At 35.8% G+C, this 72089-nt stretch overlaps 6 protein-coding genes across 6 annotated transcripts; all 6 read right to left on the minus strand.

Moving 5' to 3' along the window:
- Positions 1–15311: 15311 nt before the first annotated feature.
- On the minus strand, positions 15312–15887 carry LOC122520396 (piggyBac transposable element-derived protein 4-like). Its single transcript, XM_043640485.1, has one exon. The coding sequence runs from the start codon at positions 15885–15887 to the stop codon at positions 15312–15314; it is 576 nt and encodes a 191-aa protein (XP_043496420.1).
- A 4066-nt stretch (positions 15888–19953) lies between these two features.
- Positions 19954–23292, minus strand: LOC122520397 (piggyBac transposable element-derived protein 4-like). The gene is made up of 4 exons (XM_043640486.1): positions 23213–23292; positions 22938–23135; positions 21782–22062; positions 19954–21566 (listed from the first exon to the last, which is right to left on the minus strand). The coding sequence occupies exons 1-4, from the start codon at positions 23290–23292 to the stop codon at positions 19990–19992; spliced, it is 2136 nt and encodes a 711-aa protein (XP_043496421.1). The 3' UTR covers positions 19954–19989.
- Positions 23293–29362: 6070 nt separating this feature from the next.
- On the minus strand, positions 29363–31621 carry LOC122520398. Its single transcript, XM_043640487.1, has 4 exons — positions 31492–31621; positions 30702–31399; positions 29426–29442; positions 29363–29369 (listed from the first exon to the last, which is right to left on the minus strand). Exons 1-4 carry the CDS (start codon positions 31619–31621, stop codon positions 29363–29365), a joined length of 852 nt encoding a protein of 283 aa, XP_043496422.1.
- Positions 31622–41319: 9698 nt separating this feature from the next.
- LOC122520399 lies at positions 41320–46374 on the minus strand. Its single transcript, XM_043640488.1, has 3 exons — positions 45242–46374; positions 44990–45184; positions 41320–44821 (listed from the first exon to the last, which is right to left on the minus strand). Exons 1-3 carry the CDS (start codon positions 46372–46374, stop codon positions 41320–41322), a joined length of 4830 nt encoding a protein of 1609 aa, XP_043496423.1.
- Positions 46375–47642: 1268 nt separating this feature from the next.
- Positions 47643–48989, minus strand: LOC122520401. The gene has a single exon (XM_043640489.1). The coding sequence runs from the start codon at positions 48987–48989 to the stop codon at positions 47643–47645; it is 1347 nt and encodes a 448-aa protein (XP_043496424.1).
- A 735-nt stretch (positions 48990–49724) lies between these two features.
- LOC122520402 lies at positions 49725–52695 on the minus strand. The gene is made up of 2 exons (XM_043640490.1): positions 51593–52695; positions 49725–51504 (listed from the first exon to the last, which is right to left on the minus strand). The coding sequence occupies exons 1-2, from the start codon at positions 52693–52695 to the stop codon at positions 49725–49727; spliced, it is 2883 nt and encodes a 960-aa protein (XP_043496425.1).
- Positions 52696–72089: the final 19394 nt, after the last annotated feature.

The raw sequence follows: 72089 nt of genomic DNA on the forward strand, positions 1-72089 counted from the left end.
CACTCACTCTCACACGCTCTAGTCACGTTGCCTTTTTTTTTTTTTTTCGTCAGGGGGAAAGACCTTCAAAAGGCCCCCTGGGCCCGGTACCCAAGAGAGTGTCGGATTTCTACCGACTAAAAAACCCACCTGGTGCAAATCATTCATTCGCTGGATGGGAGAGGCGGATCCGTGATATATGTCACAAAAACACACCCACTCTCCCATCCCGATGAGCCTGGCCGGTTTGCCATTCTCTCATCTACATTCATACATCACTCATACTTTTTTTTTGTTTGTTTCGTGGCAGTGAGGAATGCATTTACGCAGAGCTTACCATGTCGTTCAAAAAGGTAAGTACTGTGGGACTCTGGCCGAGACCAACTACCCACTAAACCTCACTGCCCACGGCATTATTGCGTGCTGCCGACTTTAGATGGAAGGGTGCACGTTGCCCTATTACCAGTTCGTTCAACCGTGACACAAACAGCTAACCAATGCCAGCTCTTGGTAGCGTTTCACCAGATCTTATTGTAATGCCTGTCATCCTGTTCCATCTGCTCCAGTTCGTGTGGCTGCCACGAATCGCCCTCAGAGTAATAAACCCTAAGAGTTTTCGTGACAGCCCCATTGCCAGCAACCCGTTCGCCGAATTCGCAGACCAAATCCCGCGCCACGAGAGCGTACAAGAGCGAAAATGAATGTCGGATGGTCGGACATTGTACTTTTTGCCGATTTCAGACCTCAGGTCTTGATTATCGGCGTAGTACGCGCACTTTCTCTCGTGTGAACAGTTTAAGGCCGTCGCTCCACTGACTACCTGTGCATCAATTACACTGACGACACCATTTCTTGTAGCCACGAGGTCAGGTTTTCTGACCCCCCGACTTGTGCGGATCCTCGGCTCCAACTCAACGCCCCACCCTTGGTCACGAAGGCCGGACTTTAGCACTGCGCAAATCGCGTTGTGTCTCATTATCCGGCCGCCGTGGGTACGATGGCACGACTGGATAACGTGGGCTGCTGTTTCAGTTGTCTGACAGCCAGCACGACACGATATATCCGAGCCGATTCTCCGTACACCACGAGATGTTCGTATTTTCGTGGCCAAGGCGTTGATCCGGACATGATGGTACTGGACAAAGTCCCGTCCGGTCAACGCCATCCCCCATTGTACCCAAGAGCTGGATGCCGCGACTTTTGCGCTTTCACGCAACTCGCGTCCATCCACGGACTTATGGAGGGCCTCAGACCACTATCTGTCGACATCCTGTTTACTGCCCAGAGCCTCACCGTTGTTTTTGGTGAGCGCACGACTAGCCCATCTAACTCGGTGCTGTACCCAAGCTTCGTGGCCGCAGGTGATGTCGACTGTGCCATACCGTCCAGTCGTTCAATAATACGGCATGGCACTGCTGTTTCAAATGATGGTAGGCCAAGACCCCCTTCACGCGTTGGTGCGTGAAAATATGCATTGGGCACGTCAGGAGGAAGGCGGAGCCATTTTCGAGCAGAGGACCGCACCTGCCGATCCAAGGACTTCAACGTTCCAAGGGTAGTGCCTGCTAGTACGAGTCGATGGTATAACCGAGGCAGAAGAAAAGATCTCATGATATAAAGCCGCTGTTGCGGCTTAAGTGGGGCTTTTGTTATTCTCTGTAACTCGACCGTCAGTGTCCCGCCGACTTTTTTCGGCCCAATTGGTCTAAAGTCCACCCCCAGGTACCGCCACTCTTGCGAGGGCGATAGCTGTGCAATCTTTGCACTTTTAAATTCGAATTGGGGGTTCGTTAAGACCTTAGACTTCTTGGCTTTGCCGGACGGAACCACTGAGAGGGCCGAGCACTTTACCGTATTGAACTCCAGCCCCACTCCTTCTGCTCTCTCCTCGATCGTCTTCACCAGCACTCCCATGCCTTGAATCGTAGATGCAACAAGAATCGTATCGTCAGCGTACAGCAAGGTGTTGATGCGTGTGCCACCCAGGTCGTATCCCACATCTGATGGTAAAGGGCGAATGACTTTGTCCAGGACTAGACAGAAGATAAGGGTCGACAGCGGGTCGCCTTGGCGAACACCCCTGCCGACGTGTATCGGCTCTGACCGTGAGCCCCCGACTTCTAGGTACGTTTTGCTACGCGAGTAGGTACTGCTTATATATTTGATCATGCCCTCAGGCAAATTACTCTCCCTAAGCACTGCCGTAATAGCCTCGTGACTCACGCTATCAAATGCTTTTGCGCAGTCCAGGGAGACTATATGTAGCTCCCTGAGCCTGCGTTTGGCATCGTCTAGCAATGAGGCGAGGACTACTAATGTTCTCCGTGCATCCGTCATCCAGACAACGCTGCCTGACGTCAATCAAGTCAGCGCTGCGGAGGCGGATGGCGAGAATTTTATGCATCTGCCGTACAATGACAGATGCAATGCTGATCGGGCGGAAGTCAGCTGCATTCTTGACTTCGTGCTTTTTCGGGAGGAAAATTGTCCTACTCGCTAACATCTCTGTCGGGAAGCCTCCTCTTGCCATTATGATGTTGTACAAGAGGGTACGGACCATCACCGGCACACTACGCAATTGTCTAGCCGAGACACCGTCGATACCAACTGCGGAATTAAGTGGAACATTAGTTCGTTCAACTTCCACTTGGGAGACGGGGCGCCAAAGACCCTGTGGCTCGGTCTTATTATGCTTATCTGTAGCGAGCGTGTATGGCACGGACTCGCGGGCCAATGTCGGTCCCCAGTAGTCAGCCATAAGCTGTAGACTGGGGGGACGTGGTCCGCTTGCACCATCCAACACCTCTCTCGCTACTCGTCCAGGGTTTTTGCCGAACTGGTTTTGTGTTCGGGCATACGCCCTTCGTCTTTTCCGCCAGGATGGTATATCGTTCGAATCGACGGGGGTGTGCATACTTGGTCGGTCACCACCAGACCGACGAGAAGCTGGAGGGAACACACTCTGGAGCCACGCGTTGATCGACTCTGCTACATCGACGCCATTAATAAGTTGCCGGGCAATTCTTACCAATATTTCAGTATTAAACCCGGCAGCTTCGTCGATCTTTGAGATAAGATGTTCAATCTCGAGCACAATCTCATTACGTGGTCTCTCAAGTGTGTTAAGGTCATCGAGCGGTTCTCCGGGGAGCCCGGACCGGTCCTCCGACAAACCTTGGTTCGGTGGAGCACAGGCGTTGCCGTTACTACTGTTCAATCCCTCCTGACTTTTTACAGTCTGAAGTTCACGAACAGCAGCTTTGACAAGATGTTTATAGTCGGTTCGACGCCTAACACCCTTAATAGACTCAAGGGTGCGGTCGCCTAGCCCTTGAGAAAGAATAAATTCATTTATGAATTTAACTTTACTCAAGACGCCTTGGGCCTCCACACGAGCCAGAAGTCTTAGTTCCTCCGGTGACCACCGCTTCTTGACTCTCTCGACAGCAATAGCGTCATTAGCCGCTTCTAGGTGAGCCGCACGCTTATGCACATCCAAGCCTCGCTTAGTCGCGAAAGATCGTGGGCAAAGTTGGCACTGATGCACAAAGTCAGTGGCGTTCTGCGTACTGGTCGCTTCCTGCGATTCATTTGGAACAGGCTCTGCATGTTGTGAACTGGCATTCGCATGATATAAAGGATCTTTGGGGCCAGCAGTCCGAACCGGGTTGCCCCGCTGCTGGAAATATACTTTTCTTGTACTTTTCGAGCCCATAGAAAAAGGCTATGCCGGGTTGGCATAAAAAATTTTATGCTTAAAATTTTTGGCTTAAAAATTTTCCCGAACTTTCGTTAGTAGCATTTCGATTTTCGGTTAGTTTATTTTAGATATTTGTGGAATGAAAATAATGAAAAATTCTATTAGTCAAGGGTCGTGAAATAATAGAGGTGTAAAATTTATCATTGTTCACAACTTTCTACTATTATTATCAAAATTTAAGCCAAATTTGTATTGTTTCTTCCTTTTTTCATTTTTCATTCTTTTACCTTTTAGTTCCATCCCTCGGTAGAAAATACTGATTCATGGTTCGACATTCGTTACTACGCTGGAAATGCTAATTGTGCTTATGGTAAGGTTTTGACGTTGGCTTAGAGTAATGAATAAATTTACGCAATATCCATGGACTAGCAACGGGGCCCTGACACTGGGATACCCACAAATTTTACGAGCTTTGGTATATTAGTAGTATAATTTTAGGGTGTTATTGCGGTAAAGGGTTTTTTCAAAATGCCCTGCAAATTTTGAAAAAAAAGCTTTTGAAGTTTTGGTTTTTGTTAAATACATATTTATATCATCTTAAATTCGACCGTCTTTCAAGTAGCGCGCTAGCGTCAGTAGTAGCGTTCTCGCTTCTCGTACCGCTAGTTAGTGGTTCGATCCTTCATAGAGGAAGTTTTTTTTAATAATTTTTTCTGTCTGTTTTCAAATTATTTTTTCATATTTCTTAATTTTTAAATATATACAGGAAAGAAAAAATTATTTATTACAAGAAAATTAGAAACAATAAATTTGTTCACATCTCGCGCAATTTAATAGAAGATTACTTATTACATAAAAATCGATTTTTTAAAAGATTTTTTGGAAAACAAACCTGATTAACGTTTAAAAATATTTCTCTTTCATTTGGTTTTAATAATTTCGAAGCGTACCATGCATATTGAATCATTTTATGAAAAATTTTTGATGACAATTCATGATGAACTATTGAATACTTTTACGATAACTATCACTCTGAAATCTGTGTTTAATAAACAATAATAAATGTACAATAAATGTTAAAACTCATGGATATAAAAAAATTATACATGAAATTGTTAATGATTAGAATATATACGATTGTTATTTGTTAGTATATTGAAGATTTATCTATTTTTATATACCTGTTAAAAAATAAAATATTAACTGTAATTCAAGGATAAACTTTTCCTTTATTATTTTCGCAAGATGTGAAAAAATTTATTATTTCTAATTTTTTTATAATAAATAATTTTTTCTTTCCTGTATATATTTAAAAATTAAAAAATATGAAAAAATAATTTGAAAACAGACAGAAAAAATTATTAAAAAAAACTTCCTCTATGAAGGATCGAACCACTAACTAGCGGTACGAGAAGCGAGAACGCTACTACTGACGCTAGCGCGCTACTTGAAAGACGGTCGAATTTAAGATTATATAAATATGTATTTAACAAAAACCAAAACTTCAAAAGCTTTTTTCTCAAAATTTGCAGGGCATTTTGAAAAAACCCTTTACGGCGATAACACCCTAAAATTATACTACTAATATACCAAAGCTTGTTAAAATCCGCGGGTGTCCTAGTGTAAGGTCCCCTTGTAAGCGTTACGCTTATAAAACGAACAAAACAATTTATGTTCTTTGATCGAGCGATCGAGCAAACTTTTATTGTTCGCTCGTGATCGCATAGTTCAAATTTTCCGCTCAATATTCCAGTTTCATCCGTGCACCTACTACAGCCTGTACTATTTTTGCATAAATCTGAATATACATGTTCTAGAACATCAGAAGCATAATATCACGATTATATTCCGTCGAACGACTGAGGAGAGAAAAGAAAGAAAATTTGTTTCTTCTCCTGAGAATTATATATAATATCAAGTGATATTTCACAAAGAATATCTATTATAATTTATATCATTAGAAGATTTTAAAAACTTTCGTGTTAACCTCTTCGAGAGACGTATTTTTTAAAGTAGAAAGAAAATAATTGAATTTTCTTAATTAATTTTGTATCTTATTTATTTTTTATCGACAGCGATTTAGCGAGCAAGAATAAATGGAAAAAACAATGAATATACAAGAAAGTGATGTAGACTTTATTTTCACGTAGAATAATTTTAATATAGAACATGATTAAATATATGGGATTGGAATAAATATAGAAGCAAAAGACGTTGAAATATGAATATTCAAGAGTAATCGAGTATAAGTAAAATTGTTGTTCAGCTAGGTAAAGGCATAAGAAATAATTTCCTTAATTATTGTAGGATAAATATAGAAGTAAGAAACATTGAAATATGAATACTCAAGAATAATCGAAAATAAGTAATAATTATTATAGAACAAATATAGAAGCAAGAAACGTTGAAATACGAATATTCAAGAACAATCGAGTATAAGTAAACTTGTTTTTCAATTAGGCAGAAGTATAAGAAATGTCTTCCTTAATTATGGTAGGATAAATATAGAAGCGATAAACGTTGAAATGTGAATGTTCGAGAACGATCTAGTATAAGTAAAAAGTTGTTTTTCGGTTAGGGAATGAGAGAGTATGCGTGTATGGATGTGCTTAGCGTGGATGCAGGAAAGACGAAAGGAGGAAAGGATATAAGGCGAGAGAATATAAAAGAGGAGCGTTTTCGGTTCGAACACAGTTCAGTTCAGTGTAAGTTCAGCTACGATAGTTAGTGTTATATTAATAAATTACTTCTGTTCACTACTTTTTTTTTATTTAAACATCCTACAAATTTTGGGGGCTCGTCCGGGATTGAGTAAAAAGTAAGCCGTGAGTGAGTGTAATTTTTGAAATTGCTAGTGTGTAGCATCCTCGTGTAAGTTATACAGCGTTGGTTAAGTCTGTATTAAAGATCGAGGTTGGGCATATTTTGTCAATTTTCGTGTTGCGCGAAGTAGTGTGTAGCATCCTCGTGTAAGTTATACAGCATTAGTTGAAGCCTGTATTAAAGATCGGGGTTGTATTGGGAATAGCATCCTCGTGTAAGTTATACAGCGTTGGTTTAAGTCTGTATTAAAGATCGAGGTTGGACACAGTTTTTGGTTTGTCGGTTCGTTGAAAAGATTTATAAGATGTCGAAGTCACTGAATAACGCTACGATTGCTGAACTCAAGGAGAAGTGCAAAGAATTAGGATGTAGCACTTCAGGAACGAAAACCGAATTAATACAACGGTTGAGAGAAGTTGATCCGTCGGAAGCGTGGGCTCAGAAGAACGTAACAAATACAGCTCCACGCGTTGTGTGTGAAGAAGTAAGATTCCCTGATGCTGAAGATGTAGGGAGATTTTTGAATGATAATTGCGAAGAAGAAGTTAGAAAAAATGATAAGCATTTACTGGAGGAAGAATTGGAACTCGTACGACGTGAGTTAGAATTGGTTAGAAGTCTTCGCGGTGCAAGTATTAGTACAGAGCGACGACAATTGGTTGAAACGCAAGAACAAAGTTACAGTAATCCAGATTTTAGAGAAAGGGTTGATATAAGGCTTGTGTCTGACCTTTTGAATGTTTTTAAGGGAGAAATGGGTGAATACGAAAATTGGGAAAGACAGCTGAGAATGTTACGAGCAACATATAGTCTCAACGATAATCAAGTGCGTATGTTAATCAGCATGAGATTAAAAGAGAAGGCACTTGAATGGTTCTATTCAAAACCAGATTATGTCACAATACCCATTGAGGAATTGCTAGCCGATTTAAGAAGCACATTTTGTCATCGGCAAAATCGTATAGTTCTACGAAAAATTTTTGAAGAGCGTGTTTGGAGAAAAGATGAGTCATTTCGTGAGTACGTTCACAACAAGGTGATACTCGGAAACAAAGTTCCGATTCATGAAGATGAAATTGTAGATTATATCATCGAAGGTATTCCAGATGCAAATCTTAAAAACCAAGCTAAGATAAATAGGTTACGAACGAAGGCAGATATCCTAGAAGCTTTCGAAGGAGTGACCTTGCAGGAAAAGAATCGAATTCCGGGTGATACGAGATTCGTTAGAAGACCTTACAACATGAAGAATTGGAATACAGGAGGGTGGAAATCTACGAAGCAGACAAGAAGTTGTTTTACTTGTGGATCATTTGACCATATGGCTGATAGTTGTCCAAAGAAGAAGAAGGAAGGACCAACGTGCTACAATTGCAAAGAGCGAGGACACATTGCATCGAATTGTCCGAAGAAATATCCCGTAGTAAAAGAAAGTTTAAACACATTTAGAATTCAAGAAAAGAAGTGCGTTATTGACGTTCGAGTGAATAATTGTTGCATCAAGGCATTGATTGATACAGGCAGCGATGTATGTCTTATGCGTTTTGATCAATACATAGAGTTAGGATCTCCACGGTTAATGGATAGAGAATTGAAATTTAGTGGTGTAGGTGGAGGCACAAATACAACAATAGGCGAATATTATGCACGGTTAACAATTGACAATAATTTGTATGTAGTTCTAATGCGTGTAGTACCGAATACAGTTATGAGTCAAAAGTTGATATTAGGAATCGATTTTCTCAGTACGGTCGATGTAGCAATTAAAGACGGAAACGCTATTATTACACCGAAAGCAGGTAACGATTTAGATCGCTCAGAAATATTTAAAATAGATCTTATTGAAAAGTCTCTGGAAATAGAAGTAGATCATGTAAACGATGTTAAATGTCAACAAGAAATTAAGAATTTAGTTGCTGATTATAATCCTAGGAAAACAAAAGATATCGGTGTTAAAATGTCTATCGTAGTTAAGGATAACGAACCGGTATATCAAAGGGCGAGACGACTTTCCCAATCCCAAAAAGATATTGTAAATCAACAGATACAAGAGTGGATGGAAGAAGGTATCGTACAACCATCTCTTTCTGAATATGCAAGTCCGATAGTTTTAGTGGAAAAACGAGACGGTTCATTTAGATTGTGTGTTGATTATAGAAAATTAAATCAAAAGATAGTTAAAGATCGTTATCCTTTGCCTCTTATAGAAGATCAGTTAGATCAGTTGCAGGGCGCTAATTACTTTAGTACTCTTGATTTAAAGAATGGATTCTTTCACGTGTCGATAGAAAAAGAAAGTCGAAAATACACCGCGTTTATAGTTCCTGATGGACACTATGAATTTTTAAAAGTTCCTTTTGGACTTTGTAATTCGCCATCCGTATTTCAAAAATATATAAATGCAGTTTTTAGAGATTTGACTCGCCAGAAAATAGTATTAACATATTTAGATGATTTGATTATACCATCAATTAATAGTGATGACGGATTAGAAAGATTGAAAATCGTGTTAGATACTGCTAGTCAAGCAGGTTTGCAGATAAACTGGAAGAAGTGTTCCTTTTTACAAAGTAGGGTCGAATTTCTAGGCCATATAATAGAGAATGGAAGGATACGACCATCTGAACGTAAGACTGAGGCTGTTAAAAATTTTCCCACGCCAACGAACATTCGACAGGTTCAAAGTTTTTTAGGTCTAAGTGGCTACTTTAGGAAATTTATACCACATTATTCGTTAATAGCTAGACCGTTGACAGATTTGTTGAAATTGGATGCTAAGTTTACGTTTGGTGAGGAACAAAAGAACGCATTCATTCAATTGAAAGAAATATTAGTCGAGAAACCGGTGTTGACTTTGTATAGGGTTGGTGCAGAGACACAGTTACACACTGACGCGAGTATGCATGGGTATGGAGCGATATTGTTACAAAAGAGCGAGAAAGATAACGCGTGGCACCCTATTTTTTATGCTAGTGGTAAGACTACACCGGCAGAAAAGAAATACACAAGTTACGAGTTGGAAGTACTTGCAATAATTAAAGCGCTTAAGAAATTTAGAGTTTACCTATTGGGAATTTCTTTTAAAATTATTACGGATTGTCGCGCTTTTGCTCTTACGATGGGAAAAAAAGATTTATGCGTGCGAATTGCTAGGTGGGTTTTCTTTTTACAAGATTTTAATTATGTTATCGAGCATCGTCCAGGAAAAAATATGCTGCATGTAGATGCTTTAAGTCGTCAGCCGTTACCATCTTGTATGATTATTGAAGAAAGTAAAAATGGATTAATGAATCGCTTAAGACAGGCTCAGCGGAGCGATAGTGATGTACAAAAAATAATAGATTTAACTAAAGACGGAAAAATTAATGGATACGAAATGCGAGGAGATTTGTTGTTCAAAGAAGTTGATGATGATTTTAAATTAGTAGTTCCGAAACAGATGTGTTTACAAATAATTCGTCAAGCGCATGAGGTTGGTCATTTTTCTGTAAGTAAAACAGAGGCATTAATTCGAAAAGATTATTGGATTCCAAATGTTAAAATGAAAATAGAAAATGTTATTCGAAACTGTGTTGCGTGTATATTAGCCGAAAGTAAACAAGGTAGAAAAGAAGGATATCTGAATCCCATAGATAAAGGGGAAGTGCCCCTTGATACCTATCACATAGACCATCTAGGACCGCTGCCTTCTACAAAGAAGAGTTATCGACATATATTTGTAGTTGTAGATGCTTTCTCAAAGTTTACCTGGCTTTATTCAACAAAAAGTACTAGTTCGTCTGAAGTAGTGATGAGACTGCGAAAACAAGCTGCGATTTTTGGCAACCCACGGCGTATTATTTCTGACAGAGGAACTGCGTTTACCTCTGCCGAATTTAAAAACTATTGCACTGAAGAACGCATTGTACATTCTCTAATTACGACTGGTGTGCCGAGAGCAAACGGACAAGTAGAGCGTGTTAACCGAACATTAATACCACTGTTAACAAAATTATCTGATACATCGAAAGAAGAATGGTATAAATATTTAGATACGGCTCAACAGTTTTTGAATATAACTTTACATAGGAGTATTGGTATGTCTCCATTTCAATTATTGTTCGGAACAAAACCGCGTTTTAAAGAAGATTTGCAGATAAAAGAAATGATAGAATCAGAATTGATTAGTATGTTTGAGGATGAGCGTAATGAACTACGAGAGCGTGCGAAAGAAAGTATTAGTAAAGTACAGAGGGAAAATCGCAAAACGTTTAATAAACAAAGAGTCGAAGCTAGGGTTTATCGCGACGGAGATTTGGTTGCAATAAAGCGTATGCAACAGGGACCAGGCCTGAAGTTAGCGAATAAGTTTTTAGGACCGTATACGATAATAAAAGAAATGCGTAACAATCGTTATTTAGTACGAAGAGTTGGAGAGCATGAGGGTCCGTTGCAAACATCCACAGCAGCCGATTATATGAAACCGTGGTTTAGTGAAGAAGGTGATATGTCTGACAATGAGAGTGAGAGTGATATATCCGATAACGAGCGTGTGTGTGAAATTTCAATGTAGTATGTATGCATATTCTGTAATGTTCTATTCGGAGAGAGACACATTCGAGGACGAATGTACATGCAGAATGGCCGAGTATGGGATTGGAATAAATATAGAAGCAAAAGACGTTGAAATATGAATATTCAAGAGTAATCGAGTATAAGTAAAATTGTTGTTCAGCTAGGTAAAGGCATAAGAAATAATTTCCTTAATTATTGTAGGATAAATATAGAAGTAAGAAACATTGAAATATGAATACTCAAGAATAATCGAAAATAAGTAATAATTATTATAGAATAAATATAGAAGCAAGAAACGTTGAAATACGAATATTCAAGAACAATCGAGTATAAGTAAACTTGTTTTTCAATTAGGCAGAAGTATAAGAAATGTCTTCCTTAATTATGGTAGGATAAATATAGAAGCGATAAACGTTGAAATGTGAATGTTCGAGAACGATCTAGTATAAGTAAAAAGTTGTTTTTCGGTTAGGGAATGAGAGAGTATGCGTGTATGGATGTGCTTAGCGTGGATGCAGGAAAGACGAAAGGAGGAAAGGATATAAGGCGAGAGAATATAAAAGAGGAGCGTTTTCGGTTCGAACACAGTTCAGTTCAGTGTAAGTTCAGCTACGATAGTTAGTGTTATATTAATAAATTACTTCTGTTCACTACTTTTTTTTTATTTAAACATCCTACAAATATATATATCAATATCCTCGGAAAGGTTATGATTTACAGAATATCGTCTAACTATTAAGTTACTATTCGTATAATTAATGCTTTAACTACACGAGATTGAGAGAATTGTTAATAAATAAATTGTAGCTTAAAATTTTTTTTAAATCGTTATAAAATTTTATTTCAAATTTTATTCTTGACGTATGAATAATTTGAAGGTAGACGTTTTGATTTTATTTTGGTATATCAAACGCGCGAGCGTTAATGTAGATATATACATAGCACATATGACGTTGATACGGAAACGCGAACTAGTTTCAGGTCAAGCTAACGTGGCTGAACCTGTCAAGGGAATATAAAAACATACAGAAAGAGAAGGAATCAATTTTGTATTATTATACATATCATCAATGCTTCAGAATTGTATTCTGTGAAGACGTTGAAATTCGTATAACAATCGAGTAAATTAACAAGTGGTTATATTTACCTCATTAAAAGTAATGATCGGTTACTTCTCGTAAAATTATATTGTTTGTGCATTTTAGAAAGACTGCAACTTGGTATATACCTATATTGCCCAAAAGCAGTCAAAATGACTGCATCGTGAAAGAATTAGTAATGCGTAAAGAAATTTGTTTAAAATGAATTTTTATTATTTTTTATATTATTTACAATTATATAATAAGTTATTAATAAATATTACCAACAAAAAAATTTACTTCACTAGAACAAAAAATAATTGATTCAATATTATTTGTACATTTTATGCAAATGGTTCCCCATATACCAAGCTGACGCTATCTCCACTTCGTCTTAATAAGTCAATAAGTCTTATTGAGCAACTGCAACTTATCAAATATGTACTCCTAAATCGACAATTTATCATGTACTGTTATTTAGATACGAAGCCGAACTGGTCATATCAGAAATTTACTCAATTCAATAATAAGAGTCATTTGATTCTTTAAAATTTCCCATGCAGTAAAAATGATTGCTTTTGGGCAATATAGATATAACACATATATATATACAGGAAATGAAGTAGGGGGGAGGTAACCACAATTATTAATAAACGCATTTATATGTTGTACAAAAAGTCACAATATTCTAAGAAATTGTGTCATTATATACATAACTATTTTATAATTGGAATTAAAAAGTAGTCAAAATGACTTCCGTGGGCAATCTAGTAATTGTTTACTAAATAAAATTTAAGATTAAAGTAAGCCACTTTCTATTTTTTTTTTTTATAGTTTTTGAATTATAATATAAAAATAGAAAATGATCGGATTTTCAGGTATCTACAATATTTAACAACATAGGAGTTATATTTAGTTTCTACTTTTTCTTTTCCTATACATGTTATAATAAAATAAATCTAACAATCTCAACAATTTAAAAAAAACTGGTGTGTGTATTTATGTACGCACGTAAGAAGTTATACTTCTTTAGCGTACCAAAACGAATATAGCATCAATAACATCAAAAATAACTTCAAAAATAAGTATAATATTATTTATTTATACATGAGGAAGAAGAAGGGTTTAATTAAAATAAGAAATAAGAAATAAAACACTTGGTTGAGCAAATACAACAAGGTTCAATACTTTATTTGCTCGTCAGGGAAAAGCCTTGTGGCATAAAAACCCTGGATGATAATTTAAATAATTTAAATAACTTCAATATTATTATATATATACATATACAATTTATACATATTAAAATTTAATTAATTCACGTTCATTAGTTGATCTGTTTGTGATTCTATGGCCATGTGAGTTACAAGAGGCTTATAGTAGCTAAAATATGATACAAATAGTCTAGTTGAAACGTTTTCTAAATATCGTGTAAATACAGCATCAATTGTAGTACCATATCGGGTTGTAGGAACTGTTCTGTCACTATTTATTGAAAGATTAAAATCTTCACGTAAAAAGTTGATGAGTACATCAGAATTTTCAGAGCAGAAATTAACATTAAAATCTCCACTTAATATCATTGGTAGCTTATCTTCGCCTTTACCCATATATGGTGTTCTATATGCTGTGTATGGAGATAGCACCCGTTCCAAGAAATGAATAATATTTTCAATTCTTTGATTTGGAGAAATATAAACTGCTACTAACACAATTATTTTACCATCTTCTGTTGTACACTCTGCTATACAAAAATCACCCACTGATGATATAGCAGTACTAACAAAATCGGACTGTCTAACAGTCATGTCGATATTAGTGGTCAGAAAGTTAGTTGTATCATTCGCATTGTGATAGATAGCAACTCCTCCAGCTCGAACATTTGGTCGTTTGTATTGAATTATACAATTGAAATTTGGTATACTAACAGACTCGTTATCATGTAACCAAGTTTCACTCAACATTAAAATTTTAGATTCTTGTAAAATAGAATCAATCATATCCTTTGAGTGAGCTCGCAAACTTTGACAATTTAGAGTATACAGTGTCAAACCTTTCCTTTGGTTCATAAAATGTTGGATGTCTTTACTAATTGTCACTGAGCGATTATTTGAGAGTCTCTTATATTCATCTTGAAAACTAATCATTGCAGTTGATGGTCTTCGGCCGTGATAAAAAGTATTATCATTATCTTTTGCTGTAATGTATAAGCCCTCGATAGTTGTTACGCGTGACAAAGCGACATAGACTAATGTCAATTGATGTTTTTTATCATATTCATAAACAACTTCGGGATATGTGCTCCCTTGTGATTTGTGAATTGTCGTCGCACAAGCACAAATTAGAGGTAAATGTGAACGCTTAACGTTAATTGTTTTATTGTTATTAAAAGAAATAGTTGCAGATCTACGTCCGATCGGCACTGCTGTTTTTTTAATCTGAATAGCAACAACATGTCCAGCAACTTTCTTTTTGATTTTCTAGCCAATCTTTAGTGAATCTGAAAACTGAAGCCACACAACATTTACTTCTCCATTTTCATTGTATTCAATATGAAATAACTACAATTTTCCCGAATGCCAATATATACTCTACATTTGTAAATAAAATAAAATATAACTTCAATAAAAACTTTAATAAAATAAAGATATTAAATACAATTTAAATAAAATATAATTATTAACAAAATTAATAAAATAAAACAAATAAGAAAAAGAAAAACTCTTGGTTAAGTAAATACAAAGTATAATACTATTGGCTCGTCAGACAAAAAGCCTTGTAGCATAAAAGCTCTGGTTTATAAATTAAATATAATAAGGAATTGCGGTTTTAAGAAAAAATTAAACACGAATCTCACCTCTTGCTCGCTTCGCTTGTATACGGATTCAACAAAAAGGTTCACCTCGTTTATGGAAGTATAAGGAATACTTATACTTTTCTTATTTCGTTCTAGCTTAAATCGCTTTGTTCGTCGCTTTCTTTGTAAATTCTTCGCTGCTCATTTAAGACGTATCGTCGTAGGCGTCCAGTGGAAGAATAGGTCGAGTGCTTTGTTTAACCCTTTGCACTCCGCCCGATTTTGGACGTTGGCTATCAGCTACTCAGCGCCACTTTACAGGAGAAACAAACATTTACAAACCCTCGTATAACTTATTATAATATTAGAACTAAGTAACGTATTATAATGATATTGGACTGATATCAATTTGAGCTGCAATTGGGAGCTGCATCAATCCCATATTCAGGATGACGGCAATGAAGGCTAAAAATTCTTCTTTGGTGATATCGTACCACTTGTGCCAAGTTGATTTTCGTGAAAGCTGTTTCTTTGCAATTTCTTCTTTGGCATGATTGTTCGTTTCTTTTATAATGCTGTCTACTAATTCTTCAGTAAAATATAGTCTAAAGTAGTCTATGGGCTCTTTTGTGTTAGTTGGTATCTGTGGTCCGGCTGTTTCTTCATGTAGATCAAAATTTATTGTGGCTGGGGGAACGCCCGATTCAGTAATATCCTCCCACTCTTCACCTGACGATACGTTGTCCTGTTGCTGTGTGTTTTCTTCTGCCTCACTTTCATCGCTGTCGCTATCTATACGAACTCTTCGTCGCCTTCTTCGTGGAAGGATATCACTACCACTGCTGTCATTTTCTTCTACCGTTAGTCTTTCTAATATTTCGGTATATAAGTCTATCTGGAGGTCATCTTCACTACTATTGGTCTCTAGAGACTCACTCGTGGTTGGACGCTTTGCCATTGTTCTAATAAAAATATGAATAAATACATGGGTTGAAAATTTCTTATTGTTCTTACTAATTTACAAGATGATATTTACCAAAATAGCTTTCACCAAACAATTTTTCACTAAGAAAGAATCACTTTTTCGATTTTCACACTCGTTACTCTGTGTCTACTGCTCGAAGCTTCAAACCAGACTGAGCTCGGCTTTGAAAATCTTTTCCTCCAGATCTAGACTTGTTTATTTATAAATATAAATCACACTATACAGTGCATGCTATCTTCGCATACCGACCTTTCTTCTACCTGCTACCCTTATCGCTCTTCTCAAGTGGTTTCGAGAAGTGCTCGGACCGTCGTGAGCGCGCGTCTCATGTTCTTGACTAACACAAAACCCGCCGACATTTCTTGTATATATCGGTTAGTAATTTTACGATATTCTGATTCGATTGCTTGTGCCATTTCAAGAGAAAACTTCAGGGAAAGATGTATGTCTCAAAAAGTTGCGCGGAAATAACTCAATACGCCGTAATCACTAACAAACTTGAATGTCCCCTGAGAGGGGACATCCGAGTGATATGCTAGAATTACGATGTCCCCTGAGAGGGGACAGCGGAGTGCAAAGGGTTAATAGGCCCAGCAGGGCGTGCTTAGCAACGGTTTAAAAAGTGGGGAGGGACGTTAAGAAAATTTCGTTATTTTCAATCTTTTCAAAATGATTGAGCCGCGTATTTCGAATATACGTTAAGAATCTATAATCTTTATAAATGGTACATAAATCGTTATTACGTTGAGTGCCTCACGAATTCTGAAGGAAATCCTCGTCAGGTTACGCTCGTTATTTAGTATTGAAAAAGAAGTATAACTTCAAAACAATCACAATAAATTCATAATGCACAATACGTTTCCATTCTTTTATGCTACACTCTCCATATTTTTATAATTAATTACAGATTACCTATCATAATGATAACATATTATTATTATTATTATCGTTATTAATTTTCCTTGTTAGTTTTTAATTTTTCTAGTTTATTAATTAATGTTATTATTATTACATTATTAGTATTATTATTATTAATTTTATTTTTACATAGAATATAGTTGATAAAGAAACCTGTTTCTCTTCCCTGCTTGATGATCAATAATATTTTCTAATGTAAGAAGATTATTTTTCCTTTACTATTATATTTTTATTCTCATTTATTTATTGAGGTTATTTAATTTTATATAAATATATATATATATATTTATAGCGTGACCAGGTAAAAAGGAGGAGGATGAGAATATAAGCAACTAATTATTATTATTTATTTATTTAACAAAAAAAGAAAAGAAAAATATTTTTAATCGATCGATATATTATATATATAAGAAAGAATAAAAAAATATCAAAATATAGATATCAGTCCACATTACATATAAGGGAGATATATCGAATTACTTAATGCTTCCAAAGGCCATGGCGCGGTGATAGAACTACTTCCCGCTCGATTATTTAAGGGGTTATACGCAGTTAGGATTTTCATAAAATCGATTTTTTTGCATTTTCGGAATGTACATATATTTAAGTATATTCTCTGAAAATTTGAAGTTGATCCGATAAATATTTTCGGAGATATACCTTAATTTGTAAGGCCGTGTCAGAGTGTTAGAAAGCAGATAGAGTAAGAACCATAGTCGCATGACTTGAAACGAGCATGTATGAATGGGAAGATATTTATAAGACCGAAAGAGCCTGCGAAACACATTATGCTCATAAAAACTTGAACGAACGATGGAAGATGGTGCATGCTCTCGTGCGTATTATACGTAGAGAGAGAGTATCTTCAAAGTTCGACTCGAGAGTCGAGTTGGATAAATAATAATTGCTAGAAGAAATTTATCCATTCGTGAGAAATGGGATGAGAAAATTTTTCTCATACGAAATTATTTCTTTTTCGGTCGATAGAACGATCGGCTGAATCGAGTCTTATCGAATTTTCTTGTAACTATATCGTACTTTTAGTTGGTTGTCGCCAGACAATCGGCCGAATATTCGATATAAAAGATACAAACAAAAACAAATTTTGTTAAAAAGAAATTTTTTACCGTTGGGTTCATCTCGGCAATGCCGAAGGATGATACGAAATGGTTTCTCGAAACCAATAATAACGTTCGAATCTACCAATCCGTCCAAAAACTAAGTTTTTCGAGGAGAGGTGATTTCGGACGAGCTTTGGAGGTTTTCTCCCATAAGAGACAGACCGTGCATTTAACCAGGCATCGCCGGACGCTCGGCGACGTATTCGGTATATATAAGAGGATGCATGTTTTGGGTGTTCCAAAAAGCCCCTTGAAGAAATACACGATATGTAGTGTATATATACATATATATGTATAAGACAATTTCTTTGTCTCTTGGTAGTGATGGTAACTACGGTTGAATAATTAGTACAACGGTTGATGCTAAGTTGAACCTGAATCAACAATAAGTACAGCTTTTATTATGATTAAAACGAATATAACTTAAATAATAAATAATAAACGATATATAATATATAATAAACTTAAAATATTAAACTTAAATAATAAATGAATATAACAAAAATATCTCTACGAGTTTACTTCTCGTCTCACGTAGTTACGACTCTCAAGTGCCGCGGCCAGGCGACTTGAGCTTGGTCTGTGTGGCCGTCACGCCAAAGCTTGGCGCCACCGGCACTCTTACCGTCACGCCGCTAGTGACGAAACCAAAGAATTAAAAAAGCACCAAGTATATGAACAGCCGCTACCATTCGCGCGCTTCCGTTACAACCACCGAACGTGACACACGCGTTTTACCAGCAGCGACAAAAAGACCGAACTCTAATCACTACTTCCGTTTTCTCTTTGTTACATCTATTAAGTTTATAATATATATTTTGTAAAATCCTTTTTGATACGTTAAAAATATAAAAATATTCTAATAATATTCTTCCCTAGTGAATTAATTATTATTGCATATCTACGAACACGCTACATCTGAGTGTCAAGCAGCCCCATCTAGCGAGTCGCCTTACAGTTTGGATTTATCCCCAAACTTACATATGTATGTAGGATTCCAATACAAAGATGAATAGAATGTTTCCATGTAAATACAATAATAGCTGTTTGCTTCTTAAAGGCTATACGATGACTGCCTGTTTACTTGCATAGCAACGTACCGCTGCACGTCGCTACCTCCCAACGGTCCTACCAACCATATCGTATTTTGTTTCGTAGCCCCTTTGTCTAATTTCCCTTCCCACATGTATATATTAATATTGACACACCATTACCACGGGTCGGTGTCTCTGACCGAATGGCCCATACGTGGTATCCTATTAAAAAGGTCGTTATCATCGTTGGTTTGTCCGTCGTTCCTTTCGAAATAACGCGGAAAATCACGTGATACTTACTGAGCATCGTCTCTCTCGAATCCGAGCAGAGCTAAGAAAAATATATTATAATACGATACAAAAGGCATATATCGAAGCAACCGAAGTGAGAGAAATTTATTTCTGTAACTCTCGTACGCTCGATAATGTCAAAAGCAGTTTTGACGCTTATGCCGAAACTCCCTTGAATGCCGAAAACAAGGGTTTTTCGGGTAGAGACGCTGGTTCAACTCGTTGTCCGCGTCGATGATCATGGTACGTCTTCTGGCACTGAAATAATTTCATACCGTTGGGAAATACCTGCTGCTCTCTCACAAATAATAAATATATAAATGGGTATATTAAAAGTTCGTTGCTAAAATCTATATAAAATAGATTGAAAAGAGAATACCCAAAACCACTTGGTATATGGTAAATTTTAAAAACCCTACTTGATGTGACTTAACCCATTTGCATCATCGCTCTACTTAGGCCGCCGCGCCTGAACATCAGAGCCGAACGACAGACGACTGTCGCGTATCACCGCGCGCTGTCGGGCATGTGGGTGTGAAACCGACAATGAGAAAAATTTATGAATTTTGTCAAAATACAGTGTCTAAAACAACTAATACGCAATAGTTTACATCAAACATTTTATTTTATTTTTTTTACACAAACGGAGAAACAAATATTTTTTTATAAATGAAATAAAATTATTTATAATGCAACGAAAATTTAATTAAATTATTTTTCGTGATATTCTTTGAAGTGATCAATACATAATGCTACCTTACAAATATGGCATTGAAACACTGTCTCTCTTCGAATACCCTTAGATACGCATACAACACATCGTTTTGACGTTTTGTTACCTTTTGCCAAGGTTTGAGGTATTCGTATAGGAAAATGCCTGCCAGTATACCGCGATATAGAATCATTGATAGGTGCGTTATTTATTTTTATATTAGGCAAATATTTGTTAATAATTTCCTCAGCTAATAGCTGTTTATAAACGTGAAATGACCGATCTTTTTTATGACCTTTAAAAATTACATAACTGTTTAACAACATCATGTCGACAAAATAAAAAAATATTTTCTTATAGGCTTTTTTATTTCTTCGCATGGTGTGAAATTTACTTAGCATTTGGTCGCCTACATCAACTCCACCCATATACTGATTATAATCTCGCACTGCGGTTGGTTTTAAACTTTTTTGTCCGGTATATCGGTTTATTTTTCCAGTTTCAGCAAATTCTAAGCCATGCATAGTCGTTAGTAAAACGACATCTTTTTTATCTTTCCATTTTATTGCCGCCATCTCTCTTGTAGAAAACACAATAGCTTCTCCCCTTTGCAATTGTTGTGATTTTAATTCCTGAGGCATTTCTTTCCTATTAATTCTCGCGGTTCCACATACATTCGTTTTCATACTGTATAATTCTCGATATAAGATCGGTGAACTGTACCAATTGTCTATAAATAAGCAGCATCCTTTGTTCAATAACTGACTTTCTTTCAATAAATTCATTACAACGTTTCTACTAGCAGATCCAGTAACGGTTTTATCTTTTCCTACATATATTTTAAAATTATGTATGTATCTCGATTGCGAATCACACAGTTTGTAAAACTTTATGCCAAATCTCGCTCGTTTTGTTCTAATAAATTGTATGTAATGCAAGCGACTTCTACATGACATTAATGACTCATCAATCGAAATGTTTTTATTTGGTACATACATGCGGATGAAAGTATTTTTTACTATTTCAGAAACTTCTCGAATTTTTACAAGTGGGTCCTTAGATGTAATAATACTAGAAAAATGTAAATTGTTGGCGATTGACGTAAATCGGGTACGGGTCATAATATTTTTAAAATATGGTGTTTCTAAGCTTTTATCGGTACTCCAATAGCTCTGAATCGTGGGCTTACAAACTAAGCTCATTAGAATGTTTACAGCAATAAATATTTTTAGTTCATCGTCTGCAAGAGGTATAAAATTTTCATCGGTTGCACCATATTTATTTGTTTCTGTAATTACTTTTGTAACTAATTCTTGGTTAAAGAATAATTCAAAGATTTCCCTTCTTGACCGATTTTGTGTATCTACGGTTGCACCAACAACACTAGAAAACCCGTGTATAATGGGCGTAGGATTCTTAGCTTTCCACACGAAACCTTCATTTGTAAAATTGCCGCACTGTTCAACTTCATCACTCGAGCTGTCATCACTTGATGAAATCATATGGACACGTTTTCGAGTGGGTCCAATCTCAGTACTTGAATCCGAATCAAGACTTTCGAAATCCATTGGGGCAACTATATTTTAGTTTAAATAATAAAATTAGATGGTTTTTTAAACTTGGACTTGTTACACTTAAATACTCACGAAAGATTCTCAGGAATCAACAGATTATCGCGAAAAAGGAAAACTTGTTTACAATAAACTGATGTACGTATAGAATAAACCTATAAAATGCTATCACAAGCGATTAATATGGTCTGCCACATCTAAAGAGTACTTAGCAACTGACAATAAGAAACAGTCGCGGGTTCGCGGATTATTCCGCGCTTGGTGATAGTAGACAGTCGCAGGTATGCGGAATATTCCGCGCATGGTGATAGTAGACAATCGCGGCTCGCGGAATATTCCGCGCTTGGTGATAAGAGACAGTCGCGGCTCGCGGAATATTCCGCGCTTGGTGATAAGAGACAGTCGCGGCTCGCGGAATATTCCGCGCTTGGTGATAAGAGACAGTCGCGGCTCGCGGAATATTCCGCGCATTGATGCAAATGGGTTAATACTAAATGAAGACTATAAAAATCCATATAAAATTGGATTGAAAGTGGTTTAAAATGGTGTGGTGATTGGAGAAGGAAAAAGTGAGAGAGACCAGAGGGACGTTCTACGGTTAAAATAAAATTAAATAAGCATCGTCGTCGGCATACGTGTCGGCGACAAGAGTTGCAAAAAAAGAAAATAATATTCTTTCGTAAAAGAGCAAATTCAGCTCCCTGGTTGATCCTGCCAGTAGTCATATGCTTGTCTCAAAGATTAAGCCATGCATGTCTCAGTGCATGCCGAGCTAAGGTGAAACCGCGAATGGCTCATTAAATCAGTTATTGTTTCTTAGATCGTACCCACATTTACTTGGATAACTGTGGTAATTCTAGAGCTAATACATGCAAACCAGAGTTCCAACCAGAGATGGGAAGAACGCTTTTATTAGATAAAACCAATCGGTGGCGTTTGTTAATACATTCGTCCACCGTTTACTTTGATGACTCTGAATAACTTTGAGCTGATCGCACGGTCCTAGCACCGGCGACAAGTCTTTCAAATGTCTGCCTTATCAACTGTCGATGGTAGGTTCTGCGCCTACCATGGTTGTAACGGGTAACGGGGAATCAGGGTTCGATTCCGGAGAGGGAGCCTGAGAAACGGCTACCACATCCAAGGAAGGCAGCAGGCGCGCAAATTACCCACTCCCGGCACGGGGAGGTAGTGACGAAAAATAACGATACGGGACTCATCCGAGGCCCCGTAATCGGAATGAGTACACTTTAAATCCTTTAACAAGGATCCATTGGAGGGCAAGTCTGGTGCCAGCAGCCGCGGTAATTCCAGCTCCAATAGCGTATATTAAAGTTGTTGCGGTTAAAAAGCTCGTAGTTGAATCTGTGTTTTACACTGTCGGTTCACCGCTCGCGGTGTTTACTGGCATGATGTGGGACGTCTTACCGGTGGGCTTAGCCCTTCGGGGCGGTCCATCTAATATCCCATCGCGGTGCTCTTCATTGAGTGTCGAGATGGCGAGTATTATAGGTTTTCTAAGTACTTCAAGGTCACATTCAGTACTTTCAGGGAAAGGTAAACTCACGGCTAAGCTAATTGATAAGTTGACAGTTTACTATGGTTTGGCAATAAGAAGAAATTGTGATTCTGTTAATAATATGTACAATACAATTTAGGGAACGTATTATCACTATTGTTTGACTGATGAGAAACCTCAACACGAAATGTGCACAGGTGGAGAAGGTTCATGGTGTAGTTAACAGCAAGCGCTAGCAACAAACACATTATCTTCTTACACTCATGATTATCAAACTTTATCAGCTGATGTTGCTGAAGCAATATTTCACATTTATGAAGACCTTAGCAACGAAAAATTATTGGAAAGGTGTGTTGGTGGATATACACAAAACAATAATGAGAGTTATAATCAATTAATATGGAAAATAACTCCAAAAATTGTTCCATGTGGCTCTAAAGTAGTAGAAATAGCGGCTTACATTGAAGCTGGAATATTTAATGAAGGTCAAAAGTCGTTATTATACTGTATGAGTGCATTAGGACTTTAATTAGGCAACGCACGCAGCTCATGCTTATGTCGACAAAGAGGACGCAGAGCGTGTGATGATCTCAGACGCGAGAGCGCATGGGAGCACGCGAGAAGGAAAAATGGCTCGACGACAACACCAGCTGAACTTATTAGAAGCTATCAATACTGCAGAAGGTCCCTCTTATTACCCTGGAATAGATGATACCATTTAAGTTGAAGAAAAAAATTTTAACTATGTGTAAACTACTTTTGAAACTTTAAACGTGTATTTTAAACTCAAAACTGTATTTTCAAAGTCGGTGATCTCGATTTTTCAGAAATGGCTTAACCGATCGATTTCGAATTTTTACATAATCTTCTTAGATATATTCCCTTGGTATAAAGTATAAGGAATAATTTTTAAAAAATTTATTACTATTTTTTTGTAACAATTTAGAGCGAAAATTTTAGTCAAAAACAACAACTTTTTTTCAAATAGACGCCATTTTGTCAAAAATCAAAATTTTTAAAATTCCTTCTGCTTAATACCTGCATTAATCTATCCTTTAAAAGAATCCATCATATTATTTAATTTCAATAATCCAAACCGCCAAAATGGAGATCACCGCCAAACGTCTTTTTTTAGAGGACGTTCAGGAAATCATCTACAGGAGCGGTGCAGATTAATATTTTTACATAATCGACGCGCTATTGTATTCTCAAAAGTTGGCTCTATTTGAATTACCATCACTTTTGTTTGAGAAATAAAAACTGTTTCTAGAAAAAATTCATGAAAATACGTCTTTTTCGAGCCTCGCAACTGCGTATAACCCCTTAAGTCAAGCAGCTCTGGGTACGATTAGTACTTGGATGGGTGACCGCTTGGGAACACCGTGTGCTGTTGACATTCTTCTTTTTTTTTCTATTTTTATTAGAAAAGATCTTCAAGATGAAACCAAATATAACATATTTCGATAATATAATTTTTTTTTCTACACGGAACCATTTACCGAACGATTCTTTACCACCTCACCTACCATATTAATTGTGTCAGATATTTTTCACGATCGAAAATTTCCATATAATAGGCCAGTCAAAAATGTCCAAATTTCTGAATTTTAGGTAATAATTCGAAAATTTGATCTAAGGGTAATTTGACGACGCTGAATCTAATGGTGCTAATTTTTTTTGAGGTGAAAGGTGCCGTTTTTGAGAAAAAGGGTAAAAAAGGGTAAAAAGAGTAACAAATGGCCTTATCTTAGAATATAGGCATTTAATCGAAAAAAATTTTAATCAAAAGTTGTAGAGAATTAAAATATACATAATAATTGTAAAATTACAATATAATAAAAATAATTGTAAGAGTGGGGAAGCAAGTCCCGCCTCTCAGTCGGCTTTTACACGCGAGCGGGCTAGTGTCGTGCGAGCGTCCGTGTGTACTAAACACAAACGAACGATCATGAATGCGAGTGCGAGTGAAAGAAGAAACCGATATTTCTCCCCTTCTATTTGTTTAGGCGATAGCGAGTATTTTTTTCCTGGCCATCGATAGTTGAGCGTTCTGTATACGATTTTTTCTTTCGGTAGCAAGCATATCTATGGGCAAAGCACTGCAACATAGAAAATGTACTGAGTTGGAGAGGTTTTATGGAGGTTTTAACGGCGGATAACACTTATGATGTTTCCAAAGTTGTTTGTCTGCATAACATCAATCAGCCTCCTTCAAAAATGAGCACTATCAACACAGCTTTACGCACCGCTCTAGTTGAGGCTCGTCGAATTAATCAGAAAACGTGTTTCGAAACATTCGACCAACCATTGTACTATAAAGCTTGTGCGATTGTTGCTGCATCACAGCATATACTGAAAAACGTTGTGGTTCGCTTGCTCATGTCCTATTTGGACTCGATCGGTCACATTATGAATGGCAGCGGACTTGAAGACATCTGGGCAGTAACATACGCTCCAGCATCAGTGAAAAAGATGTTGACGGGGCATGCTTATGCTCGTGCGATGCGTGCTAATATCTTGACATTTATCAATCTGGGAGTAATGATCTGTCGTGAAATCGAAGGTGAAATACGTCAACAATACGACGAAGACGTTAAAGCTTTTCTCCAAAGTTGGGGTACAGAACCTCCGACTATCGGCGATTAGTCAATCGGAACCTTCGATTACTTCGATAACAGCGAAATTGACTACACAATTGGCAATTTTAAAAAAATCGAGGACCTACTGCACAACTGTGGGTGCAATACTTTGAGTGTGTCGTAATTGCCTTGCAGTTTATGGAGGCCGAACGCTCAGGCAACTGGAAATTACACCTTTAAAGTATTCGTAAAATGTTGCCAATTTTCCATGCTGCAAGCAATTTCAACTACGCTAAAAGCGTTCAAATATATCTTCAAGATATGGTCAACATAGAGCTGACAATGACCGACGATGAATACCGAAGATTCAAAACACAGAGAGGTATTTTACGGTACAAAGGTCTGACAAAGCTTGGTGCGGTGTGTGGACGGACACGACGATTGAGCAAACATTAAACAGGTTCTTCAATACAGATCTGAAACATGGGAGAGGTGTTACACCTAGTGTTATCGCGAGATTTTTATCTGTGATGTCATCGTCGTTCTCAATTATTGAGTGCTTAGAAGATTATTGTAGCTTCGTATCATCTACAAGCGAACAACACGTCGATCTCGTCAACCATCGAATGAAACGAGATGATGATTACATTAAAAAATTCATGTTTTGGTTTGAGGAACACCGTCCTTTTGAACTTCGAACTGTCTTGTATTCCTTGTCGACGGGGATTGTCAGTATGGTTACTACAGATTGTCATCTAGCATTCGAGAAAGGAAACAAAAGTATGGAATTCATGGTGGGAAAGAGTGTTACTAAAGTTTCATTGTCTGCGGTAACATGCAAAGTAAGAATTCTGACGGCGGGCCAAGTGCAGACTCACGTTAACAACGATACGTGTATGGTCGACTCTGCTGTACTCTTTAAGCGTATATCGATTCTGTTTCATGGTGACGAGGTACAAACACGAAAAGCATTCGAGTTCGAGCTTTCACCGCATCCGTTATCTCTATTCGACGAGTTTGGTCTCATGAGGAAGACATCGAAGTCCGAATTATGCAAAATATTTAAGCCGTATGTCTTACAAGGACAAACTTCGATCCGCAACATGAACTTTGTAATTGATGGTGGATTCTTCCTGCGCAACTTCTGCTGGCCGCATGGTGCATCGTTTAAGGTAATTTGCGAATTATACCACTCGCACATTATTAGCAAATACGGAGAAAATCCTTCGGTCGTTTTTGATGGATACACCGACGAGCTTATAGGAATAAAATGGTACGAGAGATACCGCCGACGTAAACGAAATATGGCACCGGATATCGAGTTCAACGAGAGCACACTCATATCATTGAGCCAAAAAAGGTTTCTGTCTAATGTGAAGAACAAAATGAAATTGGTGCAAATGCTGTCGGAATATTTACGTATGCACGGTGTCTCAACTTGAAACTTGCACAAGAAGATGCGGACGCGCTTATAGCGAAGACAGCGATAGAGCTGAAACAAAATACGGGCCGCGAAGTGGCAGTTGTCGGTACTGACACCGACCTGCTGGTTTTGTTGATCGGCTTATCAGATTGCAGTCCTCTGTATTTTTACAAGATATCGCCAGGTGGTAAAAAAATACTTTGTATTGTACGGAAGACCACGCACATCTGAAGCCGTATATTTTATTTGCCCACGCATTCGCTGGATGTGACACGAGTGCCATGTACGGAAAAGGAAAGAAGAGCGTCATCTCCATTCTGCAAAAGAATAACCATCTGCAGACTGCTGTAAAAATGTTCTACAACGCTGCGAGTACAATGGAGAGTCTGTGTGAATGTGCAGAACAAATAATTGCACATTTATACAGCTTCAAAAATCCAAATCAGTCGCTCAGTGATGCTCGGTACGAAAAATTTACATCGCTGGTCGTGCACATCAACGTGGATATTCGATTGGCGGCTTTACCTCCAACGCAACTCGTCCTGCGAGAAGACGTGAGACGCACATTCTATCAAGTGCAATCGTGGTTGGGAAACAACTTGAATGCACGGGATTGGGGCTGGAAGCGAACTACAACAATGATGGTTCCTGTCATGAATACTGAGTTCAGCGCCTGATAATTTGTTGAAAATGGTAGGTTCTAAAATAAATTTGAATAAACTAAATAATTCAATGGTGAAACAAGTAAAATGAGTTAATTCTAGAAAATTAACCCTTTCCCTTACGATCGAATTTCCAACTGTGCGGGCCTAAAGCGACACCAGTCGGTCGCGCGCAGCGACATAAACACAAGCTTGGCTCAGCGCTCGAAACTGTACTAATCTCAAACTTCCTATGATTTGTATATACACGTGCGCGGTACAATTAACTTTGCAAGATGTTTGATAAATAATTACGGTTAGTTGGTTATTAAACAAAAAAATACTTATTGTTGCAAATTGAATAATCCATTATTAATAACATTTTTATTTTAAGGGATTATACGCAGTTAGAATTTAAAAAAAATCGATTTTTGTTTTTTTCATTTTCGGAATGTACATATATTTAAGTATATTCTCTGAAAATTTCAAATCGATCCGACAAATATTCTTCACTTTATGTAAGCTGCAAATAAAAATTTTTTACCTTTATTACACAGTAACAGAGTATAAGGGTGAAGAGGGAAAAGAATCAAGGTAGAGAGTAAGAATATCAGAGTAAGAAAGTGTAAAACTAGAGTTACGAAAAATATTCTTACTTTCATATTTGGAACGGCCGCCCAAACAATATTCTGTAATGTTTTGTTTTTTTCGCCCGGTAGACTTACGACGCCTCTGAGGCGTCTTATTCGTTTTTGGTCCCAAAATCTTGCGACGCCTCTGAGGCGTCTTATTCGTTTTTGGTCAAATAACCTTGCGACGCCTCTGAGGCGTCTTATTCGTTTTTGGTCCGATAACCTTATGACGCCTCTGAGGCGTCTTTGTAAGTTAAAGGGTTAAAAATCCTATAATTTTGTAAAATATGAACCATATAGCGTTTCTCTTGTAAATTGAACACCAACGTTACCTTTGTTATACTTGATTCGAAGAAGAAAACAAAAATTAGCACGATATTTGGAATTTTGTAAATATTTGCACGACTCAATGAATTTTCAGAAAATTCACGAATTTTTAAAGCCTATCCCGTTCGACTAATGTTTCGTGAATTAGAAACGAACTATACAAAAAATCATATACATTCTCTGCGCACGCAAATTCTTAATGATTTTCCCTACATGTTTCCTACGTGTCTATGTTTAGGTACAATGTGCGTGCTCGGGAGACTGCAAAACTTTACGATGCAGCTGCCGAAAAACTGGGCTGCTTTGTACTCAACTGTGCAAATACTGTGGAGGACAATCGTGCTCCAACTTTTCAATCAGCACAGACAAGGATTTAGCAGAGATTCCAGCAGAAAAAAGATACGAGGATGACGAGGATATCGCTAGAAATGAATTCCTCGATATAGTCGAAGAATTGGACCCCGAGGATTCTGATTACGAGGAATTTTACGAGAATGAGCAGGAAGACGATGTAGAAATCGAATACCCTTTAGAAGCGATGTAGATAAATAATTAGATTTCGTGTTTCATAAAATCTCCGTCTCATCTTATTTTCGTTAAATGTTCGAATCATCCTTAAGTGAAGCATAATTTTCAATTTAATAAGAAATAACCTAGTACACTTGGAAAAATAAACCTATTTAATTTCTTTACAATTTCAGAAATAGAAACATTTATTACTATTTACATCGCTCGCGACTAACCTTGCCTTCATTATATTCTACAAAAATATACAAATAAATTTTTGTGACCCAAAATTAATATCAATTAATTATTCTAATGAATTTTATGGCGAGGCACAAAATTAATTCATTATTTTTATTCTCGACTAAATAATAATAGTTTCTGTTAAAATGAATTATTATTTTTCTTTTATTAAAGGTTCACTACTTTTGACAATAAATAAAAAAACGGCGTGCCATAAGCATCAAGATTAGATTTAAAAACGCTGCTCTTGTACGCCGATATATATAGATATACAGAACGCTCGAAGCTCGATGGCCAGAACGAAAAATTCTCGCTACCGAAAGAAAAATCTTATAGTCCAGTAAACGCGGGCCGTTTCCTTCATATCTCAGGAAAGAAGGTGGAAACTTGATATAAGGGTAAATAGACGACGCTGAATCGAATGGTGCTAATTTTTTTGCGGTAAGAAGTGCCGTTTTTGAGAAAAAGGGTAAAAAAGGATAAAAATTGGTAAAAAATGGCTTTATCTTAGAATCTAGGCATTATATCTATATATATCGGCGTATTAGCGCGGCACTTTTAAATCGAATCTTGATGCTTATGGCACGCCGTTTCTTTATTTATTGTCAAAATTAATGAACCTTGAGTAAAAAAAAAATAATTCATTTTAACAGAAACTATTATTATTTAGTTGAGAGTAAAAATAATGAATTAATTTTGTGTCTCGCCATAAAATTAATTAGAATAATTCATTGATATAAATTCTTTGCCTAACAAAAATTTATTTGTATATCAAATTGAATACGTATTCTCTTTAAGACGAAATTTAAAATTTAAATATTTTTCCTATTAAATTATGTATTTTATAAAATTTTAAATTACTGACTTTTTGTCTCGTAAAAATTTATTAGTGTATCAAATTAAATACATATTTGAAAAAGAAGAATTTTATATCCACACATAAAATTAATTCAAGATATATATGAAAGGATATTCTAAAAACGTGGAATTTATTTTTTGTCTATACATAATTTTAATTCATTTTTATTATGTTATAAGAAAACAGTAATGCATTCTGATTCATCTTCGAAGTCTTAAGTATTCTACGAAAAAAATTGGACAATTACCAAGTGGTGCGTTAGCGTAAGTAGTAACGTCTTCGCTTCTCGCGCTGGTTTATTAACGTTCGATTCTTCGTGGGGGAATTATGTATCCGGTGTATCCATCAAAAACGACCGAAGGATTTTCTCCGTATTTGCTAATAATGTGCGAGTGGTATAATTCGCAAATTACCTTAAACGATGCACCATGCGGCCAGCAGAAGTTGCGCAGGAAGAATCCACCATCAATTACAAAGTTCATGTTGCGGATCGAAGTTTGTCCTTGTAAGACATACGGCTTAAATATTTTGCATAATTCGGACTTCGATGTCTTCCTCATGAGACCAAACTCGTCGAATAGAGATAACGGATGCGGTGAAAGCTCGAACTCGAATGCTTTTCGTGTTTGTACCTCGTCACCATGAAACAGAATCGATATACGCTTAAAGAGTACAGCAGAGTCGACCATACACGTATCGTTGTTAACGTGAGTCTGCACTTGGCCCGCCGTCAGAATTCTTACTTTGCATGTTACCGCAGACAATGAAACTTTAGTAACACTCTTTCCCACCATGAATTCCATACTTTTGTTTCCTTTCTCGAATGCTAGATGACAATCTGTAGTAACCATACTGACAATCCCCGTCGACAAGGAATACAAGACAGTTCGAAGTTCAAAAGGACGGTGTTCCTCAAACCAAAACATGAATTTTTTAATGTAATCATCATCTCGTTTCATTCGATGGTTGACGAGATCGACGTGTTGTTCGCTTGTAGATGATACGAAGCTACAATAATCTTCTAAGCACTCAATAATTGAGAACGACGATGACATCACAGATAAAAATCTCGCGATAACACTAGGTGTAACACCTCTCCCATGTTTCAGATCTGTATTGAAGAACCTGTTTAATGTTTGCTCAATCGTCGTGTCCGTCCACACACCGCACCAAGCTTTGTCAGACCTTTGTACCGTAAAATACCTCTCTGTGTTTTGAATCTTCGGTATTCATCGTCGGTCATTGTCAGCTCTATGTTGACCATATCTTGAAGATATATTTGAACGCTTTTAGCGTAGTTGAAATTGCTTGCAGCATGGAAAATTGGCAACATTTTACGAATACTTTAAAGGTGTAATTTCCAGTTGCCTGAGCGTTCGGCCTCCATAAACTGCAAGGCAATTACGACACACTCAAAGTATTGCACCCACAGTTGTGCAGTAGGTCCTCGATTTTTTTAAAATTGCCAATTGTGTAGTCAATTTCGCTGTTATCGAAGTAATCGAAGGTTCCGATTGACTAATCGCCGATAGTCGGAGGTTCTGTACCCCAACTTTGGAGAAAAGCTTTAACGTCTTCGTCGTATTGTTGACGTATTTCACCTTCGATTTCACGACAGATCATTACTCCCAGATTGATAAATGTCAAGATATGAGCACGCATCGCACGAGCATAAGCATGCCCCGTCAACATCTTTTTCACTGATGCTGGAGCGTATGTTACTGCCCAGATGTCTTCAAGTCCGCTGCCATTCATAATGTGACCGATCGAGTCCAAATAGGACATGAGCAAGCGAACCACAACGTTTTTCAGTATATGCTGTGATGCAGCAACAATCGCACAAGCTTTATAGTACAATGGTTGGTCGAATGTTTCGAAACACGTTTTCTGATTAATTCGACGAGCCTCAACTAGAGCGGTGCGTAAAGCTGTGTTGATAGTGCTCATTTTTGAAGGAGGCTGATTGATGTTATGCAGACAAACAACTTTGGAAACATCATAAGTGTTATCCGCCGTTAAAACCTCCATAAAACCTCTCCAACTCAGTACATTTTCTATGTTGCAGTGCTTTGCCCATAGATATGCTTGCTACCGAAAGAAAAAATCGTATACAGAACGCTCAACTATCGATGGCCAGGAAAAAAATACTCGCTATCGCCTAAACAAATAGAAGGGGAGAAATATCGGTTTCTTCTTTCACTCGCACTCGCATTCATGATCGTTCGTTTGTGTTTAGTACACACGGACGCTCGCACGACACTAGCCCGCTCGCGTGTAAAAGCCGACTAGTCCAGTCAACGAGGGCCGTTTCCTCCATGTCTCAGGAAAGAGGGTAAGAACTTGATATAAGGGTAAATAGACGACGCTGAATCGAATGGTGCTAATTTTTTTGCGGTAAGAAGTGCCGTTTTTGAGAAAAAGGGTAAAAAAGGATAAAAATTGGTAAAAAATGGCTTTATCTTAGAATCTAGGCATTTAATCGAAAAAAGTTTCAAACAAAAGTTGTAGAGAATTAAAATATACATAAAAAATGTTCTATGAGTTATCTTCGTATTTTCAAAAATAAGCGAATAAAATTGGATTGAAGATGGGAAAAAATTGTAAGAGTGGGGAAGCAAGTCCCGCCTCTCAGTCGGCTTTTACACGCGAGCGGGCTAGTGTGCGTGCGAGCGTCCGTGTGCACTAATCACAAACGAAGGATCTTCGGCAATCTTCGGGACTCTCGGTCTTGAATGAAAGTGCGAGTGAGAGAACAAACCAATATTTCTCTCTTTTTATTTATCATGCGATAACGAGTATTATTGTCCTTGGCCATCGATTGTTGAGCGTTCTGATATTTCTCTTTTTATATTTTTTCTTTCGGTAGCAAGAATTTTACGTCTTGGCCATCGAGCGTCGAGCGTTTTGTATACGAGTGCGAGTGAGAAAGAAAACCGATATTTCTCTCTTTCTATTTTTTCATTTGGTAGCCAGAATTTTACGTCTTGGACATCGAGCGTCGAGCGTTTTGTATATCTATATATATATCGGCGTATAAGCGCGGCATTTTTAAATCGAATCTTGATGCTTATGGCACGCCGTTTCTTTATTTATTGTCAAAAATAATGAACCTTGAGTAAAAAAAAAATAATTCATTTCAACAGGAACTATTATTATTTGGTTGAGAGTAACAATAATGAATTAATTTTGTGTCTCGCCATAAAATTAATTAGAATAATTAATTGATATAAATTCTTTGCCTCACAAAAATTTATTTGTATATCAAATTGAATACGTATTCTCTTTAAGACGAAATTTAAAATTTAAATATTTTTCCTATTAAATTATGTATTTTATAAAATTTTAAATTACTGACTTTTTGTCTCGTAAAAAATTATTAGTTTATCAATTTAAATACATATTTGAAAAAGAAGAATTTTATAACCACACATAAAATTAATTCAAGATATATATGAAAGGATATTCTAAAAACGTGGAATTTATTTTTTGTCTATACATAATTTTAATTCATTTTTATTATGTTATAAGAAAACAGTAATGCATTCTGATTCATCTTCGAAGTCTTAAGAATTGTACGAAAAAAATTGAGCTATTGTCAAGTGGTGCGTTAGCGTAAGTAGTAACGTCTTCGCTTCTCGCGCTGGTTTATTAACGTTCGATTCTTCGTGGGGGAATTATTTTTTTTATAAGTTTTTCTATCCTTAACAAGAAGACGATCAGTAAGTCTCACCTCAGATTTTTTTCAAATTTTGCACTAACGATATAAATTTTATTAGGAAATCAACATTATTACGCGAGTAATAAAATTACCAATTATAAATAAAATAATATCCAATAAATAACAAAAATTAATTTTTCACGTGCCGAAACGATACATTTTTTAGGATGATATTTACAGGATGAATTTGTAATTTAAGTAATAAACTTCCTTTATTTGTGCAGGATGTAAAAAAATTTATTGCTTTGAATTTTTTTGTAATAATTTTAATTTTTTTTCTATATATAATTAGAAATTAGGAAATGTAAAAATAATTTATATAACCTAAGGATAGAAAAACTTATAAAAAAAATAATTCCCCCACGAAGAATCGAACGTTAATAAACCAGCGCGAGAAGCGAAGACGTTACTACTTACGCTAACGCACCACTTGACAATAGCTCAATTTATTTCGTACAATTCTTAAGACTTCGAAGATGAATCAGAATGCATTACTGTTTTCTTATAACATAATAAAAATGAATTAAAATTATGTATAGACAAAAAATAAATTCCACGTTTTTAGAATATCCTTTCATATATATCTTGAATTAATTTTATGTATGGTTATAAAATTCTTCTTTTTCAAATATGTATTTAAATTGATAAACTAATAATTTTTTACGAGACAAAAAGTCAGTAATTTAAAATTTTATAAAATACATAATTTAATAGGAAAAATATTTAAATTTTAAATTTCGTCTTAAAGAGAATACGTATTCAATTTGATATACAAATAAATTTTTGTGAGGCAAAGAATTTATATCAATTAATTATTCTAATTAATTTTATGGCGAGACACAAAATTAATTCATTATTGTTACTCTCAACCAAATAATAATAGTTCCTGTTGAAATGAATTATTTTTTTTTTACTCAAGGTTCATTATTTTTGACAATAAATAAAGAAACGGCGTGCCATAAGCATCAAGATTCGATTTAAAAATGCCGCGCTTATACGCCGATATATATATAGATATACAAAACGCTCGACGCTCGATGTCCAAGACGTAAAATTCTGGCTACCAAATGAAAAAATAGAAAGAGAGAAATATCGGTTTTCTTTCTCACTCGCACTCGTATACAAAACGCTCGACGCTCGATGGCCAAGACGTAAAATTCTTGCTACCGAAAGAAAAAATATAAAAAGAGAAATATCAGAACGCTCAACAATCGATGGCCAAGGACAATAATACTCGTTATCGCATGATAAATAAAAAGAGAGAAATATTGGTTTGTTCTCTCACTCGCACTTTCATTCAAGACCGAGAGTCCCGAAGATTGCCGAAGATCCTTCGTTTGTGATTAGTGCACACGGACGCTCGCACGCACACTAGCCCGCTCGCGTGTAAAAGCCGACTGAGAGGCGGGACTTGCTTCCCCACTCTTACAATTATTTTTTATTATATTGTAATTTTACAATTATTATGTATATTTTAATTCTCTACAACTTTTGATTAAAATTTTTTTCGATTAAATGCCTATATTCTAAGATAAGGCCATTTGTTACTCTTTTTACCCTTTTTTACCCTTTTTCTCAAAAACGGCACCTTTCACCTCAAAAAAATTAGCACCATTCGATTCAGCGTCGTCTATTTACTCTTAGATCAAGTTTGTGAGTGAGTGTTGTGCGTGAGTGTTTTTGATCACTTTGTTTGTGTGACACAGGGCGACATTAAGTTACGGGTCATATCTGTCTCATTCTTCTGTTATCGAACTTATTTCCTTCTCGATGTAGAAAATTTAACTTTCCCTAACTACATTATGTTAAATTCTTTACATTATCGTGATATATACACGGTGTCGTAGTTTTTTCTCGCTATACGTTATCAATATATTTTACAAGTAAAAATAAGGCAAAATATCATATAAACATAGGCTTTTAAATGCTTTATTAAAACGTTGTAAACAAAAATATAAAATGCTAATTGTCTGGTGTTGTTTGTTACTATCACACGGATTGAAGTCATATAAAATTCCATTTCAAAATGCTACCCGTTATCATGAATGTAGAACAAAAATCTATGAAAAATAAAACCTATTGTATTACTAATTTAACTCCTCCTGCATGATCGCTGGACGGATCAAGGTCAGCGATCATGTTGCCGGTCCTAAGCCCGGGAAAAGGAGGAAGGTTGTTGGATCAGGTTAGCTCCCTACCCAACGTAAAAAAATTTGCGGCTCATAGAAACGACACTCTGTCTATTAGCAGAATGGACAACAAGAATCGGCAGAATTGCACGGAATAAATCACCGATTGGCCGCAGAAGTACGGGGCGCCCACGAAAACGATGGTGCGACTATTTAACAGTGCAATAGGCAGAAAAACGTCGTTACGAAACAGGCAACTTGCCAAAATTAAAGAATGAAGAAGAAGAAGAAGTATTACTAATTTCATATTCATTTTTTTTCATTTCAGTAAATACATCGCAAATATTTTGTCTCAACTTTTGACGAAACACTAGTTCTTAATCATTTCGTATTTTTGATTATAACTTTTTAATAAAATATTTAAAAGTCTATGTTTATATAACATTTTTGTCTCATTTTATTTGTAAAATACGTTGGTAATATTTGGCGAGAGAAAATTGAGATTCCCTGTATATGATATAATTAAAAAAAAATTTAATAATGTAATAATAAAATAATGAAGTGTCAAATAATATAATATTTTACAAATCCAAAAATATAGTATATTTCTTAAAAATATTTAAAATTATTGAATGAATTTAATAATTTAGTAATGAAGTAACCTTAGTTTGAAACTAACAATAATTGTAAAATAATGAATGATAGTGTTACGTCCTGTTTCGTAATAAAAAGTGTGGTCTATTTTTGGTCAAGCTGTGAAGTTTTTACCAGGGAATGACCTAAAGAATTGTTACTGGGTTGGCGAGTGATGATATTTGAATGTGACAAACTGGAAGGGAAGAGGGTAGTTAAAATATGAACTTGATTGGAGTTCTATTGCAGTAAAAGTAGATAATTAAATATTAAAGTAAAATGCTTACCTTTTTCTGCTGCTGATAGGATAGGCCTCTGGCTCTGATTCAATCAACACAAATAGAATAATTCTAGTCGCGGGTAATTAATGTATTTTACTGACTCATAAATTCATTTATCTTTAATATTTATTCTTTTACGCTACTGATCAATCATACAGAATGTTTCATTGATTTTACAGAATGCAGAATACGGACATGTAAATAAAAACAAAATACAGACTTACAAACTGAATATGGATTTATTAATTAAAACAGACTTACTAACTCACAAGAAGACCTTCAGATTGACACCTCTCAAATTTGTTCAAACTTTGTCCACTTGTAGTAGTCTATGTGAATATTCCTTGTATTTAAAAAAAAAAAAATAAATATTCAAGCGTTTTCAATAAAACGGGAGTAGAAATTTGACAAAAATGATTTCGTTTCTTTTATGTCGTCGGATCGATTCCTCGAGAGGGAAAATATTTTTTTTCCGGTCTTTTTTTATTTTTTGTTTTTGTTATTATGAAGTATGTTCAATTAATTTTATTTTTTTTCTAGAGAGTACGTTATATTATTTTTCTAATATAATAAAAAAAGAGGGGCATTTGTATTAAAAAGCTTGTAAAGTTTCTTCTTTTTGTCAACGTTATTGTTTTATTAAGAAATCAACGTTATTACGCAAGTTATGTAATTAATAATTATAAATAGAATTACAAACAATAAATACCAAAAAGTTGTTTTTTTACTTGCCTGAAACGATTTTTTTTTCAGAATAATATTCGTCGCACGGACATACAAAACATAAATTTAATCCGGTTTCGTCAGTATTGATTATAAATAAAAAAATACAAGTACAAAGAGTTATAATAATCAAAGAAATATTCTGTTATTTTATTACAATAAAATCAGCATATCATTTAATTATATTACACCAGCTGGATCTTTAATAAACTTTTCGTAATTTAAAGAATTCATTCGCTGCGATAGATATTGTTTTGAAGATTGTTTATCGATATCTAACAATGCATTCGGCTACTCTTGTGCGTGTTTGATCGTAAGATTCTTATAGCTTTATTATTTTTCTTGTTTTCTTATAACATACTTTACAATAACGAAAACAAAAAATAAAAGAAGACCAGAAAAAAAATATTTTTCCTTTCGAGGAATCGATTCGGTAACATCAGAGACACGAGTCCATTTTTGCGAAATTTATACCCTCATTCTTTCGAAAACGGTTGATTATCTAATTTTCTTAAAAAGTATAACGAATATTCTCATGGACTTTTACAAGTATGCAAAGTTTGAAAAAAATCGGAGAGAGGTCAATCTGACGGTCCCCTTATTAGTTTCTTATTAAGTGGTTACATTAACGCCTTCAAGGTTGAATGGTTGAAAGAATTAACAAAGAGTATACCTTCTGGGTGGTGAAGTCCGGACGATTTCAAATCCACGAATTTCTGAGTCTGCGCCTATGGGTATGAGAACTGATCCTTTGTCGAATAGTTCATATTTCCTAAGAAAGATAATAAATACGAAATCTCTAGAATATTTTCTGAATTATAACAATGCAGTCGCGTCTTAGCATTCGAAGTGTACGGACGTTCAGAGTGTAGATCCGCGTGTTTATAACTTTATTGTTTACATTTTATGTATAACGAATAAATTCGTTACCTGGTTGTTTAATTTTCAAATTTTTAACAAATCGGTCACCAGCTCATGGCAATAAACCTTTCGCATATCCTTGACCGGGATATGCAAACATCAACCACATTTCCATCATGGCAAAAGGTTACTACTCATAGGCGTGAGCATGCTTCTTGTAGCAATAAAAGAGCAAGAATAGATGATGATAACAACAATGTTTGTTGATGCGACCGATGCCTTAATCGGTACTCCAGTGGATAGTAGTGAATCGAAAGATGCCCTTACGAGTGATATCGAGATTCCTTATTAATGGGAAGGAGGATAGGAAAATAAAGAACACAATAACAACTTTATTTGAGCCCAATCAGTACTAAAAAGTACGCTTTATTTGGCTCGTCAGGGAAAAGCCTTTCGGCATAAAAACCCTGGTTGAAAACGATGAAGAAGAATCCACAAATCCGGATAATTCTGGCCAAGTGCAGGACGCCTTTGTCCCTTGTCGTTGGCCGAACTTAGATGATATGGTATTACGCAATACAAAGAATTCTCCTTGAAGTAGTTCTCGCAAGTCTCAGCTAGATGAATCTCGAGCGATGAATCCAGAGTGACAACCGGCGCAAAAACGCGCTGGCTTTTATACCAAAAGGCGATGCAATGCTGCACCAATCACCGAAAAGTCCGATCATAACGCGGCTGTCGATACATATGATTGGTGTGATAAATGTAGTGGGAGAACGCGAGCTAGAATAAAGAAAGAGCCCTTGCAGGCATCTTAGCGCTGCCGTGGTTACCACTAGGAACAGCGATAATGCTTTATCGCACGCGTCTAACGCTTTGGCAGGGCCGTACGCGCCTAGGTGCTTCGCCCTACTCACTCGTTGCGTGGGATACGCAACAATGTTCCTCGAAGTAATGGAGTACCCGAAACCGTTAACAGATTCTCGGTCTTAACTTCAAGTATAGTCACAGATTGCGATATGCCGCAAAACGAACAAGTGCAGAAAATACCACTACCTCCTCCAATTTACATAGATGACGTCCTTGACATTCAATCTTTAACTAAATTCCTAAATAATGTAGTTAAAAAAGATAATTACACCTATAAAATTAGTAATAATCAGGTTCGTATATTACCAGCAGATGCGGACTCCTACAGAAAAATTACTAAAACCTTAAAATCATTAAATGCTAGCTTTCACACATTTCAATTAAAACAAGAACGTTCGGTTAGAGTTGTGTTACGTAACGTACATCACTCTGCTGATTTGAACGTCCTGAAAGACGAACTAATGGAGCTGGGTCACGAAGTTGTAAACATCAGTAATATTTATCACAGAGCTACACACAACCCACTATCCATGTTCTTTATTGATCTTAAACAAAAACCTAACAACAACATGGTCTACAATATAAACAAACTGAATAACACAATAGTCAAATTTGAATCACCACGTAAGAAAAGGAAATTGCTCAATGCAAGAGATGTCAAAAGTATGGTCACACTCAAAAGTATTGCAATCGCAATTTTCAGTGTGTTAAATGTTCTGGTCAGCATGCTACGGCAGATTGTAAGAAACCCATAGATACTCCACCAACTTGTTTCCTCTGCGGTGCCAACCATACTGCGAACTACAAAGGGTGCCCTTCCTACCAAGAGATGTACAAAAAGACGTTTCCTACACCTAGAATAAGGAAAACTGTAAATATTCAATCTAATCTCGAAACCAACCCACCGGTAAACATTCAACGTTACGCCGACCAATCTATGTGTTACGCACAAGCCGTAAATAAAAATATACTGTTGTTGCGACCGATGCCTTAATCGGTACTCCAGTGGATAGTAGTGAATCGAAAAATGCCCTTACGAGTGATATCGAGATTCCTTATTAATGGGAAGGAGGATAGGAAAATAAAGAACACAATAACAACTTTATTTGAGCCCAATCAGTACTAAAAAGTACGCTTTATTTGGCTCGTCAGGGAAAAGCCTTTCGGCATAAAAACCCTGGTTGAAAACGATGAAGAAGAATCCACAAATCCGGATAATTCTGGCCAAGTGCAGGACGCCTTTGTCCCTTGTCGTTGGCCGAACTTAGATGATATGGTATTACGCAATACAAAGAATTCTCCTTGAAGTAGTTCTCGCAAGTCTCAGCTAGATGAATCTCGAGCGATGAATCCAGAGTGACAACCGGCGCAAAAACGCGCTGGCTTTTATACCAAAGGCGATGCAATGCTGCACCAATCACCGAAAAGTCCGATCATAACGCGGCTGTCGATACATATGATTGGCGTGATAAATGTAGTGGGAGAACGCGAGCTAGAATAAAGAAAGAGCCCTTGCAGGCATCTTAGCGCTGCCGTGGTTACCACTAGAAACAGCGATAATGCTTTATCGCACGCGTCTAACGCTTTGGCAGGGCCGTACGCGCCTAGGTGCTTCGCCCTACTCACTCGTTGCGTGGGATACGCAACATACTCCCCCCCCTTGAACGGGCACCGTTCAAAATTTAAAAACCAAAATGCGCACACTTAAATACAAATTATAAACTATATATACATAATGTTAACCGCTTATTACAATACATATTCAGTAATTAACGCGACTGAAAGAAAAAAAAAAAAAATTTTTTTTTTTTTTTTTTTATAAATCGCTTGGTAAAGGAGAAAGACGTTTAATACCGCGCTTTACAAGACCGTTGGCAGTTTTTACGCTCGCCACGCGTGCTATACCGTCGGCTCCTTTATGTACTTCCGCGATACGTCCTAATGACCATTTGAGTGGAGGGGAATTATCTTCTCGCAAGATGACTAGTGTACCCGGACTTATTTTGTCTGCTGTGCCTCTGTGCCATTTTTTACGGACCGTCTGCTCGTTCAAATATTCCTTATTCCATCGGTTCCAAAAATGCTGTCTCATCTGCTGTACGTGCTGCCATTGGGACAGGCGCCCGGATGGTATATCCCTGTATTCGTCCTCTGGCAAACTCGTAAACGAATTTCCAATTAGAAAATGCCCAGGTGTAAGAGCGCGCAAATCATTCGGGTCATTAGACAGAGGCGTGATAGGACGCGAGTTAAGAATCGCCTCTATCTCGAGGACGTATGTTAATAACGCCTCGTAAGATAGCAATGTCTCGCCTATAATTCGAACTAGATGATATTTGAATGATTTTACGGCCGCCTCCCATAGACCTCCAAAATGGGGGGAACGGGGTGGGATGAAATGCCACTTGATTCCTTCATTTACCAAACTTCGCGAGACGCGCGCTTCTAGTTCGTTCGCCGCACCTACGAAATTAGTCGCGTTGTCGGAATATATGTCCGAACATTTTCCACGGCGTGCCATAAATCTACGCAAAGCTGCTAAAAATGCTTCAGTCGTTAGATCATTCACGAGTTCTAAATGTACGGCCTTGGTGCTAAAACAGACGAATACCGCCACATATATTTTCGCGCGACCACGGTTCCGGTGTTGCCTTTCCTTGATGAATAACGGACCGCAGAAATCTACGCCGGTGTGGATAAACGGACGATTCGGTAGAAGACGACTGGCAGGTAGATCACTCATAGGATATTGCGGCGTAGCGGGTTTTAAACGTCGACAAGTAATGCATTTATATATTACGCGCTTAACGCTACTTCGCCCACTTATTGGCCAAAACGACTCGCGAAGTGCGTTCAAAGTGGCTTGCGTACCACCGTGCCCTATTTGATGGTGCTTTTCGCGTATTATCGCGTTTGTAATTGTATGGTCTTTCGGCAATAATGCGGGATGCCTTTGCTCGTATGGCAAGTTGCTCCTTGCCAATCTACCTCCAACTCTTAATATTCCTAAATTGTCTACAAACGGGCTAAGTACGGAGAATGATGCGCAAACCTCTTTACCGGACTTGATTAATTTGATGATCTCGGGAAATGCTTCTTCCTGTATCAATCTAATCGCGATTATTTCCGCGCCTTTCAATTCGTCCACGGTTAACTCACCCATTATTCTTTTCTCTTTTAAATTGCGCGAGTTACGTGCGAATCTAACGCAATACGCGATAATGCGCTTTAATTTGACGAATGAGGAGTACCGTCTAAATAGTTCGAACGGAGTAGCTACCCTTGCGTGAGTTACAATCCTTTTCTTTTCCGGGATTTCGATTGGTTCTAATCTACTATGCGGCCAATTTGATTCCGGCTGGATAAGCCATGCAGGACCGGACTTCCAGAGCTTACTTTCACGGAGTTCGGCAGGTGTAACGCCGCGAGAAATTAAATCCGCGGGATTATGTTCGGACGATACATGACGCCACAGCTCGCGAGCTGTGCTCTCTTGAATTTCAGCTACGCGATGTGCTACGTAGGTTTTTAACGTGTGAGGCGGAGTGTTGAGCCAATGCAAAACTACCGTAGAGTCCGTCCAAAATATTGTACGGCAGAAATCATTTCTACGCAAAGCATTTTTAGTGGCCTTAAAGAGACGCGAAAGTATTAAGGCGCCGCAAAGTTCTAGTCGCGGAAGCGATTGCGTTTTAAGCGGCGCTACCTTGGATTTGGCGCAGACTAATCGTAAAGTGGGATTTTTTCCTAACGTTTTAACATAAATGCACGCGCCGTAAGCCCTTTCGCTCGCGTCACAAAAACCATGCATTTCCATTTCTTCTCCATCACCTGCTACGTTGCGCGCGAACCTTATCTCCTCGAGCGTGTGGAGATTTTGGCGGAACTCCTGCCATATTTTATATATATCGGCGGGGACATCTTCGTCCCATGTTGATTTTAATTGCCATAGCCGTTGCATCATCAATTTCGCGTTGATTACTACCGGTCCTAATAAACCTAGCGGGTCGAATAACTGAGAAATTTCGGATAATATAACGCGCTTAGTAACCTTCGATGGATCAGCTGCTCGCTTTACCGTATAGCCTATGTTGTCTTCGGCCGCGTTCCAATTAACACCTAATGTTTTTATCGTTTCTGACGAATCTAAATTTATGATGTTATTATCTGCGGTATCTAAGTCCTTTAGAATCTCGGCGCAATTTGACGCCCATTGCCGCAAATGCATGCCTGCCCCTGCGGTTATACTTATTAACTCGTCGCGGACTTGCTTCGCTTCCCTAACCGTACGCGCTCCGGTTAACAAGTCGTCTACATAGAAATCTTCCTTAAGCGCGATGGCAGCTCTCGGGAATCTGTCAAATTCGTCGCTCGCGAGTTGATGTAACGTACGAGTTGCTAAAAACGACGCGGAGGCAGTTCCATAGGTTACTGTATTTAATCTATATGTTTTCACGGGATCACTTTCCTGTCGACGCCACAGTATAGTTTGATATTTGCGATCGCGCGGATCAATTATTATCTGCCGATACATCTTCGCGATGTCCGCGGTAATAGCAATAGCATGTGATCTAAATCTTACTAAAAGTGCAAATAGATCCTCCTGTATGGTTGGGCCAACCATTAATACGTTATTCAAAGATTTCCCGTTGCTGGTTTTTGCCGACGCGTCGAACACTACTCGCAATTTGGTCGTAATACTAGTATGCTTTAATACAGCATGATGCGGTAAATAGAATCTATCTTCGTGGGGTCCCCCTTCTATCCTTGTCATATGCCCTAGTTCTTCATATTCGGATAAGAATTTAATATATTCATCTCTAATTTTCGGTTTGCGCGATAATGATCGCTCTAATGCGTGAAATCTTCGTAACGCGCTCGTATACGAATCTCCTAACTGATTTTCTTCCTTAAAGGGCAATCTCACTATATATCTGCCAGTATCATCCCGTCGCGTGTTGCTTCTGTAATGTGCTTCGCACAAATTTTCCTCGTGCGATCTAATACTACTCTCAGCTACTTCCTCAATTTTCCAGAATTTTTCCAATTGTGAGTTCAAATCTACCGTGGCCGTGTGGCAATTAACGCTCTGCGGAGTGCGCGTATTTCCTGTGCTCATAACGAGCCATCCTAGTACAGTTCCTTGTGCCATTAAATTTTCATTCAACCTAATGCTCTGACCTGCGCGCCATAGTGAAGCAAAAATCTCGACACCGAGAATCGCGTCGATATTCGCGGGCTCATAAAACTTGGGAACTGCCAATTGGATCCCTGCCGGTATAATCAATTCTTCTTGCGGAATTCGTTGCGAAGGCAACCTATTCGTTACAGTGGGTAATAATAAGAATTGTAATTATAACGCGTAATTTTCTGTTCGCGATTTCAACGTTGCTAATATTGCCTGTTTGACTCTAGTTTCCGTTTGGTTTACGCCAGAAATGGGTACATTCACGTCCCGTTTGGCTATTCGCAGAAGATTCGCGAACCGGATCGTTAAGAAATGTGCTTCGGAACCCGAATCCAGGAGCACACGACACTCGTGCGGCCTGCCGTCGCGATCCAGCAAATGCACCACTGCAGTTAGTAACAGCGCGGGTGCTGCGAGTGATGGAGCTCTACATGTGCATTCTGCACCGCCGACGCCGTTCGAACGCAACAATTCGTGATGCCCGCCGCTGCACCTTCTGCAACGGCCTCTCTCACATGTAACAACTCATGATGCCTGCCGTTGCACTTACTGCAGCAGCATTCTTAATACATGTGTATACGCGGTGACCAGCTTGTAAACAATTACAACACAAATTGGCGTTAACCACGATTCTTCTGCGCTCCTCGGGCTCGGCTCGCAGTAGCGCTCACACTCCGATGTGTTATGCCTCTCGCGACATACGCCACACGAGACAGTCGCGCTTGTGGAATACGCTTGAACTTGTCCTCGGTCGGAAATTCGCGGCCAATTTCGCGGAGAATTAAACCGCGGCTCGTTACGCATCAAATTCCTTGAGCGAAAATTTCTCTCGGGTCCTAACGGTGCGTTCCTTCTGCTATTGTTAATTCTTTTAGAATGTTCTGCCGGCTGGGAGTTTACTAGCGCATTTCCCTGATCGCGCAAAAATATCACAAATTCGTCTACCGTCGGTAAAGCATCTCGGGAATACCGTTGTTCCCATTGAAGCCGTGTTGCTGGATCCATTCGCGAAAGATGTGCGGCAATAGCAAATTGATCGACAAACACTTTTTTAGTCGCTACTAAAGCCCTATAATTTGCGCTTAGCGCATCGGACGCGGCAATTAAAGACGAGGGAAATTCACTGTCAATAGGGGGACCCTCTAAAATAGCTCGTACGTGCTTATTTATTAATATTAACGGATTGTCATAGCACTCGACTAAGGTCTTCCACGCAATCGGATAATTATCCGCGGTAATTTCCAAAACTCTTATTTTCTCCGCGGCCGGTCCCGATAAACATGATTTCAAATATGCAAATTTTTGTATATCGCGAAGCGCGGGATTATCTCCTATCACCGATTGAAACGAGTCCGCGAAACTAGGCCATTCCTCATGCTTCCCGTCAAAACGAGGTAATTGTACCGCCGGTACTCTGTAAATGCTATCTACGGACGGATTGCTAACCGTAGTGCTAACTGGAGACAATAGATTCGTAGTAGGCGCATTTGTGTCTAAAGTGGCTACCGATTCAGCTCTATTAATGATCAATTCCGCCTCCGCCCTGGCGTCGATGACTGACTCGACATGATTGCGAATTTCGTCAACCAGCGTTCCCATCGTTTCACCGGAAGTCTTTTCTATCAAGTCCTCTAATATTGCCACATTCTTATCAACTTTGGAAATTCTAAGCTTTAATTTCATTATATCGCGCGGGTTGGTATGATCTATCTCGCTCACCGCCTTTTGAAATTGCGCGAATTCTTTCTTTACATACTCGAATCTACGTATAACGCGCTCAACATCACCACGTGCACTACTCGAACGAGGCATTTTCACGACAAAAGGCAAAATTAAGAAGAGAAAAGAGGGGGAAAAATACAACTTCGAAGAATGATCAAGCAACAGAAATTACAAAACTCACGTGAATCCTCTGAATAAGGCGTCCCGTGCAGCGTACTCACGCACCGGAACAATAGAAGCTTCTCGGCTTGTAGCGATGATGCAATACCTCCTTTGTTGCTCGATCGGAAGTCTTCCGTTGCCTCTTTCTCCTCCGTCGAAGAAGACTGTATGCACAATAGACGCCGGACGAAGAGTGGGGAGGAAGCTCCCTCGATCCGGCTCGAAGGACCAAAATGTTGATGCGACCGATGCCTTAATCGGTACTCCAGTGGATAGTAGTGAATCGAAAATGCCCTTACGAGTGATATCGAGATTCCTTATTAATGGGAAGGAGGATAGGAAAATAAAGAACACAATAACAACTTTATTTGAGCCCAATCAGTACTAAAAAGTACGCTTTATTTGGCTCGTCAGGGAAAAGCCTTTCGGCATAAAAACCCTGGTTGAAAACGATGAAGAAGAATCCACAAATCCGGATAATTCTGGCCAAGTGCAGGACGCCTTTGTCCCTTGTCGTTGGCCGAACTTAGATGATATGGTATTACGCAATACAAAGAATTCTCCTTGAAGTAGTTCTCGCAAGTCTCAGCTAGATGAATCTCGAGCGATGAATCCAGAGTGACAACCGGCGCAAAAACGCGCTGGCTTTTATACCAAAAGGCGATGCAATGCTGCACCAATCACCGAAAAGTCCGATCATAACGCGGCTGTCGATACATATGATTGGCGTGATAAATGTAGTGGGAGAACGCGAGCTAGAATAAAGAAAGAGCCCTTGCAGGCATCTTAGCGCTGCCGTGGTTACCACTAGAAACAACGATATTGCTTTATCGCACGCGTCTAACGCTTTGGCAGGGCCGTACGCGCCTAGGTGCTTCGCCCTACTCACTCGTTGCGTGGGATACGCAACATACTCCCCCCCTTGAACGGGCACCGTTCAAAATTTAAAAACCAAAATGCGCACACTTAAATACAAATTATAAACTATATATACATAATGTTAACCGCTTATTACAATACATATTCAGTAATTAACGCGACTGAAAGAAAAAAAATTTTTTTTTTTTTTATAAATCGCTTGGTAAAGGAGAAAGACGTTTAATACCGCGCTTTACAAGACCGTTGGCAGTTTTTACGCTCGCCACGCGTGCTATACCGTCGGCTCCTTTATGTACTTCCGCGATACGTCCTAATGACCATTTGAGTGGAGGGGAATTATCTTCTCGCAAGATGACTAGTGTACCCGGACTTATTTTGTCTGCTGTGCCTCTGTGCCATTTTTTACGGACCGTCTGCTCGTTCAAATATTCCTTATTCCATCGGTTCCAAAAATGCTGTCTCATCTGCTGTACGTGCTGCCATTGGGACAGGCGCCCGGATGGTATATCCCTGTATTCGTCCTCTGGCAAACTCGTAAACGAATTTCCAATTAGAAAATGCCCAGGTGTAAGAGCGCGCAAATCATTCGGGTCATTAGACAGAGGCGTGATAGGACGCGAGTTAAGAATCGCCTCTATCTCGAGGACGTATGTTAATAACGCCTCGTAAGATAGCAATGTCTCGCCTATAATTCGAACTAGATGATATTTGAATGATTTTACGGCCGCCTCCCATAGACCTCCAAAATGGGGGGAACGGGGTGGGATGAAATGCCACTTGATTCCTTCATTTACCAAACTTCGCGAGACGCGCGCTTCTAGTTCGTTCGCCGCACCTACGAAATTAGTCGCGTTGTCGGAATATATGTCCGAACATTTTCCACGGCGTGCCATAAATCTACGCAAAGCTGCTAAAAATGCTTCAGTCGTTAGATCATTCACGAGTTCTAAATGTACGGCCTTGGTGCTAAAACAGACGAATACCGCCACATATATTTTCGCGCGACCACGGTTCCGGTGTTGCCTTTCCTTGATGAATAACGGACCGCAGAAATCTACGCCGGTGTGGATAAACGGACGATTCGGTAGAAGACGACTGGCAGGTAGATCACTCATAGGATATTGCGGCGTAGCGGGTTTTAAACGTCGACAAGTAATGCATTTATATATTACGCGCTTAACGCTACTTCGCCCACTTATTGGCCAAAACGACTCGCGAAGTGCGTTCAAAGTGGCTTGCGTACCACCGTGCCCTATTTGATGGTGCTTTTCGCGTATTATCGCGTTTGTAATTGTATGGTCTTTCGGCAATAATGCGGGATGCCTTTGCTCGTATGGCAAGTTGCTCCTTGCCAATCTACCTCCAACTCTTAATATTCCTAAATTGTCTACAAACGGGCTAAGTACGGAGAATGATGCGCAAACCTCTTTACCGGACTTGATTAATTTGATGATCTCGGGAAATGCTTCTTCCTGTATCAATCTAATCGCGATTATTTCCGCGCCTTTCAATTCGTCCACGGTTAACTCACCCATTATTCTTTTCTCTTTTAAATTGCGCGAGTTACGTGCGAATCTAACGCAATACGCGATAATGCGCTTTAATTTGACGAACGAGGAGTACCGTCTAAATAGTTCGAACGGAGTAGCTACCCTTGCGTGAGTTACAATCCTTTTCTTTTCCGGGATTTCGATTGGTTCTAATCTACTATGCGGCCAATTTGATTCCGGCTGGATAAGCCATGCAGGACCGGACTTCCAGAGCTTACTTTCACGGAGTTCGGCAGGTGTAACGCCGCGAGAAATTAAATCCGCGGGTTATGTTCGGACGATACATGACGCCACAGCTCGCGAGCTGTGCTCTCTTGAATTTCAGCTACGCGATGTGCTACGTAGGTTTTTAACGTGTGAGGCGGAGTGTTGAGCCAATGCAAAACTACCGTAGAGTCCGTCCAAAATATTGTACGGCAGAAATCATTTCTACGCAAAGCATTTTTAGTGGCCTTAAAGAGACGCGAAAGTATTAAGGCGCCGCAAAGTTCTAGTCGCGGAAGCGATTGCGTTTTAAGCGGCGCTACCTTGGATTTGGCGCAGACTAATCGTAAAGTGGGATTTTTTCCTAACGTTTTAACATAAATGCACGCGCCGTAAGCCCTTTCGCTCGCGTCACAAAAACCATGCATTTCCATTTCTTCTCCATCACCTGCTACGTTGCGCGCGAACCTTATCTCCTCGAGCGTGTGGAGATTTTGGCGGAACTCCTGCCATATTTTATATATCGGCGGGGACATCTTCGTCCCATGTTGATTTTAATTGCCATAGCCGTTGCATCATCAATTTCGCGTTGATTACTACCGGTCCTAATAAACCTAGCGGGTCGAATAACTGAGAAATTTCGGATAATATAACGCGCTTAGTAACCTTCGATGGATCAGCTGCTCGCTTTACCGTATAGCCTATGTTGTCTTCGGCCGCGTTCCAATTAACACCTAATGTTTTTATCGTTTCTGACGAATCTAAATTTATGATGTTATTATCTGCGGTATCTAAGTCCTTTAGAATCTCGGCGCAATTTGACGCCCATTGCCGCAAATGCATGCCTGCCCCTGCGGTTATACTTATTAACTCGTCGCGGACTTGCTTCGCTTCCCTAACCGTACGCGCTCCGGTTAACAAGTCGTCTACATAGAAATCTTCTTTAAGCGCGATGGCAGCTCTCGGGAATCTGTCAAATTCGTCGCTCGCGAGTTGATGTAACGTACGAGTTGCTAAAAACGACGCGGAGGCAGTTCCATAGGTTACTGTATTTAATCTATATGTTTTCACGGGATCACTTTCCTGTCGACGCCACAGTATAGTTTGATATTTGCGATCGCGCGGATCAATTATTATCTGCCGATACATCTTCGCGATGTCCGCGGTAATAGCAATAGCATGTGATCTAAATCTTACTAAAAGTGCAAATAGATCCTCCTGTATGGTTGGGCCAACCATTAATACGTTATTCAAAGATTTCCCGTTGCTGGTTTTTGCCGACGCGTCGAACACTACTCGCAATTTGGTCGTAATACTAGTATGCTTTAATACAGCATGATGCGGTAAATAGAATCTATCTTCGTGGGGTCCCCCTTCTATCCTTGTCATATGCCCTAGTTCTTCATATTCGGATAAGAATTTAATATATTCATCTCTAATTTTCGGTTTGCGCGATAATGATCGCTCTAATGCGTGAAATCTTCGTAACGCGCTCGTATACGAATCTCCTAACTGATTTTCTTCCTTAAAGGGCAATCTCACTATATATCTGCCAGTATCATCCCGTCGCGTGTTGCTTCTGTAATGTGCTTCGCACAAATTTTCCTCGTGCGATCTAATACTACTCTCAGCTACTTCCTCAATTTTCCAGAATTTTTCCAATTGTGAGTTCAAATCTACCGTGGCCGTGTGGCAATTAACGCTCTGCGGAGTGCGCGTATTTCCTGTGCTCATAACGAGCCATCCTAGTACAGTTCCTTGTGCCATTAAATTTTCATTCAACCTAATGCTCTGACCTGCGCGCCATAGTGAAGCAAAAATCTCGACACCGAGAATCGCGTCGATATTCGCGGGCTCATAAAACTTGGGATCTGCCAATTGGATCCCTGCCGGTATAATCAATTCTTCTTGCGGAATTCGTTGCGAAGGCAACCTATTCGTTACAGTGGGTAATAATAAGAATTGTAATTCTAACGCGTAATTTTCTGTTCGCGATTTCAACGTTGCTAATATTGCCTGTTTGACTCTAGTTTCCGTTTGGTTTACGCCAGAAATGGGTACATTCACGTCCCGTTTGGCTATTCGCAGAAGATTCGCGAACCGGATCGTTAAGAAATGTGCTTCGGAACCCGAATCCAGGAGCACACGACACTCGTGCGGCCTGCCGTCGCGATCCAGCAAATGCACCACTGCAGTTAGTAACAGCGCGGGTGCTGCGAGTGATGGAGCTCTACATGTGCATTCTGCACCGCCGACGCCGTTCGAACGCAACAATTCGTGATGCCCGCCGCTGCACCTTCTGCAACGGCCTCTCTCACATGTAACAACTCATGATGCCTGCCGTTGCACTTACTGCAGCAGTCATTCTTAATACATGTGTATACGCGGTGACCAGCTTGTAAACAATTACAACACAAATTGGCGTTAACCACGATTCTTCTGCGCTCCTCGGGCTCGGCTCGCAGTAGCAGCTCACACTCCGATGTGTTATGCCTCTCGCGACATACGCCACACGAGACAGTCGCGCTTGTGGAATACGCTTGAACTTGTCCTCGGTCGGAAATCGCGGCCAATTTCGCGGAGAATTAAACCGTGGCTCGTTACGCATCAAATTCCTTGAGCGAAAATTTCTCTCGGGTCCTAACGGTGCGTTCCTTCTGCTATTGTTAATTCTTTTAGAATGTTCTGCCGGCTGGGAGTTTACTAGCGCATTTCCCTGATCGCGCAAAAATATCACAAATTCGTCTACCGTCGGTAAAGCATCTCGGGAATACCGTTGTTCCCATTGAAGCCGTGTTGCTGGATCCATTCGCGAAAGATGTGCGGCAATAGCAAATTGATCGACAAACACTTTTTTAGTCGCTACTAAAGCCCTATAATTTGCGCTTAGCGCATCGGACGCGGCAATTAAAGACGAGGGAAATTCACTGTCAATAGGGGGACCCTCTAAAATAGCTCGTACGTGCTTATTTATTAATATTAACGGATTGTCATAGCACTCGACTAAGGTCTTCCACGCAATCGGATAATTATCCGCGGTAATTTCCAAAACTCTTATTTTCTCCGCGGCCGGTCCCGATAAACATGATTTCAAATATGCAAATTTTTGTATATCGCGAAGCGCGGGATTATCTCCTATCACCGATTGAAATGAGTCCGCGAAACTAGGCCATTCCTCATGCTTCCCGTCAAAACGAGGTAATTGTACCGCCGGTACTCTGTAAATGCTATCTACGGACGGATTGCTAACCGTAGTGCTAACTGGAGACAATAGATTCGTAGTAGGCGCATTTGTGTCTAAAGTGGCTACCGATTCAGCTCTATTAATGATCAATTCCGCCTCCGCCCTGGCGTCGATGACTGACTCGACATGATTGCGAATTTCGTCAACCAGCGTTCCCATCGTTTCACCGGAAGTCTTTTCTATCAAGTCCTCTAATATTGCCACATTCTTATCAACTTTGGAAATTCTAAGCTTTAATTTCATTATATCGCGCGGGTTGGTATGATCTATCTCGCTCACCGCCTTTTGAAATTGCGCGAATTCTTTCTTTACATACTCGAATCTACGTATAACGCGCTCAACATCACCACGTGCACTACTCGAACGAGGCATTTTCACGACAAAAGGCAAAATTAAGAAGAGAAAAGAGGGGGAAAAATACAACTTCGAAGAATGATCAAGCAACAGAAATTACAAAACTCACGTGAATCCTCTGAATAAGGCGTCCCGTGCAGCGTACTCACGCACCGGAACAATAGAAGCTTCTCGGCTTGTAGCGATGATGCAATACCTCCTTTGTTGCTCGATCGGAAGTCTTCCGTTGCCTCTTTCTCCTCCGTTGAAGAAGACTGTATGCACAATAGACGCCGGACGAAGAGTGGGGAGGAAGCTCCCTCGATCCGGCTCGAAGGACCAAAATGTTGTTGCGACCGATGCCTTAATCGGTACTCCAGTGGATAGTAGTGAATCGAAAAATGCCCTTACGAGTGATATCGAGATTCCTTATTAATGGGAAGGAGGATAGGAAAATAAAGAACACAATAACAACTTTATTTGAGCCCAATCAGTACTAAAAAGTACGCTTTATTTGGCTCGTCAGGGAAAAGCCTTTCGGCATAAAAACCCTGGTTGAAAACGTTGAAGAAGAATCCACAAATCCGGATAATTCTGGCCAAGTGCAGGACCGCCTTTGTCCCTTGTCGCTGGCCGAACTTAGATGATATGGTATTACGCAATACAAAGAATTCTCCTTGAAGTAGTTCTCGCAAGTCCCAGCTAGATGAATCTCGAGCGATGAATCCAGAGTGACAACCGGCGCAAAAACGCGCTGGCCTTTATACCAAAGGGCGATGCAATGCTGCACCAATCACCGAAAAGTCTGATCATAACGCGGCTGTCGATACATATGATTGGCGTGATAAATGTAGTGGGAGAACGCGAGCTAGAATAAAGAAAGAGCCCTTGCAGGCATCTTAGCGCTGCCGTGGTTACCACTAGAAACAACGATATTGCTTTATCGCACGCGTCTAACGCTTTGGCAGGGCCGTACGCGCCTAGGTGCTTCGCCCTACTCACTCGTTGCGTGGGATACGCAACATATACAAATATCAGATACTTCAAATCCGCAGCATTCAAATAACGTAAACAATAATAACGGCTCAAGTCTTACAGATTCTATAAGTAGACTAGAAAAACTCATCGAAAAACAAAGTGAACTAATAAATAAACAAATCGAACAATCAAACAATCTCATTTCATTATTAACGGTAATAGTAAGTAAGCTGTCGTGTACTAATAAATAATGAAGACATTACGCATTGCTCTTTGGAACGCTAATGGCCTAATGAAACGTAAATTGGAGCTGGAAGCATTTTTAAAATTATATGACATACAAATTATATTAATATCGGAGACACACTATACGGTTAAAAATTATTTTAAAATCTTCGGTTATAAGATGTACTCCACGAATCATCCAAGTGGAAGGGCACATGGTGGTACTGCGATTCTAGTTAAATCTAACATAAGACATTACGAGCTTGCGCCATATAAACAAGATCATCTTCAGGCAACAAGTGTCATGATATATGACTGGCATTGCCCAATAGCTTTCTCGGCAGTGTACAGTCCTCCTAGACATACTATCAAAAAAGAAGATTTTGATAATTTCTTCGAAAGTCTAGGCTCTAGATTCTTAGCCGGAGGTGACTTTAATGCCAAACATAACATCTGGGGTAGTAGAATTATAACACCAAGAGGTAAAGCACTCTCAAAAAGTATCGAAACTAATAGATTATGTTGCATTAGTTCAGGTGAGCCTACCTACTGGCCAACTGATGTAAATAAAATCCCTGACTTGCTTGATTTTTTCATCGCTAAAAATCTATCTCCTCGATATATACAGGTCTGCTCTTCATTTGACCTTTCTTCCGATCACACTCCAATCATAGCAACAATAAATACAACTATTATCGACAAAAAGCCACCAATCTCCTTATACAATAGACTAACAAATTGGGATTTCTTCCGCGAAACATTCAATAATACTGTTGATACCACTTTACCATTGAAAACAACTGATGATGTGGACCACGCAGTAAACCATTTAACGCACAATATAATAAATGCAGTTCGAGCCTCTACACCTTCTCTGGAGTATATTTCTGGTCATGACTATCCTGCATATATTTTAAATAAAATTGTAGAAAAACGTAAGTTGCGTAGAAATTGGCACAATAGTAGATCTCCTGAGGACAAACGTAAACTTAATAAAGCTACCAAAGTGTTAAAAAAAATACTGCAGAACTTTAAAAATGAAGGTCTTCAAAGTTACCTTCAGAACTTAACTCCTACTGCAGACTCTAACTATTCACTCTGGAAAGCAACAAGGCGTTTTACTCGTCCAATTCAAGACATTCCACCTATCCGTCAGTCCCAGGGTGAATGGGCAAGAAAACCAATAGATAAAGCCAATCTCTTCGCCTCCTATCTGGCAGATGTATTCAAACCATCTTCACCTTCAGTACCTGCAAAGATGAAGACGTCTGGACATTTATGCACTCACCTTTCCAATTATCTCCACAAATAAAACCGTTTACCTCAATGGAAGTCAAAGCAACAATTGCATCACACGTTAATCCGAAAAAAGCACCTGGCCTCGACTTAATCAACGGAAAGATGATCAAAGAATTACCAAAAAAAGGAATAGCGTATATTACCTCACTATTCAACGCCATTTTACGCCTAGGCTACTATCCTACTTCATGGAAAGTAGCAGTGATTACACTCATTCACAAGCCAGGTAAACCACCTCACGACGTTACGTCATACCGACCAATCAGTCTCTTATCCTCTTTATCTAAGCTATTTGAAAAAATGTTCACTAATCGCCTACTAAATGTCTTGGATGTCCCTACTCTTCCCGACCATCAGTTCGGGTTTCGGAAATACCATTCAACAATTGAACAGGTCCATAGAATAACTCGTCAACTATCGCAAGATCTTGAAAAGAAAAAATACTGCTCCGCAGTATTCCTGGACATAAGGCAAGCTTTCGACAAAGTCTGGCACACCGGACTACTTTATAAACTTAAGAAAATATTTCCATATCCTTTTTTCCTGATCCTTAAATCCTACCTTAGAGATAGAAAATTCATGGTTAAATATCAAAACCAATTCACTTCAGCTTATCCAATCTTGTCCGGTGTTCCACAGGCAGCGTACTTGGGCCCATACTGTACACAATTTACACGGCAGATCTACCTACCTCGGAAGGGATAACTACTGCTACATTTGCAGACGATACAGCTCTGCTAGCATCTGAGAGTGATCCACGAAACGCGACTGATATTCTCCAACGTCATCTGCACTTACTAGAAAAATGGTGTCAGAAATGGCGAATCAATATCAACGAAAGTAAATCAGCTCATATAACCTTCACATTGCGCAGAGGCACGTGTCCCCCTGTGGTCATTAATGGGGTAAATATTCCTGTTAGAGACTCGATCAAATATTTAGGTATTATCCTAGACAAAAGGCTGACATGGAAGCAACATATACAAACCAAAGTAAAACACCTCAAAGAACGAGTAAGAAAAATTTATTGGCTGTTTGGTAGATCGTCTAAGTTAGATTTGGAAAAAAAGCTCGCTATCTATAAAGCTATTCTAAAACCCATATGGACTTACGGAATCCAACTATGGGGAACTGCGAGTAACTCCAATATAGAGATTTTACAGAGGTTCCAATCAAAAACTCTACGAAACATCTGCAATGCCCCATGGTACGTTACAAACGAAAGAATTCATCAAGATTTAAGAATATCTACAATAAAAGAAGAAATTGTTAGCGTCAGTGAACGCTACAACTCCCGTTTAGCCAAACATCCCAACCCTTTAGCAAAAAATTTACTGGAAACAAATGAACTAGTACGAAGACTAAAAAGGTTCTACCCTTCTGACCTTAAAACAAGATTTGAATGATTTAAAACATAGTAATATTATTTGAGTCTAATGTATTATATCTACACTCACCATTGTGTAAATCTTATTTATTTACATTTCATGTTATTACATCACGCCAGCCTAAAGTACTTATAATTCTCGTCGAGAATTGATTGTATGTTCTGTAATGAATAAAAAAAAAAAAAAAAAAAAAAAAATAATGCGTACCTTTTATTTGTGAACGATACGACACGAGCTGGGAAATGTTTGATTTGTCAACCATTTCCTTAGTTTAAGTAATAAAATTATATTGGATTACCTGATTTAAGCCTTCGGCGAGGAAAATCTCGAGCATAGCAGGTAAAAAAAGAAAAAGCGCCCTAGGACGTAACAATAGTATACAGACATTTGTATTTTGTTAAGAGAAAAGTTTTTAATTGGAAAAATGTTGTATTTTTTGTAGAATAAAGAAACACCCTCTGTTTTTAGAAAATAGCGGATTTTAGTGAAAGTAACATTTGATTGCAGAAAAGTAGTATCTTTAGTACTTGTAAAATTTATAATAACTGAAGAAAGGTCAAATGTTAGATCACAGTGCTATTAATAAGGTTTGAGAAAATTATTGATTAAATCATTTGACTGTGGTTTAAATTAATTATTTGTTTAATATTTTAATAATGTTTAGTTATCTTTTCTTAGTAATTAAAGAAAAAAAGGAAGGATAGATACATATATATTACTATATATATTTATTTAAGGATATAATCGGATAGGTTAAATTCGTAAGTTTCTATAATTGTCCAACTTACTGATTAATTATCGTCGCGTTTTATGTTGCTTTTTTAACGTCTTATAACTTAACAAAATTATCTTTTACAACATCGTATTTAGTTCTTTGTTATTCGTTACTCGTACTTTTTTCTTAGCAGAATCTTTTGTCGTATAAAACCCATTCTTTATAATTTATCAATACAATACTATACCATGCAATCGCCTTTTGTTACATATCATATTATATACGCGTCATACCCCTCCAACATCTTTCATCATTTCCTTGTAACGTCTTTTTTCTTAATTTTTCCTTTCTTTCGAATCCCCACTTCGCACCCTTACGGATGGAATTTGATCGTATGATGTCCTTTCTTTTGGTCACGTACGCCACAAGCACGCACCCGCGCACACACATCCATTATCATGCACTCATACTCACACCATCACACACGACAAAAGAAAGAACATTTTCTTTAACTTTCCTTATAAGGAAATCGTCTGTAACTATTCTCGAAACATCTATACGTACACTTCTAATAGCAATCGGTTTTCGTCATCTACGTTTCAAGTTTCTTTCCGTTCACTCGAGACAGGAAATACTGCTTTTTTGTTCATTCCTGAATTTCTCTTATCCTTACAATAGTAAAGATAAAGTCTTTGTAAGTTTTCTTTAAAAATTTTTTTTTTTTTTTTTTATTCATTACAGAACATACAATCAATTCTCGACGAGAATTATAAGTACTTTAGGCTGGCGTGATGTAATAACATGAATGTAAATAAATAAGATTTACAATGGTGAGTGTGATATAATACATTAGACTCAAATAATATTACTATGTTTTAAATCATTCAAATCTTGTTTTAAGGTCAGAAGGGTAGAACCTTTTTAGTCTTCGTACTAGTTCATTTGTTTCCAGTAAATTTTTTGCTAAAGGGTTGGGATGTTTGGCTAAACGGGAGTTGTAGCGTTCACTGAAGCTAACAATTTCTTCTTTTATTGTAGATATTCTTAAATCTTGATGAATTCTTTCGTTTGTAACGTACCATGGGGCATTGCAGATGTTTCGTAGAGTTTTTGATTGGAACCTCTGTAAAATCTCTATATTGGAGTTACTCGCAGTTCCCCATAGTTGGATTCCGTAAGTCCATATGGGTTTTAGAATAGCTTTATAGATAGCGAGCTTTTTTTCCAAATCTAACTTAGACGATCTACCAAACAGCCAATAAATTTTTCTTACTCGTTCTTTGAGGTGTTTTACTTTGGTTTGTATATGTTGCTTCCATGTCAGCCTTTTGTCTAGGATAATACCTAAATATTTGATCGAGTCTCTAACAGGAATATTTACCCCATTAATGACCACAGGGGGACACGTGCCTCTGCGCAATGTGAAGGTTATATGAGCTGATTTACTTTCGTTGATATTGATTCGCCATTTCTGACACCATTTTTCTAGTAAGTGCAGATGACGTTGGAGAATATCAGTCGCGTTTCGTGGATCACTCTCAGATGCTAGCAGAGCTGTATCGTCTGCAAATGTAGCAGTAGTTATCCCTTCCGAGGTAGGTAGATCTGCCGTGTAAATTGTGTACAGTATGGGCCCAAGTACGCTGCCTTGTGGAACACCGGACAAGATTGGATAAGCTGAAGTGAATTGGTTTTGATATTTAACCATGAATTTTCTATCTGTAAGGTAGGATTTAAGGATCAGGAAAAAAGGATATGGAAATATTTTCTTAAGTTTATAAAGTAGTCCGGTGTGCCAGACTTTGTCGAAAGCTTGCCTTATGTCCAGGAATACTGCGGAGCAGTATTTTTTCTTTTCAAGATCTTGCGATAGTTGACGAGTTATTCTATGGACCTGTTCAATTGTTGAATGGTATTTCCGAAACCCGAACTGATGGTCGGGAAGAGTAGGGACATCCAAGACATTTAGTAGGCGATTAGTGAACATTTTTTCAAATAGCTTAGATAAAGAGGATAAGAGACTGATTGGTCGGTATGACGTAACGTCGTGAGGTGGTTTACCTGGCTTGTGAATGAGTGTAATCACTGCTACTTTCCATGAAGTAGGATAGTAGCCTAGGCGTAAAATGGCGTTGAATAGTGAGGTAATATACGCTATTCCTTTTTTTGGTAATTCTTTGATCATCTTTCCGTTGATTAAGTCGAGGCCAGGTGCTTTTTTCGGATTAACGTGTGATGCAATTGTTGCTTTGACTTCCATTGAGGTAAACGGTTTATTTGTGGAGATAATTGGAAAGGTGAGTGCATAAATGTCCAGACGTCTTCATCTTCTGCAGGTACTGAAGGTGAAGATGGTTTGAATACATCTGCCAGGTAGGAGGCGAAGAGATTGGCTTTATCTATTGGTTTTCTTGCCCATTCACCCTGGGACTGACGGATAGGTGGAATGTCTTGAATTGGACGAGTAAAACGCCTTGTTGCTTTCCAGAGTGAATAGTTAGAGTCTGCAGTAGGAGTTAAGTTCTGAAGGTAACTTTGAAGACCTTCATTTTTAAAGTTCTGCAGTATTTTTTTTAACACTTTGGTAGCTTTATTAAGTTTACGTTTGTCCTCAGGAGATCTACTATTGTGCCAATTTCTACGCAACTTACGTTTTTCTACAATTTTATTTAAAATATATGCAGGATAGTCATGACCAGAAATATACTCCAGAGAAGGTGTAGAGGCTCGAACTGCATTTATTATTGTGCGTTAAATGGTTTACTGCATGGTCCACATCATCAGTTGTTTTCAATGGTAAAGTGGTATCAACAGTATTATTGAATGTTTCGCGGAAGAAATCCCAATTTGTTAGTCTATTGTATAAGGAGATTGGTGGCTTTTTGTCGATAATAGTTGTATTTATTGTTGCTATGATTGGAGTGTGATCGGAAGAAAGGTCAAATGAAGAGCAGACCTGTATATATCGAGGAGATAGATTTTTAGCGATAAAAAATCAAGCAAGTCAGGGATTTTATTTACATCAGTTGGCCAGTAGGTAGGCTCACCTGAACTAATGCAACATAATCTATTAGTTTCGATACTTTTTGAGAGTGCTTTACCTCTTGGTGTTATAATTCTACTACCCCAGATGTTATGTTTGGCATTAAAGTCACCTCCGGCTAAGAATCTAGAGCCTAGACTTTCGAAGAAATTATCAAAATCTTCTTTTTTGATAGTATGTCTAGGAGGACTGTACACTGCCGAGAAAGCTATTGGGCAATGCCAGTCATATATCATGACACTTGTTGCCTGAAGATGATCTTGTTTATATGGCGCAAGCTCGTAATGTCTTATGTTAGATTTAACTAGAATCGCAGTACCACCATGTGCCCTTCCACTTGGATGATTCGTGGAGTACATCTTATAACCGAAGATTTTAAAATAATTTTTAACCGTAAAGTGTGTCTCCGATATTAATATAATTTGTATGTCATATAATTTTAAAAATGCTTCCAGCTCCAATTTACGTTTCATTAGGCCATTAGCGTTCCAAAGAGCAATGCGTAATGTCTTCATTATTTATTAGTACACGACAGCTTACTTACTATTACCGTTAATAATGAAATGAGATTGTTTGATTGTTCGATTTGTTTATTTATTAGTTCACTTTGTTTTTCGATGAGTTTTTCTAGTCTACTTATAGAATCTGTAAGACTTGAGCCGTTATTATTGTTTACGTTATTTGAATGCTGCGGATTTGAAGTATCTGATATTTGTATATTTTTATTTACGGCTTGTGCGTAAGACATAGATTGGTCGGCGTAACGTTGAATGTTTACCGGTGGGTTGGTTTCGAGATTAGATTGAATATTTACAGTTTTCCTTATTCTAGGTGTAGGAAACGTCTTTTTGTACATCTCTTGGTAGGAAGGGCACCCTTTGTAGTTCGCAGTATGGTTGGCACCGCAGAGGAAACAAGTTGGTGGAGTATCTATAGTTTCTTACAATCTGCCGTAGCATGCTGACCAGAACATTTAACACACTGAAAATTGCGATTGCAATACTTTTGAGTGTGACCATACTTTTGACATCTCTTGCATTGAGCAATTTCCTTTTTCTTACGTGGTGATTCAAATTTGACTATTGTGTTATTCAGTTTTTTATATTGTAGACCATGTTGTTGTTAGGTTTTTGTTTAAGGTCAATAAAGAACATGGATAGTGGGTTGTGTGTAGCTCTGTGATAAATATTACTGATGTTTACAACTTCGTGACCCAGCTCCATTAGTTCGTCTTTCAGGTCGTTCAAATCAGCAGAGTGATGTACGTTACGTAACACAACTCTAAACGAACGTTCTTGTTTTAATTGAAATGTGTGAAAGCTAGCATTTAATGATTTTAAGGTTTTAGTAATTTTTCTGTAGGAGTCCGCATCTGCTGGTAATATACGAACCTGATTATTACTAATTTTATAGGTGTAATTATCTTTTTTAACTGCATTATTTAGGCATTTAGTTAAAGATTGAATGTCAAGGACGTCATCTATGTAAATTGGAGGAGGTAGTGGTATTTTCTGCACTTGTTCGTTTTGCGGCATATCGCAATCTGTGACTATACTTGAAGTTAAGACCGAGAATCTGTTAACGGTTTCGGGTATTCCATTACTTCGAGGAACATTGTTGTTATCATCATCTATTCTTGCTCTTTTATTGCTACAAGAAGCATGCTCACGCCTATGAGTAGTAACCTTTTGCCATGGTGGAAATGTGGTTGATGTTTGCATATCCCGGTCAAGGATATGCGAATGGTTTATTGCCATGAGCTGGTGACCGATTTGTTAAAAATTTGAAAATTAAACAACCAGGTAACGAATTTATTCGTTATACATAAAATGTAAACAATATAGTTATAAACACGCGGATCTACACTCTGAACGTCCGTACACTTCGAATGCTAAGACGCGACTATTTCTTTAAGAATAAAAAAAAAAATTCGAGAAAAAACGCAAGGATCATTCTGAAAGTTGGACTAAAATTAAAAGTGTTCCTTTAACTCGTTGAAGAAAGACTTGTAGCGTTGCGTTATCTAAATCTCTAAATTTCCAAATTTTCACTTTTTGATATCCCTAAGCAGAGAAAGAATTTTTAAATGCATATATTTTACCGTTATATCTGTTTCAACATATATTACGAATTATACGATCAAAATCTAGAATTCTTCAATTATATATAGCCTATGCAATGTTCAGCTTCGCTTAATACAATTAATGAACTCATTAAAATTGTTCGAAACGCTTATTATAAATTAAACGGAGAGATGCTTGATAATATTCATGTAATATTACAAACGTGTATGAAATTAAAATAAATCAGTTGAATTAAGCAAATTATATAAGGGCTGATTATAGTTTTAAAATTTATTTAAATATATTCGTGGTGAACAATCTGACAACCTAACACGTCCAATCAATTTGGGATTATTTTGTCTCTTTTCTTATCATTTTCTGAGCTACGATATTTCCTGCACATTTTTTCCTTTGTCTTGTTCTAATTTATATCAATTATTAATTCTAATATAGTAATTATAACTCACAATAAGTTTTAGGTCACATCTCACGTAGTCATAGTGCAGCTACTGGTACAAACGACGTAGCACTTAACAATTTAATCTAATTGTAAGATATGTATATCAAATAGCGAGTAGTATAACAAGTGCTCACAATCAAAGTTAGTAATTTACTATCCATAACTTTTGAGATTGTTTTTACAGCATTAACACTACAACTATACGAACTAAGTTAGTCGAATTTACTGGTTTAAGTAAATCTAGTTTCTATTATTTGTATATTTTTTTTTAATATAAATATGTTTAATGGTAGGTATATTTTTAGCAATATTTTGTTAAATCTGAATTGACATTGAATAGATACTTAAAAAAATATTAAAAATTTTGTATTTAATACTAATTATTTATTTTAATTTTAATTAAATTTATATACTAGTCAAAAATATTAGTTTAAATAAAGCGAATCTCTATTATTAATTTTTTACAGTATAAATATTTATAATATTAATTACGCATTTTTATAAAAATATTTTTTACTTGACATTAAATAAAAGGTAAAAAATATTTAAATAAACATTTATATTTATATTTTCTTTTTAATTTTCTTTCAAATATATTATGTGGGAAATATTTAGTTCCTGCGTTTTAGGTGTGGTTACCATTTTTCTTTGTTATGAATTTTACTCATTACATTCAAGCGTTTTGAAACAGTCATTGAAATAGCACTTAACGCTTTCAAAACTCTAAAATCGTCTGAACTGAATTTTCATTGAGTAATTTTTGCAATTCAAAATTTTTTAATTTTTTCAGCTTGCCGAGTCGTTCTTTGTCTTCCACGTTAAAATCACTCTTTTAAAAGCGTTTAAACAAAATATTAAGAAATCCAACCCGTTAAAACTGAATCCCTTCAACAATGTATATGTTACCGTTAAAGCTCGAAAGTCGTTAATGTACACATTACCTAGTTATCCTATAGAATAATTAATATGTTCCGTTAACGAGCGGAACAAGAGAGTTTTCAACATTTTACCTAGGTAATGTACACATTAAAGTAAGTTGCTAGTCGAAGAAACCAATTGCTATGTAATTAAAGGAAAAAACAATATTAGGATTGCAATAATAATTAGGCATAATTTTTATTAATGTTAATGAAGATATTATCGTATTTATTTCTTTTGTATAAATCACAAACACACGCAATCATTTATCGTAAAAACAATACAAATATTTGTCGCTTATATATACTCATTTTCCCCTCCATCATCTTTTGTTATTTTCTCGCATTCTTAATCCAAGTTTCCCGACTATTCCCAATCATTTAAATTCGAGATTCTTCCTACCTTCCGGATCGAGAATATTCGGGAGGTTTCGTTACGTCCAAACATCAGGCGATTATCTCAAGCGACGTTGCCTGACAAACGAAAAGACGCGTATACAACAAAAGAGACATATTTAGTCTCCTAGCAACCTTTTCTGTTTGACTAGTCAAAGAAGTGGGGACAGGAATATGCTTATAAAGAGGATCAGGGAGTTAAGCGAGTCATTTTCGTTTGTCTTATTTGATCTTGCGTTTCTCTGTTTCGTTATTAAGTATATATCTGCTTTGTTGTAGTCAGTGAATTTTTTTTTTTTTTTTTTTTTTTTTTTTTTTAATTGATCGTTAACGTGAAAGAATAAATTTGAAGATAATCGAATTTGAGGGAATATTTTTTAGTAAAATTAGTTATTTTTACCCGCGACTAGTACTGTTCTATTAGTGTTGATCGAAGGTGTGCCAGAGGCCCAAATCCACGAGCTACTACAGAAAAAGGTAAGAATCTTATTTTTATTTTTAACATATGTGCGCAGCTCTGTTCTTTCATGAAATACATATTTTTGGGTGCTATTTTATGTTTAATAACAATTCAAAATCAATTAAAAGATGTCGAAATTATCACTAGTAAGCTTGTTTTCGTCTATAGTATTATTATTTAGTGCATCCAATAAATTATCAATCAAAAATGTACTTTAAATTTAATTTTCGTTTTTTCTATGCACGTCATTTTGCAATTATTTTATATACTTATGATTCATATTATAAATTATCATAAAAATACTGTAAATATAATTAATTTTTAAAAGATATTTTCCTTATGAATTAAAACACGACTTTTGAAATAACAAAATACTTTGCAACTTTATAAGGTATGATAAAGAGCTACCGATGTAATGGCTATAATAACCGATTGATTTTTATGCTAATCATTAATCGCTGATTAATTTTTTTTCGCTACTGATTTGTTAGGGGAATATACGAGAATTCGTTATCATGTAGTGTAACAAGAAAATTTATTTTTAATTTCTTATATCATCGATTGAGTCGAAGAAACCAGAAAAACTAGTTGTATGCAATACGTTAACATTGTGATAAAATACTAACCGATTTTCTGCTTAAACTACTTTCTTATTCCTCTATCGTTTATCATTTATCGTCTATTATTTATCGTTTATTGTCATTTCTTTTCGGCGTCTTTTTCTTTAATCTTTCTTTTCTTTGACATCTCTACTCCGCTCCATCGCAGGTAACAATCGATGTGTATGGCGCTCTTTCTTCGGTTACGTACGCGATAAGTACGCACACATACTTTTTCATACTTATAATTATATACTATTCAACAAGTCAAAAGAAAGAACATTTCCTGTAGCTTTACTTTCAAGAAAATCGTCTTTTGTTATTTTAAAAATATCTATATGCGCACTTTCAAAAGCGATTGTTCTCCGTTATACTTCTTAAATTTTTTTTCTTTCTTTTTTTTATTTTGTTGTTTTCTATATTATACATTCACACGAGACACGAAATACTGCTTCCTGTTCATTTCTGAATTTTTTTATCCTTACAATTTTTAAATTATTTCTTGATCACACTTTTGTCATATTTTTATACACAGTCAAATATATTTACAATAGTTCAGATCTTGTCACCGATTTCCTTTGTTAAATTCAATTATCTTAATTTCTTTTGGGATTTCAATTTCATGATCTCATCATAGATTATTAAATATAAAAATTTTGTTTCAATTTTCACTTTAATACAATCATTGTTCTTGGAATATTTTCACTCTATACCAAATTCATGAATATTTTGAAACTTCTTTTACAATTGCTGATTCAATTTTTGGCTTAATTTTTTTTTAATCACAGGATTTCATGGAATTCAAGTTATTATAATGGAATAATAATTTTAATTATTTGCTTATTCCGATGAATAAATAAAGATTTTTCTTGTAATCATCACTTTGGGTATGAATCGGCAATCTGATATTAACATTTGTTGATATTGTTTGATTATTTGTGTTTACTTAATTTATTGATGATCTTTTTAAAATTTATTAATTTATTAAATTATTTATAGTATAAAAATTACATTTAACTTCTAATTAAGAAAATTATTAATTTAATAATATAAGTATTAAATCTTATGTATGCATAAATCATTTTAATTTTAAAATAAATAATTATTTTTAAAATATAAATTGTTATCACGATTTCATCATATATTATTCATTTTTTTAACTTTAATTTTAATATTATTTAATATTTTTTCTATAAAGTTAATAAGACCGAGAAAAACTATCAACATATGAATGTGGTTTTAACCCTTTAACTTCTTCTCGATTACCTTTTTCTGTTTAATTTTTTTTAGTTGCATTAAATTTTTTAATTTTCGATATTGAAATTATTCTTTTACTTCCATTTACTCAAACTATTTTAAAAATAAATACTTTTTATTTTAAACTTTATCAATATTAATTATTTATTTATGTCTAATAATTGGATTAAGTTATGAATGAAATAAACAATCAATTAATTGAATTAAATAAATTTTATATATAATAATCTAATGATATAGTTAATTTATTCCATTTATATTTCAATAAAAAATTATTTTTAATTTTTAAATATATCTTTAATATGAAAGAATTATTTCTAATTTAATTTCGACTTAAATTTATGATTAAATTTTAATTCATATTATCATTTATTTTATATATATATACATATTTAATTGAAACCAAAATAAAGGTAAATTATTGTTAATAATTTAATTGAATTAAACTTTTCAATTAAAATAATTAAAAAAAGCTTCTAACTTTTAAATTAATAAATAAAATTCATTTTATTTCTTACTAGTTTATATAGTTTAAAAAAAAACAATTTATTTTCATTAAAATAACAATTTAATTTTTAAATTTATAAATTTTTTAAAAATAAATAATTACCTTAATATCTTTAATATTAAACTCTCTCTTAGCTATTAAATAAAAAATTAAAATTAATAATGAGATTAATATAATAAACGTCATGTTTAAATTTAAATAATAAAAAAAATTTAAACCAAAAATTTTAAAAATCTTAATGATATAATTTCTTTAATCCATATGTAATCCTATATATTAAACCCTTATTAAATCTTTTTTTATATATAATTAATGAGTACGATTAAAGGATAAAAATTAATTTATTCATTTAAAAAATCTTAAATCTTATATTCCTCATTAAATAAATTTTTATATTTTGAAATCATTTCAAAAACTTAAATTTCTCATAAATATTCAAATAAAAACTATTAAATAAATGTAAATAACTAAGATTTTTTTGAAAATCATAAAATAATAATTTCAAAGAAACTAAAAATAAAAAATATCTAATAATAAAGATCTTAATATAAATAAAATTATTAAACTTTTTATTAAATTATTTTATTTATAATATTAAAAAATATTAAATTTATTACTTTTATTGGGTAAACAACTAATAACAATCGACCTCTATAAGACGGTAAAAAAGTAGCAAAAATAATCTATAATTATAAAAATAATGTATTTACTTGTTAAATATATTTCTAAATTAAATCCTTTGAGTATAGACTGAAAAAAAAATCCACACAAAGATAATGTTGATATAAAAAAAAATGAAACTAACAAAATTATAATTATTAATTACATTACCCATAAAACGAATATCTTGAATTATTTATTATTTGATGAATTCAAATTCCTCTACATAAAAATAAGAAAGATTTAAATAAGGCTGAATAATTAAATAAAATAACTTAAATCAATTTATTTAATCTTAAAATTCTTATTATTAAACCTATTGACTTAAAGTTGATAAGCAACAATTTTTTTTAAATCACGTTCAACATTTTCTATAATTCCGATATCAATATCATTATTCTAGAAATAAATATAATAATTCAAGTATGTTATTATAAATTAAATAAAAAATTATTACTAACGTAAAAAATAAAGTTATTGGCTATTGCCAAAGGTAACCAAATTGAAAAGGTTAATTGAGCACTTTTTGTGAATTGATCTTATAATAAGAACAATATTATTGATAAAATTAAAAAATTTAAATCATAGAAAAACCATTTCAAGATCCTAATATAAGATAACCTAATAATTATGATACCAACACTCTAACGTGATTTATTAAAACGTAACTATTCCAGAGTTAAAAGATTTTCAATTTGATAATAAATAATTAAACAATAAGATGTTAAACCTAAACCACCAATAATAAACCTATAAAATTTGGACAAATAATTAAAAAAATTATTCTTAAAACAAATATTAAAACTTAAATTAAAATCGTTTTATACTTGATTATAATCTATATATTAAAACAAATCTAAAAATTATTATAACTAAACTTAGAAATAATAAACTAATTCAATCTAAATAAATTAATATTCTAAATGTATTGAATTAAAAATGAAAATAAATTCTACCATTAAATTTAATTTATTAAATAAAATAATATTTGATAATATAAATATAAAAATTCTAATAATATAAGTAATATTTATAACTATAATAAATTTTTAATTGTTAAATAAAATTAAATTAATCATATTAATCACTTAATTAAATAATTTTAATTCAAATACAATATTTTATATCTCTAATTCCACAAATTAGAATTTTAATTTTAAACTATTTAAATTTAATTAAGTAAATAATCCAATCCTAAAAACACCATCAAATTTTAAAGGCATTCAATGTAAAATTAATAATTAATCTATGAATTAATAACCTTCTAATTTAATAATAATTTATTTTTAAGATTATGTTGATTATATAATCTAAATAAATATAAAGAAATAACCGCTAAAAGAAAAACAAAATATTATATACTACATAACTATTTAAAATTTCAACATACTAATCTGATTAATAAAAAATTCTCTAAGTAAATTTAAACTAATAGGAGATAATAAATTAGATGAAGTAAAAAATCAAAATAATTCTAATGAAGGATTAATTGTTAATGACCTTTATGTATAAATATTAATCGTCTACCCACACATTTATAATTTAAATTACCTACATAAATAATCCTGATGAACATATAATCCATGAACTAATATTATTAATCTACCTAAAATCCTAATTTTATTAAAGGTAATAAATCTCCTATTAAAATTCCTATATGAACAATTGATAAATAAGCTACCAATATTTTTAAATCAATTTGAATTAAACAAATTATTCTAAGTAATAATCACCAATAATTCTTGAAGAAATATATATATAGATAGATAAAATTTAAGAAAAACGTAATACACCATCTTTCTAATTTCAATAAAATTTCAGCAAAAATTATTGAATCATAAACTTAAGCTTTCAACATGAGTTTCAACATGAGCCTTTGGCAATCAATATGAAATAAAAAAATTGGTATTTTAATTTAATTCAATTATTTAAATTATAAAATTATTATAATCTCTCTCTTTACAATTTATATAAAATTAATATTAACCATTAAAAAAAAGTATAGAAGAAATTATTGTAGATATATTATAGCTTCAAATCGTTCCAATGTGTAACCACCAAACGTAATTATAAAAATATTGGTAATAATCTATTTCAAATATTAAATAAAATATTATTATATTAAATATGAAAAAAAAAAAATTAAATTTTCTTTATTAAAAAATCAAACATTTATAAAGTTACCTAAATTACTATTATTAAACATCTAACAATTCATGAATTCATTAAAATGAAATAATAAGAATATAAATCCATATATAATAATTTATCCTACCAATTAATAAATTTGTTGAATAAATATTTAAAAATATTATATAAATAAAAAAAAAAATTATTAATTTATTAAATTATTACTAAATAAAAATTAACCTATTCTAAAAATTATTATTATTAAAAATTTTATCATAAAATCAATATTTTAATTTCAATAAAATCATTCCTATAAAAATGAATTAATATAATCATTAAAGTAATTCCAAGAACCCCTCAATTACAAATACACCATAAAAAATAATAAAAATAATAAAAAATAATAAAAAATAATAAAAAATATATAGATCATAATAAATATTTATTAGATTTGGAACCACTATATTTCAATTGATAACAAAATTATCAATAAATGATTTATAATTTTAATAATAATATTAATCTTAAAACAATTAAATAAAAATATAATCTATAATATATTCTAAAAATAAACTATAATAAAATTATATAAAAATAAATTTTTAATTTATTTTAAAAGCTTCTTCATAGTTTAAAATAAAACATAATTTTGTAAATTTAAATTAAACAATATTTTAAAGCTTCAAAAAAATTTACATTGTAATATATCTTTAATCTTCAAAATTATTATTTTTAAATTAAACTACATTTTTTTATATAAGTTATTAATTAAAAAAGATTTATATTTTTTATAAACATTTTAATGAATGGAACTCATATTTTAACTCTATTAACTTTAATAATTATAATTTCATGCATATTTATTTATTATATATTTTCAGTTAATATATCAATTATCATCAAATAATTATATTAATTTTATACACAATATTTTCATGTTTAGTTTTAACTAACATTTCAACACAATCAATTTATGCATTTTAATCTTTTTGATGATCATGGAGGTTGAATAATCTATCCTTATATTTATTAGTTTAATTTTAAATGTGATTAAAATTTCTAATATTAGAAACAATTTTCTTCTCTTTTTTATAGTTTCAATAACATATCTATTTAAATAAGATATAAAATAAATTATTTTAATTCATTAAATTTACATTTAATAACAACAGTAATTATGATTATATTTAAATATTAATAAACTATTAGATTACACACACACACGCAGACACCCCCCCAACTTTTGATTCACAATTAGATAATTTTTTACTATTATTGATATTAATTTTAATTACAAGAATTTGTTTAATTATTCAAAAGTCCTTCCGAAATCATTAAAAATTTAAAAAAAAGCATTTAATGAATAAATTTATTGATATAGACAATATAATTTTAAATTAATTTATAAATCTTTATCATTACCAACTCCTATTAAGATTAATAGATGATGAACATTGGATCATTACTAGGTTATAGTGTAATTGTTCAATTAATATAGGGAGTATTTTTTATCTATACATTATACACCATCTATTAGTGAAGCATTCAAGAACATTATAAATATTATACAAGAACATATGAAAAGACGAAATTGGAAGAATTCTAGCGAATTTACATATAAATGGAGCATCAATATTTTTGATCTGTCTATATTTTTACATTTGACAAAATATTTATTATCAATCCTTCAATTTAATTGAAACATAATTATTTGGAGTAACAATTTATTTACTAACAATAATAACAGCATTTTTAGGATATGTTTTATCCTAAGGTCAAATATCATTTTGAGGAGCAACTGTTATTACAAATTTAATATCAGCAATTCCTTACATTTGAGTAAATTTAGTTAAATGAATCTGGGGCCGGGGCGGGGGTGTTTTTCAGTTAAATTACCTATATTAAATCGATTTTCTTCATTACATTTTATTATACCCTTCGTAATTTTATTTTAGTTATTATTCATCTAATATATCTTCATAAATTAGGATCAATTAAGAATAATTTAATCAATAAAATAGTAATTTAAATTAAATTGTATTTCATAAATTTTTTTTTCATTAAAGATTCAGTCACATTTATTATTTTAATAATTTCAATTATTATTTTAATACTTCAAAATTTTATATACTAGGAGACCCAGATAATTGTTATTAAAGCTATTCCTATAATGACTCTTATTCAGATAAACCTGATTTTTTTTATT

This window comes from Polistes fuscatus, unplaced genomic scaffold (assembly GCF_010416935.1).
Source record: "Polistes fuscatus isolate 324 unplaced genomic scaffold, CU_Pfus_HIC Scaffold33, whole genome shotgun sequence".
NCBI lineage: Eukaryota > Metazoa > Arthropoda > Insecta > Hymenoptera > Vespidae > Polistes > Polistes fuscatus.

Bases quoted from the DNA above. Each gene is read 5' to 3' on its own strand.
- LOC122520399 (XM_043640488.1), bottom strand. From the start codon at position 46,374: ATGAAATTAAAGCTTAGAATTTCCAAAGTTGATAAGAATGTGGCAATA. The intron at 45,185-45,241 runs GTAAGTGCAACG...CCGTTGCAGAAG, and splicing joins GTATTAAGAATGCTGCTGCA to GTGCAGCGGCGGGCATCACG. The intron at 44,822-44,989 runs GTTCGCGAATCT...TGTAACGAATAG, and splicing joins GCACATTTCTTAACGATCCG to GTTGCCTTCGCAACGAATTC.
- LOC122520401 (XM_043640489.1), bottom strand. From the start codon at position 48,989: ATGGGTGAGTTAACCGTGGACGAATTGAAAGGCGCGGAAATAATCGCG.
- LOC122520397 (XM_043640486.1), bottom strand. From the start codon at position 23,292: ATGAACCTTCTCCACCTGTGCACATTTCGTGTTGAGGTTTCTCATCAG. The intron at 23,136-23,212 runs GTATTGTACATA...CTTATCAATTAG, and splicing joins GATAATACGTTCCCTAAATT to CTTAGCCGTGAGTTTACCTT. The intron at 22,063-22,937 runs GTAAAACACAGA...GGATTTTTATAG, and splicing joins GCGAGCGGTGAACCGACAGT to TCTTCATTTAGTATTAACCC.
- LOC122520396 (XM_043640485.1), bottom strand. From the start codon at position 15,887: ATGGCAAAGCGTCCAACCACGAGTGAGTCTCTAGAGACCAATAGTAGT.
- LOC122520398 (XM_043640487.1), bottom strand. From the start codon at position 31,621: ATGTTGCCAATTTTCCATGCTGCAAGCAATTTCAACTACGCTAAAAGC. The intron at 31,400-31,491 runs GTATTTTACGGT...TCTTCAATACAG, and splicing joins AAGATTCAAAACACAGAGAG to ATCTGAAACATGGGAGAGGT.
- LOC122520402 (XM_043640490.1), bottom strand. From the start codon at position 52,695: ATGAAATTAAAGCTTAGAATTTCCAAAGTTGATAAGAATGTGGCAATA. The intron at 51,505-51,592 runs GTATACACATGT...CCGTTGCAGAAG, and splicing joins GTTTACAAGCTGGTCACCGC to GTGCAGCGGCGGGCATCACG.